We start from the raw sequence: 72,089 nt of genomic DNA, 5'->3' as shown, positions 1-72,089 counted from the left end.
TCATTGTGGGGAGTTTTGTGGATATTGACAGGCCTCACTCTCACTCACACACCCCTTTCAAATCCAAAAGCTACTGGTTCACCTGGTTGCTAATCAGGTAGGTCAAAAGGAGTCAGAGGGGTGGGACGGGTGTGGGGAGGGGACTTCACAGTCTTTTCTTATCTCTTTATTTATCAGAGAAGGAGCTACTGGTGCTAATTACAAAAGAAACAATTCCTTTCCTTCACAGGATAAAAAGCAAAACCAATTAACTAACTTAACTAGGTGAGCATGCTCTACCCTTCCTATAGGGACTTTTTCCAGGATGGCTGCCTTTGTATACATTTGCCTTCTGGCATTTCCCCTCCATCCCCTGTATTGTTGAAACTGTCAGAATGAGAGGAAGTTTAACCAACTGTTTAGGGAGCGAGCAGATAGGAAGTTTAGACTTTGTATCCCCTCACTTTCTGAACTTTCTGATAGCCTTGGGTGTGTGGGCAAGTAAAGTTGCAAGCTGGAAGGTTGCTTCAAGCAAGTCTTGGTAAAAGCGTAGTCCAGAGGGAGGCAGGCAGGGATTGATTTAACAGATATTTGAATGGAAATATCCAAATGAACTGATGCTAACGCACACTTGACTATTGAGGAACAATGACAAAACCCCAAGATCAATTTGTCACAGGCCCCAAGTCCACTGCAGAGCATCCTGTCTCCCTTTACACCATCCCTAACTGGGAAGCTGGGACCGTCCGCCCAGAAAGCCTCAGGATGCTTTCATCTGGGTGTAAGGAAAGGAGACATGAACCAGGGGATGGGCTCTGTTGTAAATACTCCCATTTAAATGTAGCTTAGCCCACTTCACAGCTAAAAGTACATCTGGAGGACTTGTGCCCTATTTTGTGGACATGACACATACTGAATCAAGGATTAGTCATGAAGAAGAAGGTTCTCTCTCTCTCTCTCTCTCTCTCTCTCTCTCTCTCTCTCTCTCCCTCCCTCCTTCCTTCCCTCCCTCCCTCCCTCCCCCCCCCCCCCCCCCCCCCCGCTTGAAAGTGGAGATACAGGGGAAAGGGAAAGGGGAAGAGAGAACAGCTAAAAAGTTTCCAACCTTTAAAACTGCTTAGAGCCATCTTACTATTGACATGTTTATTTCAAAGTGTCCATTTGCAAAAGCGTCCCTTAAACTTGCTGCAGGTAATGGTGTTGCAGCTGCACAGGTCAGTCTGGGGCCTGGAAGGCAGCACTGGTGAGTCACTTCAGTGTCTCTGGGAGGTCCCATCTCAGCTGTCTCTGCTATGTGAAAGACTGAGAGACTTGGAATGTGTCTCCATCATGAGCTTCAGAGTCTTTGTTCTCAGACTAGAGCATCCTTTTTGTTTCTAGTGTCAAAAGCAATGATCCCTCAAGTTGATATTCAGGAAGTAAAGATTAATAACAACCAGATTCAAGCCTTTGGAAATATCTTAGGGAAATAGCCTTTTTTGGGGGGGGGGGGTCAATTTAAAATGGAGATATTTTCATTCGTCAGTCTTTCTCTCTTTGAAAACCCAAGGTGGAGAGTAATGGGGAAAAGATTGAGCTCGGTGGGGTGCCTGAAATGTATGCATTTAAAATCAACTCACCATCTGGCTTTCAGTTGAAATTTGGGTGTTTCAAACAGGATCTCTGACAATAATTGAGATTGGCAGCTAATCCATTACAAGGAGACCAGCACCAGCCATTCAGATGAATTTAGATCCATGGCAGTATCTGCATATATAAACAGGAACCTAAATGCATCCCTTTTACCTCCAGGCCTTCAACTGCTCACCTTTATGGCTTGAGGTGAGGAAGATAACTGCGTCTAGGCTCCCCACAGCTTTGCTTGGTCTTTGCTCAGGCTGCTGTGTAGGACTTAAACTGACCAGTATGACATAGCGGGTAGACATGAAGCTCCATTTCCAACACTCTCAGGGTACAGGATCCACTCTGTGGGACCCACAACAGAGAAGGGAATACATATTTTCTCAAAGTGTGCTTTCAGCATGGACCCCTCCCATGGAGGCAGAGCTCCCTCACCTACTGACCTGCCAAAGCCTTCGGCAGAACCATACCTCATGTGGCAAAGCCAACGGAGCCACTCACTATTCCTAAATGGGTGCTTTATCCTCACATATATTCTTGCTGTCCTCATGCTTGAGACTGGAAAATCCTGAGTTAGGGCATCTAAGAGGCCAAGCAATAAATAAGTGAATTTCCACTGGCCCAATGGTGTTAGGCTATGCCTTCTCTACTCAAGAAATCAGTGAGCAGAGACACTCCTCTGCCTGTGAGGACCAGAGAAAGTGCTACTTGGCAACAAAATTTCCTTAAGTCCAGACCTGGAAAAACTGTATTTTGGAGGTGCATACCTTCAGACCTTCGGCCTTCTCATTACTGAATTGCAGGTGGCTATCTTTGCCTTTTGTATTTCATGTGGTTCTGGCGATGGAAGCCAGTGCCTAAGTATATTAGACTCTAGCTTTCCAGGACCCATATACCCCTAGTACCTCGAATTGTTTTTTTGTTTATTATTAAAGATAGATGAAGCAATACCTCCCGACCCCCAGTAATTTGAGGAGTTAAAAAAAACCCAAACTACTCAAAAAGAAATGCCTCAGGAGGGAGCCCTGAACACTATTTACAAAGGAAGTCTAGCTCTAATTTTCCCTGGTGTCTAGCATGGCTTTGATGAAAACTCAAATGTATGCACTTTCTGGCTTTGGAGATCCACTCATCATTACTACCATCACCACCACCACCACCATCATCATCATCACTGTCATCACCACCTCATGGTCCAGTGTATCCTTGTGGTGTTTTATTAATGACAGTAACTGGATGAATCCCACCTGGCTCTGACTGAGGGCAAAAAGGCCAGAAAGAAGAGGAGCAGAAAGAAGAGAAGCGGGCTTCTTTCCTTCAGCTTCTTACCCAGGGAAAACCCAACAAGCTTCTGGGAGGGTCTATCCTGATGCCGTCCCCAGAGCATTGAAAAATATGGAATAAAACGCAAATACTTCTGAGTACATGCTCACTGTGCAGGGCAAGCTGCCTAGGGAGAATTCTTTTTCTCCTCATGAAGTTTTCCTCCTCTTTGAGTTCCTAACCATGAGCCCTTACGTGAATTGTTATCACCAACCAAACTGTCAGTAGGTGGATGGGATCATGAGGTCGTTTTGTTCTGCCCCTCTTTTCCCGTAAATACTTCTGGCCAAACTAAAGGAGCAGAGATGATATTTGACCAAAAAAGGGAAAAAAAGTTTACTCCATTCAAAATAACATATTTCTGAAAGCAAATATAGGAAAACCTTTTCCTATTATTTTTCTTCTTAGCTTCCCCATTGTCTGAATTAGAAAAACAGGAAAGCATTGCTTTCTAGCACCTGCAAAATGGTTCAATGCCCCTGCATATTTCCATGTCCTTCAACAATAGATTTAGCATGGGAATCTGAAGTAGACACCCTGAAAACATCTGTCCCTTCCCTTACTCCTAAACCCAGGTTTTAATTACGTGTGGTTCATGAAACCTATCAACCAAAACAGGGGGACAGACACACCTCAATCCTCCATGGAGTCAACAACTATATACCCCTGATGACCCCTAACTCAAGGGCTTGTTGAGAATTGCATCACATCACGTTTGGACCTGTTCTTGACAGTACCCATCTATTTCAGGTGGGGACTCTGGACCATAGTCCTTCCCATCTTACCTGCAATGTTGCAAGTGGCTCCTTTCCACATTTTTTACTCCACCCCCCACCCCCCACCCCCAACCCCACCCCACACCTCTCCAAGCTGAAGTTCATTTGCAAATCAGGGGTTAAGCCTGAATTGTGTGGTGGTCAGTCTTGTTTCCTGTTGTCAGGGGTTATTGTAAATGTTAGTAATCTCACCCCAAGCCCTCAGTGAGAACATAAATATTTAAAAATATGTGTGTTTGAAATCTGTTTCATGGATCCTGGAACTGTGGGATGTTCAGGCAGGGATGACTTTAGTCTTTTAGTGATCATTGCCTAGTATGTGGGGAGGGAAGGCTCATGGGTCACACTCCTCCTTAGAGCTACAACATAACATTCTGAGGAAAGACACAGAGTTGCCTTTAAGAAGTACGATCTTTGTCATGCTTTGACCTTTCTGTCATGCACCTCTCCTAATAAAGTCTGGAAAAAAAATGTTTTGATCTGCTTTCGTGTCATTTGTGGCAACTAAAGTACATGGCAGAACTTTATTTGTGATTATTAAATTTATGTTCCCCTTTGCAAAGAGTTACTTTGATGGCCTTATTTCCACCTGTCTCTCACTGGAAGGAATGCTGGTATGGGTCTCTGTTGGTGCTGTTTCTCAGAAAGTGCCTTTGCGGACATGGGATACATGTGAGACTGCACTATAGAGGGGTAGTGTCCAAAGCAGCTGAGGACAAACCCTAGGCCTCCTTCCAGCTTTAGCATCCTCATCCTGGACGCCATGGCCACCCTTAATTCCCAGTATCTTGTTGATTGCCGGAGTGATGCCTGGTAGGGGATTAAATGCAGCCAACTGGTGTGATGTGAAAACACCCCCTGTAATTATCACAGAGCATTATCATTGCTTTGTCAGTGAAGCTCGGCCAGTTTACTTAACTAATTGAATGGGCAGACAGAACCATTGCCTATTTGGCTGCAAAGATCTCACTGAGATTCTATGTTGTTGGAAGCAGATGATAACTGCTGATTTTCAGATGGTGTGCTTGGTAAAGAAGGGTTTAAGTGAGATAAAGGGCTCTATTCTATAATGCTAATAACATAGGACAATTTCAATAAATATCCATTAAAATTAAATAAAGCAGATCCTTTAGTAGTTTAGCCGCTAACAAAACACATTGGGGGAATCTCACCTTATTCTGAGACTTCCAACAAGTGCACGCTCGCGTGCGCGCGCGCGCGCACACACACACACACACACACACACACACACATCTATAGACACAACATCACCCACAAACACACAATTTTAACTCCTATTTCATAATAAATCAACCAGAGACCAATGTTCCCTGGTTTAGGGAAAGCTCACATTTTAATAGTAGCATCTTCTCGTTACTGTAAATTACTCAGATGTCAAGTAAGTCTGTCAAAAGTTATTACCCAAGTGCTCAATATACAGAGTTACTTGTATCCATGATACATCTTCATTGTCTTCAGACACCTAGATTGAGATTGAAGAGTCAGAGGGGCATTGTGGGTATTCTGTGGTGTTCAGTTAAGTGACCATGCTAAGTTCTCAGCCAATTCTTAAATGTATTTAGTAAGAAGAAAAGGTAATATCAGGAAAAAAATGTACCTCCAAACCAAAACATTCTCAGCTTAGACTTCTTCTAAATGGTATTTTAAATGTGACATGGGCTTTAAGAGAGAGTCTATGGACTTGTTCTTCAAGTCTCGTGATGTTTCCAGGGAGATCCATTTCATAGGAAAGAATGGGCTGGTCAAAATAGAAAGAGCTAGGGCTGGTGGCACACACTTGAGAGGGAAAGTCAGAAGACAGGTTCGTGGTTAGTTTGAGCTATGTAGTGAGAATCTTTCTTGAAAATAAAATGAAATTTAAAAAGGAAGGAACAAAGAAAGGAAAGGAGAGATGGAGAAAGGGAGGAAGGAAAGAACAAAGTAGGAAAAGACAAAATAAAAGAACTGATCAAGTTTTCAGACCAACAATTATTCAAAGAAGTTCAATTCTTCATAGACAGACCTTTCACAGGGCTGCTTAGCTCAGTGAGGGCACTCTCCTGCCTCCAGGAAGCTCAGAACTAGATAGTCACAAGCCACTGTCTCTTAATTAATCCCATTTGTTTTTGTTGTTGTTTTGTTTTTTTTTAAATTGAGATTCATTTCCATTGTCTTGGGTACTGATCTGATCTCTTTTACCCTGGTTCATAGTGTTTAAATTGGTGGAAGGAAGAAGCAGAAGGAGGGAAGAAATGAAGGAAGGGAGGGGAGGGGAGGAGAGGAGATGGTAGGAGAGGAAGGAGGAAGGAGGAAGGGAAGAGAGAAGGAAGGAAGGAGAGAGGAAATAAGGAAGGAAGGGAAGGAGAGGAGAGAGAACATAAGGAGCAGGGGCAGCCCCAGCTGTGGTGATGGTCACTGGAATCTCTCACAGCTCTCTCTTGAGCTGCTGAAGGTTTTTTCCCTCAAAGCCACATAGATCGTGTTGACCATATTTGAAGAAGCAAAGCTGTTTGGGTGGACCTTCATGGAGACAATATACCCCCTTGTCTAGTATTCATGTCCCCTTCTGCGGAAAAATGTAGCTTCTCTCTCCCATATTAAACTAAACACCTGTTCACATGAATATGTAAGAAGCCTCAAGCTGACCCTATGACTTCTGTTACATTGGATCCTTCTAAATTAAAAGTCAACAGTAGAGTGGTAATTAAAATTAGGAACAGTAAATTTTATCATTTTACTCTCCAAGACCTTGACCCACTCCTGAGATTATGTACAGAAACAGTTTCCTTCATTGTCAAAACTACCAACCCTCTTGCCACACAAGAGTGCCATGTGTGTGTAATTCCTGCATCCTTCCCTACAGCACTTTGCTTGCTCTGTTCAGCCTTCCAGGCCTTGCTGGACAGTCTTCCTCCCATGTTAGGGTCTGTCAAAATCTCCCAGGGTTTTATCAGTTTTGTTTCTGGAAAGAGCTGTGTTGTATAGGTGACTGGTACATATTTGGTAGGTTACTTCTTTTGCAGTTATAATTACTTATCATAACTGCAAATTCAAATTACATGTTGTCTGACTTTAATATACTGGCTTTATTCATTTTTGATTTTCTCCTTTCAATGTCACTTTGTTTCACCACAAAGCTACCTTTCACTTTGTGTGAGTTTCTTTCTTTCCTTCTTCCTTCCTTCCTTTCCTTTTTATTTCCTTTCTCTTAAATTCAATAAAAAAATAAACTTTTGAAAAAAAAAATTTTTCAATGAAGTCATCCTATTTGCATTTCCAAGATTGTGGGTGCCAGGAGGCTTATCTTATAGATTCCCTTCACAATGATGCTGTAGTATGTTGATTCATTACAGTAGTTCTCAACCTGTGGGTCACAATCCCTTTGGCAAACCTCTATGTCCAAAAATATTTACATTATGATTCCTAACAGTAGCAAAATTACAGTCATGGAGCAGCAACAAGGCTAATTTTATGGTTAGGGGTCAGCACAGCAGGAGGCACTGTGTTAAAGCGTTAGGAAGGTTGAGAGCCTCTGATCTATTATTATAAAGTCATCCCTACTAGGCTGCCCCTACTTTTGATCTCTAATATGTTATAGCCACCCAGACCAGGGTCAGACACGTGATGATACTTGATAAATTCAAACCAATTATGTGACTGACTGGGAGATGGCAGTTAAGAGGCAGCATGAATCATTCCAAGACCTCGAGGATCCTGCTGGATGCTTGCATGTTGTACATGAGCATCCCCTGATTACTATCTCCTGAGACCCTTCAGCTGCCTCTCCATTGGCTGCTTCTACTTGTGGGAACTGCCTACATTCACGCCTGCACCCTTGCTTGCCTGGTCTGTGGCTATCATGTTTGCCTGGTCTACAGCTCTTTCCATCCATCTCCCTTGTCAATTTCTTGGACCTCCATGAAAAATAGTTCATGAAGAACAATGAGAGGGGTAAGAATGTCACTGGGAGCATGGGATCATTACGCAACCACATATAATGCATCTCACTGGATGGCCAGCTCCTACTGAGCAGTGATAAAGAGACGTTCAGATGCTAGGGATGGTAAGTTCCAAAGCATACATCTGGACAGACAGATAGATATACATTTGGTAATTAATTGCTACTGGTTTTAGTAAGTGCCAAAAACTTAACTCTTTATTCTTAAATAAGTGGTAGGGAAACATAACTTTTTATTACTGTTCTATGCTTAAATAAATACTAAATTCTGACAAATTAACACGTGTTGTTTAGCTGCAAGTGACTTAAGTAAAAGGGTTTATTATTAGAGCTCCTTTCTCTGGCAAGTCAGCCAGGAGCCCTGCCCCTCAGTGGCTGGTGATAGGCTCTCAGAGCTCTTTAACTCTTTTTGAACCAGAGAGAAAGGAAAGGAAAGGAAGGGGAGGGGAGGGGAGGGGAGGGGAGGGGAGGGGAGGGGAGGGGAGGGGAGGGGAGGGGAGGGGAGGGGAAAGCAAGGCAAGGCAAGGCAAGGCAAGAGTCACCCACACAGACCACACACACCAGGTAAAGAGGAAAACAGCTACACCATCTTCCTTTCATGCTTTTAGCTATTTATAGTTTTCAGACAAAAAGTTGTCTATGTGAGAAAGAATTACCTCATAGAAAAAATGTTACATAAAAGGGGAGTAACAGGAGGATATCAACAAGTTCAAAGCAAGTTTTTACATGCCCTTGCCTTATAATGCACACCTGTGACTTTAGCCTTGGACCTGAATTTTTTTCCTTGAGCACAAATTTGTCCCAAGCCTATTTCTCTTTTTTGTGTAATTATAAAAGCTAATTGAATTTCTTATTATGCAGCCTTTGCTTACTGTTAGGAAGAGTGGGCACATTCTATTCTTTTTTGTTGTTGTTTTGTTTGTTTGTTTGTTTGTTTTCAAGACAGGGTTTCTCTGTGTAGCCCTGGCTGTCCTGGAACTCACTCTGTAGACCAGGCTGGCCTCGAACTCAGAAATCCGCCTGCCTCTGCCTCCCGAGTGCTGGGATTAAAGGCGTGCACCACCACCGCCTGGCGGGCACATTCTATTCTTGATTCTAACTTTATTATATCTTTTTAGCAAAACAACTAAAACAGTCTCCTAAAAAGTGTCTTCCTGGGGGGCTGGAGAGATGGTTCAGAGGTTAAAAGCACTGACTGTTTTTTCCAGAGGTTCTGAGTTCAATTTCCAGCAACCACATGGTGGCTCACAACCATTTATAATGTGATCTGATGCCCTCCTCTTATGTGTCTGAAGACAGCAACACTGTATTCATATAAAATAAATAAATCTTTAAAAATTTTTCTTTCTAAGATTATTTGAATCAAATCAGGAATTCTATAAAATCATTATCATCTAAACATTATTAATTCATTAAAATTTATCTTTATGTTGATCTGTAGGCAGTCTCCTCAATAGGGTGGGCTAATGTCCAGGAGTCCCTAGGCTCTGCAATAGTGACAGGAAAGGCACATCAGCTACAAGAAGCAATCCTGAGATGAGTACTCTTGGGATCTTGCCTTTCAGAGCTCAACCGTCTTAGGGCATGTAAACCGTAAGCCACTTATAGGAAAGTCACCTCCTAGCTTTAGCCTTTTCTAGATGGCTCCTGAAAAGTATGGGGAAAATCATTTAAATTTTACAATGTATTAAATATGAAAGTAGCATGTATTTATTGAACAGTAAGTAGTGTTTCTACTCCCCCCACCTAGGAGACACATTGGAGCAGAGAATCTCAGAATCTGTTCACAGATGACAGATGATGATTTAGGGTATGAATCACAAGGCTTCACTACCTCCTGCTAAACATAAATAGGAACAACATCCGGAAACTGTAATATGAAAAAATGCATTAACCAGCCACGAATAAGTATTTTAGTATTTTGTGAGGGTCTCATAGGAGTCCCTCAACAGAAGTAGAAGATCGAACAATATGTGCATTTTGACAATGTTTTACATTCAAATAAGCATACTTGTGTCTACATAGTCCCCTATTCCAAACACTTGTGAGCTAAAGACACTCTCGGCAGTCCCTGAGTTATTACACACACTACAATGGGCTTTGCCTGATTTAAGACAGACCCTGTTGATACGTCTTGCTTCCTCAGTATGGCCATCTTCTCTGCCTTTGTCAGACAATATGCTTGTATGTAGTAATAGAAGAGGAAGAGGAGGTACCCAAAGGTTGCCCTATGGTCATAGCTTGCCATCAGAAGAAGCTCAGTTGGAACTGGGATACATGCTGCTGGAAAGGTCAGCAATGTAGCCTCTTCAAAATTAGCCCCTAGCTTCTTAAAGAGCTAAACATACCCTCATCATGAATTCCATTTGTTTTGGGTGTGGTGGGTGATGGTGTTCAGTACCGGGGATTGAACTGATGTTCAATCTATGAGACCCTCATAATCCAGCAATTCTGCTCTTAGATAGTTATTTAATAGACACGGAATCATAGCCTATGAAGTCTTGGATATGGGTTTTCATAGACAGTTTCTTTGTAAGGCCTCTGCCTGAAAGCCATTCCGATATTCATCAGCAGGAAAATCCAGAAAGCTCATGGATTATCTATAGAGGGGAACACTCCTCACTAGGCAATGTCACATAGCTACTGAACAATCAAGGACGATTCAGAGGGACAAGAAAAGCTAGACACTTAGAAATTAATTTGTATTAAATTCTTGAACAACAAAAATTAATCTATGATAAAGATAAGTTGTTAAGCAGTTATGTGAGATGGGAGTGAGGCTTACTGCAAAGAATTTAAGGACCTTCATGAAACCATGGAGATGGCATGTCTGGACATTTGCATTTTCAGCACTCATTAAATCCTAAACAAAAAAATGGGTACAAATCTTACTGAATACAAATTACAGCACAATAACATTGATTTTTCAAATGCTGCCTGTCAACGTATGAGGAAGATAAGGGCTTACAACATATAGCCTGAATTAACTTTTCTAGAGAAATTCGACATGGTTGCCCCAAGCTTCATTATTTCAGAGCTACTAAAAGTGAATGAATCTCTTCTGGGTTTGAATGGCCTTGTGCTATCTCAGTTTTCTCTACTGTTCATCCTTGTGATTGTGGAGACCCACTCCTGTAACCCCATTGCCAGGAACCCCCATCACACTCTTTATTCTAACCTCCAGCCAACCATTCAAACTCATCCTGAGGGATCTCCAGTCTACTCCAGTGTCATCTTCTTCCTCCAGTGTTGAGTGTTAACTTTGCAAATGTGAAGTGCTGGCCTCTTTCTTTCATGTCCTTTTGCATTTACTTCTTAGACACAGCAAATCAATCTGGCTTTGCTCTTTAAGGGATGCATTTCTCACTATGGAGACAACCTTTCCTATTATTAAACTTTATAAGAAAAAACAACCATAGCAGAGCTTCTGGCAGAGTCTACAGGTGCCAAGCTTGTAGTGGAACTGGAACTGGGATCTGTGATAAAGTCGTGGCTTTTCATTAAGAGGGATTTTGGGTTTGTTTTGTTTCCATTGCATAAAGGCCAGATGCCCAGTTTAACTTGTTTAATGCTTGCTGGGACTGGACTGGATGCTTAAAGGATTTCTGGCTGAAATCAAGTGATGTCTATTAACTTTAATTGCCTGTTGAATGGTCTTTAGCATGAGTTATTTATTCTTTTTGAGCAAAGGAAAAAATGACTCATTTAAGCCTCATTATTTCAAAATCTGAAGTCATGTTGAGTTGGAACAAACCCATGCATCAGCTTCACAAACAAGAAAACAACCCAAAAATATTTTTAAGAGTTTGTTAAAGGAAATTAGTTTCATAAGTAGGCTAAGCTGCTGGTCTACTAAAAATTCTTCCGGTGGGACATTTACCTCTATGTTTACATTTACACATATATATTAAAAGATGTGTTGTAAATGAATAATATGCAAATATAGAGAACCAATATATGTTAATCTGATTGTGAATATATGTAAGAACTATATTTAACAGTGAAATTGCTTCCATATGGTAAAGTCTAATGGTCAAAACACTTTTGTTTTTCTTAAAATGAGACATTCAGAGTATCCAAATGAGGGCTTCTACAGTGGCTATTCATTGTACTTTCTTTGTCTCCATGGTCGTCCATCACCAATGTGTGGCTTTCAGACTCATGCTTGACATATAACGTCTATATTTCTCAGTCCCATGCAAAAGGTCCACCCATTAAGGCACTCTTCTTGGAATTTTCCTTGGGAGGGGTGCTGGAGAGAGAGCTTAGCAGTTAAGAGCAATTACCGCTTACTGCTCTTGCACAAGATCTGGATTTGTTTTCTAGCACCTACATATGTCTACTTACATATCCATGTATAACTTCAATTCCAGAGGATACAATGCTCTCTTCCTTCCTCTAAGACTTTTGTATGCACAGGGTGCACATATAGACACCCAGGCATATGCACGCGCGTGCACACACACACACACACACACACACACACACACAGAGAGAGAGAGAGAGAGAGAGAGAGAGAGAGAGACAGAGAGAGACAGAGAGAGACAGAGAGAGACACACAGAGACACACAGAGAGACATGCATATAAAATAGATGTTTTAAAAATATTTTTTAATTTTTAAAAATTACATGCATGTGTACATCTGTATGTAGGTATGTGCATGTAAATGCAGGTTCCTGTAGAGGCCAAAGGCATCAGATCTCCCTGGAGCTAGAGTTGTAGGCTATTGTGTGCTGCCTGATGTGGGCACTAGGAGGGAAACAAAGGTCCTCTGGAAGAGCAGTACACGTTGTAAAATGCTGAGCCATCTTTATAGCCTCATTGTTTTGTTTCTCAAATACTGTCTTGCTGTGGAGCCTGTACTGGCTCCAAACTCTCAAACCTCCTTCCTCAGACACTTAGGGATGTGTGTGTCACAGCCCTTGTTAACAGTGAGCTTGTGCATGCTATGGGTTTTGACACATACAGAGTGATGAATTACACATTCTACCAGAGCAATATCAGACAGGGCAGATTTAGTGGCAGGAATGTCCTTTGTGCTATGTCCACTCAGCCTGCTTCTCTTGAGAACTATGGCTTTGTTTATTGATTGCATATTTTTTCTGGAGTGTATCTTGCATAGTGTATAGCATTTTTCAAATTGGCTTCTTCCACTTGGCAGAGTGGACTTAAAGTTTCTCCAGCCATTTCTGTGACTTGATCATTTATTGATTTTTAATTACTGGCTAACATTATATTGCCAATTATCTACTCAACTCATGAAAAACATTGTGATTACTTCTGATTTTTGACACTTATGAATAAAGCTACTAAAATATTCTCATACAGATGTCTCTGTGAATGTAAGTTTTCAGTTCATTCGGGTAAATGCCTAGAGGTGGGATTAATGAATGATAGAGTAAGGGTGTGTCTGGTTTTGTAAGGAATGGCTAGCCTTCCAGAGAATACAAGTCATTCTGCATTCCCACTACCAAAAGCCACGAAAACAAACAAAGTTTGTCCTGTTGATTAAAATCTAGTGCTGTAGCTTGTGTTCTGGAAGATTGGTTCCCATTATTATCCTGAGCAATGAGTGGACTCTTTAAGACATGGGGTTTAAACCATTACTCTTAGAAGAGAGGAGGATCTACATCAGGGAGTGAGGTAGGTTGTTTAATAATGTAGTACTTTAACTGAGATCGGGTTCCTAATGGCAAGATTTTTGCCATGCCTAGCCACTTCCCTGTGTGTCTTCTCAGGCACTATTGTCATGTGACACTGTCTGTTAAAGCCTGTGAGCTGAATGACTCTCTTTTCTTAATGTTTCTAGCTTTAACATTTTGTTACAGAAAAAGAAAACAAACGAATACATATGGATGTTTCTGCTGTGGGACTAGTTTGAATACAGTGGCTATGCCTCCTGATCTCTCCAGCCCCATTCACAAGACTGTCTTAATGAAGACTTGACACACCTTGGAGGCAGACCCACACGCTGTGTATAAAAATAGAAAAGCTCATATTTCTTTTGACGTTTTCTTTTGCATAAGCCATTTCAAGGGTAGACATGTGGTTACAGACCGGATATCAGTGTTTATGACTTACAATTGAACCCTGGTTTCACAGATGCCCTGTGCTTTTGGCCAATTTAATCTGCTTACAGTTGTTTTTATCCTCTGTAAAATGGGAATGATAAAAATAATGTTGACACTTGTTTGCTATAAGAATTTAAGGAAATGATTTTTGATTTATACATGATATGATGCCTAACACAAAGCAAGTTATCAGAAGATGGAAAGAATGAAGGGAAATGATACATAATACAAGTCTAATAAATATTAACCCCAAACTGTAAACATCAGGGCACGACAAGAATTCTAGAACTTTCCATCAGGGACATCTACAAAGTAATTGTTTTATAACATTTCTAAGAAAAAGATTCCATATGTTTGAAAAATATAGCTTTCTAAATTGCCTAGTTGTCAGGCATGTGGACTGTTTGCTTATTATTTTAAATGTAATTTTGCTGTCGGTCTTAGAGTAACATGGCATAGTTACATGATTTTGGCTAGCATGTATGTCACCAATCCTGAAAAATGAAATGCCATAATAGACCTTACTTAATCCAAAGAGAAATCTGAGGAAGATTGACTCCCATGACCACAACTGCCAATGAACTCTGCACAGCCTGGTGCATCAGAGAGCTTACAGTATAAGACCTTAATTGTTGAAGGTTCCTTGGATGAATGCAAACTCTTCCCAGCATAGGGTGTACCAACACCGTGCTGTGCACAGAAAATTCTTTAAAAGGGAAACACAATGACAGTGGCAAAAATCTAAAAAATACATTATCTTTAATTACAGTACAGATGTTGACACTTTGATTGCCCAGTGGGTAATGCACCTGACAACAGACATTTTTAAATGTAAACAGTCAATTTCATAGAGAAAGAAATGACTAGGTCATTTAAGAGTTCATAAATTACAATCCAAATACTGTAACTATTTATCTACTATACCAGAAATATTAGGGACTTTATGCCATTTTGGCAAAAAGCCTTTTTCTCACTTGCTTTGGTTACTAATCCTTTCCTTCCCTTCCCTTCCCTTCCCTTCCCTTCCCTTCCCTTCCCTTCCCTTCCCTTCCCTTCCCTTCCCTTCCCTTTTTTCTTTTCTTTCCCTCCAGGGGCTTTAGTTTGGTGGATTAGTGCACCCATAGAGTCAGTAGAAGGTAGAACAGGGCCACAGAAGAGTCAATCAAGAGAAGTGATGATGGACTGGGGAAAGAAGGGAGGAAGAGAGGAATAAGACAGAGGGGGGATTTAAAATGTTTTCTGAGCTATTGACTTTGAAGAATGAGAAAGCGATTGATAGCCCCAACAAAAGATGAAGGAAAAAATTCTGCCTGGATCCTCTGGAAGGCCTTCAGCTCTGTAGACTGAGATTTTGGACCTCTCATCTTCAGACCTTCTGAGCTATAAGATAATATGTGTTGTTATAAACCACTTGCCTGTGGGAACTAGCTAGCATAACAACTGGAAATGTATAAACTGTATTGTAGAAAATACTATGATACTCACTGTTAACAACCGATTTTTTTAATTAAAAAAAAATAAATATATGGTGTCAGAATAGCCCTGTGTTTGGAAGAGCAGTGAGAACAGGAATTCACACAATGGAGTGTACACAACTGTGAAGTCTGAAGGGTCAGAAACTATAGCTCCTGTTGGCTGACTCTACCTGACCTAATTGGAGGATAGAAGCTCCTTAGTAGTAGGAAAGATGGATCTTGTTAACATGATATAAATTATCACACAGTGGTGGTCATGAGTTCAGAGACTAGACTTTTAGTAAGTCATACCATGAGGCATCCCCAGTATTCAGTGAGGATGGGACTCAGCTAAGAGCTGGAGTTATTGACATCGTGGTTTCGTTGGGGGAAGGGCACTACAAGGAATCTTTTACTCTTACTAAAGACACAGAATGGCATTTTGTTCTTATCCTATGGTACAAAGCTCTCTTCATTCTTCCACAGACTTCCTTTCCATCTTCAACTTTTTAAATATCTATTGCATTTTGCTTTTTGATTCTCTTCCTCTTCCTTCATAGTTAGTAATGTCTCTCCAACCCCCATTACTTGTTCAACATCCCTAGTGGGTAAGAATTTTATTTTATACTTTTTAAATAAAATGTTTCTTAGTCATTGATTTCTCCCCTTCTATTTCTTCCTTCAACTAGAGGAAACTTTTGTAAGCAAACACTTCATCTTCTGAGATTTTTTTTTTTTAAGTGTGTGCAAAGCAAGTTGAAAATTGATGCCCTGAAGACCCGAACTGTCCTGCTGCCTGTTTTTAATGCAGCCCGTGAGCCAATAAAAATAGTTGTTACATATTTTAATGTTTAGAAAAAAATTAAAAGAAGAAAAATATCTCATGGTACGTGAGAATTATAAAATTTCACAGTCCATAAACCAAGTTGCATTGGAAGGTAGCCACATGTATTCATTCACATATGGTCTGTGGCAGCTTTTCTGCTATAACTGCAGAGACCAAATGGCTTGCAAAGGCGAGTGTATTTGTCATCTGGTCCTTAGCAGAAAGGGTATGTTGACCCTGCCTTAAGACGTATGACCTAATAATGCCTTATGACCTAATAACCTTTGTTTCTCACAGAATTTAATAATGATATTTGACTAATGATAGAGTCTAGGCCTTGAGGTTGAACGTTCTGGGAGCCAATAACAAGCAATCCATGGCACCACACTCAAACCTTGTTCTACTCATATGGATGAAGCTGACACTCAGTAGCACGGTCAATAGCCTCACTGCATTGGTAGAATCTAATGAGAATTTCTTCATGCACCCTGACAAGAAGTCCAGAGGTTGGCAGAGCATAACTAGTTGTGAATTCTGAATACACCAGCATCTGGGGGCAGTCGTTTCTCTAACTTTTAGCTTCATGACGTTGATGCTGGCTCTACTTCTTTTTCTGTTAAAAATTTTAAAATTCCATTTATCTTCACTTAAGTGTAGATTTCTACCACCACATTATGACAGGGCTTGAGATATCTGTACCCAAGGATAGAAACTATGGTTCCAAGGGCCAAGAAAGGGAGAGCCAAACCCACAAGTGAAAAGCCCAGGAGGGAGAGGTTGCGTGATGAAGATGGGATAGGAACCTGGGAAGCCATTCACTAATGCCTTGTACTATGAGATTATGTTCCTCAAACTTGTTCCTCAGACTCCATTGGAAGGCTGAGAATAACTAACCCCAGAGTTTTTGATTCCGTGTGTCTGGGTTGGAACTTAGGATTTCTTTTTTTCTTTTTTTTTTTACTTCAGACAAGTTTCCAGTGGGCTGAAATAGAAAAGACACAAACTGTTTTTCTTAATCCATTCTGGGAGAGGACAGATGGGAAGCAAAGGGAAGACCCAATTCTTGTGCAGGATGCTCACTGAAGCCGTTGGGTTAACCAGTTGGCTCCTTCTCTAACGTAACTCCATATTCCAGGGGAATATATGCAGCAAGTCTCCCAAATACCCTCCGTCTTCAGCAAGCATATGGTGATGTAAAAGGCAAGGGGTGAAGGTGAACGTTCTGCATTTCTAACAAGTGTCTAAGTGAGATGGAAAGGGCCAATCTGAGATCACATATGAGTGAGCAAGGAATACAGACTAGACCTTCTTGGTAGACTGCTCTATTCCTTAGCCCGTGCCATGGCAGACCATCATCTTTACAATGCTTCCTGCCTTTTATTCTTCCAAGAACTCGGACACATTCAGCATTCTAGGGAAGAGTATCTGCATCTTTGTTACTTTTATTGAGACCTGGGAAACTGATGGGTTTCAATGAGATTCTCAACTCTTTAGAAAGATACTGGATCAGCGGTGGAGTATAAGCAACAGGAAGAAAAATGGGAAGCCAAATATTTTATTTACAAGGAAGGACCGGTTAATTCCTAATGAAATACATCTTTTAGGGAGCAGGATGAAATTAAAAAAAAATGATGTCTAGGCTTAAGACGACAGATAACAAACAGCAGGATGAGAAAAATCAAACGTTACGGTGTCTCTAGAGTACTGCAAGTTCTGGGTTTACTCATTTTTCAGCTGTTTGTGTTTATCTTACTTGCGGTGGAACCAGCTGGACTTGGAGATTTGCATCCTGGCTGGTGTTGCCAAAATTATCTTTTGCAGCTGTCAGCTCAGTAGCTCATCAGTGGCCAGCTGGTCATCAGACACAGAAAAGTGACTGCTTGCTCTGAGGAGAAACTAGACAGATAGGTACCCATCCCACCACGCCACTTCTGGAGACCACTATAGGAAGCCCTATAAAGGGCTAAGCTACATTTTGATGTGTGTTCCAAAAGTTGCTTCTAAAGAGAGCTAAACCCCACAGAGGAGCTTCTGTCAATGCCTTTGTGGGATCTGCCATCATTATCACTCCATCTAAGTATCTGTAGTGATTTCGGTGTGGATTGGGTGTTTTCCACCTTTTCTTTCACTTTGAAGCCCATGGTAGGTGGGCTGGCTCTGGATCCAAGTGAACATCTCTTCCGGTGAAGAACGTTCTTAGTTTCTAAAGAGAGAGCTTCTCAGTCATTCACAGACCTATGAGTGACAATGAGATTCCTAGATGATGAACTCAAGTGTTAGTCATTTCTGACCCCACAACAACTCCCCCAACCCAACACACACCTGTCACTTCCTATTCTTGAAGGCTTCACTCCTAGAGGTATCACACATGTCCCAGCCATAATACATCTGAGGTTGCTAATCTGCAGTCCCTAGTCTTGACTGAGCCAGATGGATATATGTTGTCAGGTGTCTTAGCCTCTGCAAGATGCTAAAAGAACTCTCAGTTCAAATCTACTCAGTTAATGACTTGGCTGGACAGAAAGTTCAAATACTGATTGTTCCCAAAAGACTGTGTTGGAACTTTTAATTACAAGGCAGCAGACATTCAATTGTATGGGATGTAGCTAGTGTTACCTCCTTCATACCAAAGCAGGGTTGTCTAGTTGCAGCAGATGGGAGGGTCCAAACATTCTGAAAGAGTAATTCTAACCTTTTATGGAAAAACTTATCCACCTCTATTCTAGGATGTCTCCAGAATTCCTCCACAATCATGGTCCCTGTAGAGCTCTCTCACAGCCCTGCCTTCTATATGTTAAGTCAAGACACAGTGTGATACAGCAGTCAAATAGTAACCTTGCAATGGTAACAGTTAGAGACAGGCTGAGTACCTTCTGCCCAGCCTGAACCCATGGGATAAAAATCTGTCGTTTTGTAAAATGTGTGTTTGGAGAATCAGATTTGCTAATGTAGGCTGAGCTCACAGGATGTAGAACTCAGACCTTCTTAAGTCCCAAGAGCAGCTGCTTTCTGAAGCTCATTGTGGAGCAGAGTTAGAAATTAGTCAAACTGGCTCCTGTTTTCATAGGACTGTGAAAAATTAGACTGTATGTTAATAACCAAAATCCTTAGAGGTCACTAGTTTTCATTGCTCTGAAGTATTTGATCTTCCAAAAAATTGAAACCTTTACTTATGAAATCTATGCTTTTATAACAAAAATCAGAATCACAGAAAACTGCACATTGCGCTTATGCTGTATCTCGGGGACAACTTAACTGCTACACACAGATTTGCCTAAATTAGATAAAGTGAATGCCAGAACTGTCCACCTAATCAATGTGTCAATTATAATCCTTTCGGTATACTTCTCATGTTAACAAAATATTCAGCTATTCCCCCAAAAGATTAAAGGCAAGAATTAAATATGTGCAATTAATTTCAGGACAGATGTTTTATTCCTGGGCTTTTCACCTTTAATATACTTAAACTCCATATTTAATTATCCTTTTTCTTGTAATTGAAATAGTTTCTCTTTTACGTGCCTTCTTCTAGCAAAATGTTAGCTTCTCTACACATGCTTGATGTTTAAGCATCGTTTGCTGTTTGCACTAGAGCCCTGAACTTACCCCTAGGAAATGTTTGCTAGAAGTCAAAGCACATTTGACATCTTTCAAATAACACTTCTGAATTTTTTGGCTCTTCTCTAAGGGCTGGATTCCAGGATGGTGCTGCTGAGTGGAAGAGTATTTTCATTTTAAACATGCATTGTGTTTCAAATTAAAATAAGATCTGTGAGAAGTATGGTGTGCAGACTGAACTATAGCATAACATGGCACAAATGAACCTTGAGAAAGCTACAGAGGTTTTAATTAACACACACACACACACACACACACACACACACACACACATGGAGGGAGGGAGGGAGGGAGGGAGGGAGGGAGGGAGAGAGGGGAAGGGGAGGGGGAGGGGGGAAGAGAGAGAGAGAGAGAGAGAGAGAGAGAGAGAGAGAGAGAGAGAGAGAGATTCTTTAATTTTAGTGGTTCTTAATTTGGAAGTTTTGTCAACTTGGAATGGAAATAAGTACATTTTTGTTTTCATTCATCTTTACAGGAAACTTAGTGTATCTTTTCATTCAGAAAGAGGAGGAGGAAAAAGAGAAGAAAGAAAAAGAAATAGGAGGAGCAAATGAGAGAACTCTCTCTATGCTTGTTCATGGATTTGTGGGGCGATATTTTAGTTCCCCTTATCTGTTAAGCTTTTAACAGTTTTCATTGCACTTTCAGTAGTTTTTTTTTTCAGTAGTTTTTTTACATTTTTAAAAAAGAATTTATTTGATAGCAGATATTTGCTTTATTTGAACACATTTCAATATGAATGATTTCCCTTTGGAATTCTGTATTCTAGTAGATGTATTCATTTTGAATATTATTCTGAAAATGGGTCTATAGGCTTCATCCCCTAGTAATAGATGATCCATGGTACAATTGCTTCTTACCTTTGAATCATCAGCTATCAGCCAATAATGTACTGCTGTGTCCAGCAGCTAAGTGTTTTAGAAAGAAGCCTTGGTCAGCAGGCTTGGATGCTGTGGATCTCTTGCTGTTTCCCTCAAGGCTCCTGATTTCTTTGAAGTCTCTTTCTAAGAGTGAACCTATGAGGAGACCTAATTGAGATGATCAAGGTGGTAGTCCTCCAGAATCTACCACACACAATATCCTGTCTAGAAGCAACACAGACCACACTGGGTACCAGACTCCAGGCAGCTCACCAGGTATCTGTGAGTCTCCTTTGACTTATGCAGAAATCTGCTGAGCTGGACCTTGCTAAGTTCCATTGATGGAGAGATGGTTGTAGGTTTTATTTTCTACCCCATACTGTGAAAGTCCCAGTAGCAGAAGAAAGACTCAAGGCTGCTTTTGGCAGGGCCTATGTTCTGTTATTATTCTGCCATTGTTGCTTAGTAATTAGGAAATATATGTTCTTTCTAAAAACAGCTCTACTGAGATGTGATCCATACACTATACCACTCATTCATTTACAATGAGCAAGTCCATAGCCTTCAACACAGTCACCTAGATGTGTGACTATCACTACAATCAATTTTCAGAGGTTATCACCATTCTCTAAAGAAACCATATATCCATTAGCAGTCATCAGAATACTCTATGCCCCTCCAGATTTTTCTCTTTGGGAACTTTATGAACATGGAATTATGCAATATGTGGTCATTTGTGAAATATGTCTTTCATTGAGTACGACATTTTAAAAGTGTATCCCCCATCATGGCATGAGTCAGGCCTTCATGCTTTTCTATCCCAGGTATCCACATCCTACTTTGTATCCACCCATTCATCCATCTGTGGCCTTTGAGTTCTTTGTGCTACTTAATTATTGGTAATGATACAGTTATAAACATGGATGTACAAGTTTTTTTTGTGGACATACATTCACTTCTGGTATCTATTTACTGGCTTGAGGGAACTGCTAACTGCCTCCTAAAACAGCTGCAACATTGCTTTTTTCTACTCAGGCTTACAGGAAGGTTCTCATCTCTCAGCATTTTCCTAAACTTTTATTATGGATGTTTTTAATTGCAGCCATCTTTATGTAGTGTAAGGCAATACCTCCTGTAGGAAGCCACGGTTAGCGGTGATACATCTGCCATTCCAAGATGGCGCGGGAGGCGCTTGGAACAACCTCCCTGTAGTTTTGGTTTGCATTTGTCTGCTAGCTGTAGGGCACCTTTTCATGTGCTTGTGGATCATTTGGTTTAGACAATTGTTTTCTCACATCCTTCGCTCATATTGTAGGTGAGTTTACTGTGTTATTATTTACTTTCAGTAGCTCCCTATGTAGTCTGGGGAAAAGTTATTTATCAGTTTTGACTTGTAAGTAGGTTTTCCAATATGTGGGTGTCTATTTTCCGTGAAATATACGTTTTAACCTTAATAATGTCCAATGAGTATTTTCTTTGTTGTGTGTGGTTTTGGTGTCATGTCCAACAAATTATTGTCTAGTCACAAACTTTACAAAATTTTATACATGCAATTTCTTCTATAGCTTTTCTAGTTTTTGTGTTCTTGTTTAGGTAGCGTTCTAGTCCCACTTCACATGGCTTTCTAGCTTATCCAACATAGTTTGTTGAAGAGATTATTTATTTATTATTATGTGTGTTTCGTCTGTATGTCTGTGTACCAGTGTACCATGTTTATGACTGGTGCCCCCAGAGGTCAGAAGAGGGAGAGCATTTAATCCCCTGAGCTGAAACTATAGCCAGTTTTAAGCTGTCATGTGGGTGCTAGGAATTGAACTGGGGTTCTCTGGAAGAGCAGCTGGTGCTCTTATCTGCTTAGCCATCTCTCTATCCTCAAAGAGATTGTATAATCCCACATAATAACTTGATACCCTTGTCAGAATCAACTAACTAACCAACCATAAAATGTGTTATGTTTTAGATTCTTTATTCTAATCCACTGATTTTTAGTTTCCTGCATCCAAGTTTTTCTTGTTGTAGCTTTGTAGTATGCTTTGAAAGGAGTAAGTGTGAATCTTCCTTCATTGATCTTCACCCCCCCCCCAGGATTTTTGTCTTTCCATTTCACAACTGTGTGAATCACAGGGTACATGTGAAAAATAATCAGCTAAAATTTTTGTAGGTAATGCACAGAATCTGTGGATCACTTTGGAGAACATTTTCACCTTCATTCACTATATTAAATCCTCTGACTCGTGGGCATAGGATTTGTTTACATCTTTAAAATTTATTTTAATGTTGCCTTATTGTTTTAGAAATATATATATATATTCAGAGTAGAAGTACCAAGCTCAGATATCCTTGTTTTGCCCATGATCATAGAGGGGAAAGTTTTTAGTGTTTTACCATTAAGTGTGGTATCAGTTGTAAGTATTTTACAAAGTCAACATATATTCATTTACAGTGGATCAATAAAGGATTGCTCACAGTTACTTTGTTTCTTGAAGAAATCTGAAGTAAAAGCCAGGACTTAGTAAAATGTTCCCTTTGCTATAAGCATGCTAACTGCTCACTGAATATTCTCTAAAATAGCATTTATGTTCCCACCTATGAGTTGATATATCACTGCAGAGCCACAGACACTTAATTTTTATGTCTGTATCCTACTAGTAAAATATGACGAAGATGGGGATGGGTAGGCACAATATTTTGAAAGCCCCCTTAAGACTCTGGGCTCTGATTGGTGTCTATTTCAAGTATGTCTGCTTTCAGTATAGATGTCTAAAGTCTGTTTACTGGCAAGTAGTTTTTCATGCTTCCTCTATAGAATCAAACAGAAACTCCCAACTAAGAAGCCAGACATTTAGAAGGATACTAGAGATCACAGGAATCTTTGATGAAGCTTTTACCAATGATGAGCCCGGTGTAAGGAACAACTGTTTTCCAAGAAAATTAGTGATTATTATAAGAGCAAAACCTCCTGCACATCAGATATTGTACCTCTGTGAATGTGCCTGACAATTAGATGTGTAAGAAAATGAATCAAAATAACTGACACTTTACAAATTAGGGCTTCAAGTGTTTTCCACATCATAGATCTTTTATCCAAACAGAGTCTGGTAACTCATTTCATCATCTATCAGCTGTGTGACTTTGTAGGTCACCATTCTCTTGAGTTTTGGATTCCACATCTAGAAAGACAGGAGTTTCATGGAGGATGTCTCTAGTGCGGACTGGGACCTGACGTCTCATACCACTAGACATTTCAGTTGTTTCTTTATGCCTCCTTTGTTCCTTAGGGTTTCTTTTTTTCAAAATTATTGTTATAATTGGCAAAAATGCTTGATTGCACTGAATTTAATCCAATAGACAATGACTTTCTAGTGAGGAACTGGAATCCTGCTGAGAACTGGAAGCAATTAGTGGCTGAACTCACATTTCAGGGGCATGTGTGATTATTTTTTAGCTAAAACTTGAGAGTTCATTATAGTCCAGTTTTGGTAAATGCTTTACACACACAACCTATTCAGTTCTCATAATGCGTTCACCACTACTATTCTCATCATCCAGTTGAGGAAACTGAAACACTGAGGGCTAGAGAAATGGGAAGTTACTTGCAAAATCTTAAAATTCAAAAGGGAAAATCTTGCACACGGTGGAGGACTCAAGTCCAGCCAATTTAGCTCTGAAGTCCGTACTCTAAATTATCCAAAAGGCTCTGAGGTCCTTCATTCTTGGCTTTGCAGGTAAATTTGAAGAAATCACCCAGAGGGACACAGAGAAATGCATGTAACTACTAAGCATGCAGAAGCTCAGTCACCCCTGGGAGGTGACGCTGTATAAACCAAGACATTAGGTCAGAGGGATCCCAAAAGGTACAAGAGCCATGACTCATCCCAGGAAGCCAGAGTGTAAGTGTACAAAAGGCGATGGGATCCACAGGTATCTGAGTGAGCTGGGAAGGAGCAGAAAATGGAAAGATATGTAGGAAGTTTTGTTACTTAGAAACTCTTGTTGAAGAGGCATCTTGCCAATGGAGACCTAGAAAAAGGCAACATTTCTGGAAGACAGAAATTAGGAAGGACAGGAGGGTTTTCTTAACAGAGGAAGAGCTGAGAGTCCAAGACTGGAAGAGAGAGGAATGTGACATTTCTCTGACACTGATTAAAAGTTTCTCTTGATGGGACTTTTAACAGCCATTGGGCACAGAACAAAATTAGATTGGAGGACCCTTCTGGGACACTTCCTCTGCAGTCTCCTGATAGGAAATGGGTCAGTTCAGTAGAGAGTGAGGAGTTCAGAAACAGAGGCTGACTCTAAGAAGTGGCCACCCTTATGAAGTGGTAACCTTGAAGGGCTCAGCAAGAAGACCAGAGAAGTTGCTCACAGGAACACAGGGCCACATATATTAAACGTTATGGACAAAGCCTTGAAAATGAGAAAAGGTCAACAGTGCAAATGGCCCAGGGACATCTGGAAGTATAAGAATGAAAAAGTGGTTGTAGACTCAGTATGTGGGACATGATGCTCTTTGAGGAGATAGTCTCAGCAGTAAAATGTCTTAGTTGCTGTATAATGGGAGTTGGCATGGTGGGAAATAAGCCCAGGAGAGGGAGATGGGTGTGTCACACATCCAATATAGATAGGATGCCATGGTCTACAGAGGTCTGGAAAACTTCATTCAATGGGATGGAATTTAAAGCATGCAGAAGAGCCTTTAGCACTTCAGGCTGAAGAGGAAAGTTGCAGTGTCAGAGAGGAAGCCTTGGAAGGCCATGCAGTATGTGCTTAGGGACAGAGGTAAAGTGACAGTGACTAGGAAAGCTCATGCCATACCCATCTGTCCTCTGTAAGATGTTGCAGAACCTCCTGGAACCCACATGGTATTGTTTCTAATATGGAAGGACCAGTAGCACCTCTTTATATGTATCTAGACAACCTTCCCCATCTCTGAGTTTTCTGTGAAGTCCCAAGTCTTTGCCGTAGTGTGGTTACCTTTTCCATTAGACTCCCCCACATTGATGTTAATAGTTTCCTCCTAGATTAAAACATTCCATCCTACAGGAAAGCTCCTTAAGCAAGAAAGTAGACAACTAGAAATAGCTTCAGGAAGTCCCTGAAACTGACTAAATTTACTAGGCATCTCCCTGCCAGAATAAGCAATAAAAGATAAGAGTCCCTTTCAGGTGAGTGGAGTCAAGCTGTGAAGAAGACTTTGAGATTAAACCAGCTAACTGCCTGGAGGAGGTTTAGACCAACAGAATTACCTGGAAAGGACACTCTCTAAATTGTTGAGTTGCCTGTAGGCTATGCAATGTGCTCCAGGTTGCCAGCTTTGTGAGCTGTCACACATGCTAAGGTGGGGATGCAGCCCACCTGTGTTTTAGTCATTTCTGCACTAGTAATTAACCCAAATAAAAACATTGGTTCACCAAGTTAGACTTTGGTGATACTCATACTCTTGTTTGTCATGGGTTCCCTATCTCGGGTGAGCAGATATGTGTGTTGCATCTCCCTAGGAAACATTTTGTCATAAAATAGCCACCAAAGATGGGGATGAATAGGTTAAAATCCCTCCAAGACCCCAGTCAGCTTTTACCCATACTCAGTGCTGGTATGCTGGCTAGTTGTGCCAAGATGGTACAAGCTAATCATTTGGGAAGAGAGAACCTCAGCTGCAAAAATTTCCCCAGTAGATTGACCTGTAGTCAAGCCTGTGGTGTGTTTTCTTGACTGATGAAGGATGTGGGAGGGCCCATCTCCTTGTGGGAAGTGCCACCCTTAGGCTGGCTGGTTGGTCCTGGGTGATTTAAGAAGACAAGTTGAGCAAGCCATGAGAAGCAAGGCAGTGAGCAGCATTCCACTATGGCCTCTGTGTCAGTTCCTGCCCTTAGGTCCATGCCCTGACTCCTCTGGATAATGAACTTTAAGCAATAAGAGGAAAATAAACTGCTTTTTCTCCAAGTTGCGTTTGATCATGGTGTTTTATCACAGTCCCAGAACCCCTAATTAAGACAGCTGGCATGTTGAGAAGTCCCCACTCAGGAGGGTAACCATCTTTTAATTCCGTGCTCTCAAAGCACTGAATAATCCCACCAGTTCACACACTGCAGACAGTGCAGCTGGTCCATGCCCTGTTGTCTTCTACCTAGAGGATGTCCCTACTCTGGAACAGTGGCCCCGGAGGTCCCATCCCACATAAGAAAGCTGCCTCCTTCTCTAGAGGCTATCCCCACTGTCCAATCCCTGGCCATTTTTTTCTCTTTTGCATGACCCAGGTGTAAGCTGTATCCATTCCCAGAATTTAAACGCTTGGCATCCATTCGCAGCTCTGGAGTTTTCTTTACTGAGAGCTGAGGCAGCTTTGACCCAATAAAGACAAGTTAAGCCAAGGGGATGGTGGACTCTACAGGTCCCAGCTCTGGCTTGACAGAGCCAGAGTCCTGCATGGGCAAGCAGATGGTGTTCTACTTGCTTCTTCTTCTTCTTCTTCTTCTTCTTCTTCTTCTTCTTCTTCTTCTTCTTCTTCTTCTTCTTCTTCTTCTTCTTCTTCTTCTTCTTCTTCTTCTTCTTCTTCTTCTTCTTCTTCTTCTTCTTCTTCTTCTTCTTCTTCTTCTTCTTCTTCTTTTAACAATGTCAATGCCTTCATCCCACTCTCTTGGCCACGAGTCCCTCTGTGAATGTTTTTCTCCACGTGAGGACACCTCGGCCTTCTGTTGTCATCTAAAGACCGAACTGTGCTGGACCACCAGAGAAGGCATTCATTTGTAAGCCGTGGGAACTACGCGGGGCTTCCCACAGCCGAATTTCCTAACCTCCGGTTTTTCTCCAGGCTGCCAGAGCTTCTCAGTAGCTATTTGTACTAATGCTCCACTGTCCTTGGATTGGTCTAGAGTTCAACAGCACCGCCTCCTGGCAGTGGGGTGGAAGTGACGGCCGCGGAGTGTAGGGCTGTGTGTGTGTGTGTGTGTGTGTGTGTGTGTGTGTGTGTGTGTGAGCGCCCGCGCCCGCGCCCGCGAGCGTTTGGGAAATAGGAAGATGAGGGAGGTGGGGAGGAGGTGGCTAAACTTTGATTTGGACACAGCCCTCCACATTCTTGGTGAGTGCTTAAGCAGATAAAAGTCGTAAGTGACAGATTCCCATCCGCCCCTCCCAGCTGCCCACAGGACCCTCCTCTTCAATGCCCTTTGTGAGCAAATGGGTTGTGTAGGCATCTCTATCTTTTGAGCTTCTCAAATGACGATGGAAATGATCACCTCAAAGGAACCAAGTAGGCTCCATTGTAGTTCATATCGCCTCCTTGCGGAGGCCCCCAACCAGTTTCGTCGAGAGGTTTGAGATAGGCTTCGAAGAAAAACAAAACAAAACAGAACAGAACAAAACAGAACGCAACACACCTTCCCCAGAGGATTCTGCAGGAACTGGACTGAATAAGGGAGCCGTGATCTCCCATACAACACTTGCACGACTTTCTCAAGCAACTAGATAGGGTCTGGCCTTGGCGATTCCTGCTCAGGAACAGAAGAGGAATGGAGAATGGAGAGAGTTTGAGATTATTAGACCACTATTTCCCCGAACTCCTCTAAGGTTATTTGGGACCTAACCCCCTGCTTGTCACTGCAGCCGGGCTTCCTGCACTCCTGTCTTGGATCTATCTAGCTTACCCTTCTCAGAGTCTTGCAGGTCCCAGACACACCCTCTACCGGACTCTTCCTTTTTTTTTTTTTTCCTGCCCCACCAAGCAGACCATCCTCCAAACTTTGGTAGCATCTATGGGGAAGTGTGAATGTGTGTGTGTGTGTGTGTGTGTGTACGTGTGCGTTCGCATGTGTGCCTGTGTAGGGGCTTAAAGACAGGGCTACCCGCGGGCTATACCGGAGAGTCTGGGGCAGGAACTGTCGACTTGCTGACACAGTTTTGTTCTGTGGTGGCGCCTGCAGGCCACGCCCGAGGGCCTCCCAACGCCCAGACAGTTTTAACTCGCGCAGAGGTGATCCCAGGCTGGAGGGCGGGCACAAGGCGTCCGGAGAACCCAGTAATCCGAGAACGCAGCATCAGCCCTTCCCACCAGCCACTTCCTTCCCTTTCCCGAACGTCCAAAGAGGGAGGGCCGCGCATTTATAAACTGGAGCCTCAGCTGAGTGGCATGTCAGAGGCTGCCTCACAGGGACTACGAGCCTGGGCTAGGAACGTCTAGGCTGCGACAGAGGCTACTGCAGTCACCAAAGGCGTACAGTCCACTCTGCCGGGACTGGGTGCCTGTACCAGCGCAAAGCTAGAATTCCCGGAGCTTGTTCGGTGCACCCCTGGACAGTATGCTTGGGGTTTTCCTTCTGGGTGTGCTGGCTCCAGCTGGCCTGGGGATCTCCGCACTAGCCAAGCTGCAGCCCAAAGGCAGTCAATGCGTGGAGCACGAGTGCTTCGCGCTTTTCCAGGGGCCCGTGACCTTCCTCGATGCCAGCCAGGCCTGCCAGCGCCTGCAAGGACATTTGATGACAGTGCGCTCCTCAGTGGCTGCCGATGTCATCTCCCTTCTGCTGAGCGACAGTAGTACGGACTCACGGCCCTGGATCGGTTTACAGCTCCCTCAGGGCTGTGGCGACCCGGTGCATCTCGGGCCCCTGCGTGGCTTCCAGTGGGTTACTGGCGATAACCACACCAGTTACAGCAGGTGGGCGCGTTCCAACAACCAGTCAGCTCCACTCTGCGGCCCGCTTTGCGTCACGGTCTCAACAGCAACAGAAGCTGCACCCGGCGAGCCGGCCTGGGAAGAGAAACCGTGCGAAACTGAGACCCAGGGTTTCCTCTGCGAGTTTTACTCCACAGCTTTCTGCAGGCCTCTGACGGTGAATACCCGAGATCCTGAGGCTGCCCACATCTCTAGTACCTACAACACTCCGTTCGGGGTCAGTGGTGCGGATTTTCAGACGCTGCCAGTAGGCAGTTCCGCTGCAGTGGAGCCCCTTGGCTTAGAGCTGGTGTGCAGGGTCCCGCCCGGAACTTCAGAGGGACACTGGGCTCGGGAAGCGACAGGAGCCTGGAACTGCACCGTGGAGAATGGTGGCTGTGAATACTTGTGCAACAGGAGCACAAACGAACCCAGATGCCTCTGCCCCAGCGACATGGACCTGCAGGCCGATGGACGTTCGTGCGCAAGACCTGTGGTTCAATCGTGCAGCGAACTCTGCGAGCATTTTTGCGTCAGCAACGCTGATGTCCCAGGCTCTTACTCCTGTATGTGCGAGACAGGCTACCAGTTGGCGGCAGACGGACACCGGTGCGAGGACGTGGATGACTGTAAGCAGGGGCCCAATCCATGCCCGCAGCTCTGTGTTAACACCAAGGGCGGCTTCGAATGCTTCTGCTTCGATGGCTATGAGTTGGTGGATGGAGAGTGCGTGGAGCTCCTGGATCCGTGTTTCGGATCTAATTGCGAGTATCAGTGCCAGCCAGTGAACTCCACCGACTACCGTTGCATCTGTGCTGAGGGCTTCGCACCCAAACCGGGTGAACCGCACAAGTGCGAATTGTTCTGCAATGAAACGTCGTGCCCAGCTGACTGTGACCCTAACGTCCCTACGTTTTGTCAATGTCCTGAAGGCTTCATCCTGGACGAGGGTTTCATATGCACGGACATTGACGAGTGCAGTCAAGGGGAATGCTACAGCAATGAATGTCGAAACCTTCCTGGCTCCTATGAGTGCATCTGCGGGCCTGACACAGCCCTTGCTGGCCAGATTAGCCAGGACTGCGATCCCATCCCTGTTAGGGAAGACATCGAGGACGCTGGCTCTGGGGAGCCTCCAGTCAACCCGACTCCAGGCTCTCCGACAGGGCCCCCTTCTGCAAGGCCAGTGCACTCTGGCGTGCTCATTGGCATCTCCATTGCCAGCCTGTCCCTGGTGGTGGCGCTTTTGGCGCTTCTCTGTCACCTGCGCAAGAAGCAGGGCGCTGCTCGCGCTGAGCTGGAGTACAAGTGCGCATCTTCAGCCAAGGAGGTAGTGCTGCAGCACGTGAGGACTGATGGGACGCTGCAGAAGTTCTGAGGGATGTGCTCCAGAGACCCAGGTGGCCTTTGTCTTTCGGGACTCTGTACCTCTCCCCTCTTTCTCTTCAGCCTCCCAGCTGTGCTCTCTGACAACTTAAAACCGGTCTGGCTGGTATAATAACTAGAGAGGAGCCCCATCCTTTCATGACAAGCGAGGGTAGGGGGAGGACTTAAAGCAGGAAAGCCCAGTTTCTTCTAAGTAGATACTGGACAACTGGGCGAAGGTGGCAAATACGGTGAAGATCCCAGAGTATCCCAGTCCCTCCCCTCAGGGTGTGGGATGTGTGGGTACTGCTGATCTTTAGGCTTGTAGGCAAACCTTGACCCCTTGGGCTGGAGATGACCCAGATATTTATTTTTTTAAAAAAGTATTTAGTATTTTCTTCCCTCAAGTTTTCTTCTGCTTTTAAGTCTCCAGCCCGGCACCCTTTTCTCTGTCCCTCCATTCCCCCCCTCCCCTTGCACCCTCCCTTTGTCATTCTCCTCCCCAAACCTGATCATACATTGTTGCCTTTCCCCTTTTCTCTAAACTCTTATGTGAAACAGAAAAGAAACACTAAAAGCAGTAAATTTTCTTTTTCACTGGCTTTGGCAATTTAATCGGAAATTTCAGGTAACCAGAGCAAAAGAATTTTAACAAAAGTTAAAATGTTTCAGTTGAACACTAACTAGTTAAGAGTGCTGGAATGTCACATAAATTAAACTCAAGGAGGTAGGGTTTTGGGTTGGTTTTTTTTTTTCCATCTTTGTTTTTTTAAAGGGTGAGCCTGGGTTTTATGATTGTTGCTGTTGTTTTGATTCAGAATGACAAAAGAGGTTATTATTATTAAGATTTTTTATGCAGGCTCCTACAGTGTTATTAATTTTTGACAGTGTTGAAAATGTGCAGAGGATCCTTTGTCCACCCCTTTGACATTGCAGTAGAACATTGCCATCTCCAGATATATTGGGCCACATTCACAGCTATCCAAGGATGTATGTGGTCCTTACCCTGGACGTATCTCAGACTGATGAAAGCATCTTCCAGTAAAGCTTGAGTTGAGTACTTCGTGCCTAGCAACTGTGCTTGCCACTTGTAGTCCCAAAATAAAAGCAATGTGCTGCTTAGGGAGACATGGGAACTTTGTAATGGAGTCTGGGGATGCCTAGATAAGGTTTTGTTTTGATGAGACTCTTGAACAATATCTTGTACTTCAGAGGGATCTTCTAACCCTGGCCACTGGCCTGTACACAAGAATTGGGACCTCCCTTGGGATCTGGCTAGAATTACAAAATCCTAACCCCCACCCCACCCCCACCCCAGTGCCCCAGTTCATAAGAAGCTTCATTTTGACAACATCCACAGGGGCATTGTCCAGTCATTTCAGGACAACTGGTCTAAAGAGTTTCCAACTTCTGGAGAACATTTAAATGTGGGTTAATAATAAGTAGCAGGCCATGTTAAGGCCATTTATTATCAAGAAACTGAGGAATTTTCTCTGCATAGCTTTGCTTTCTGGATAAAATAAAATGACCAGGTACACACCTCTAGATATTGCCACAAAGAGTCCAGAAGGGTTTTGTTTTAAGTAAGCTAGGAATGAGTTCATATGTCAGTGTAAGGAACAAATGTATTATATGTGTATCTTTTGTAAAGAAAGGCTTTTCTTTACTGTTTGGTAAGCTCATCATATTTGTACATAGTTATTTATTTATTGGAGTTCAGCTAGAACACAAGCAAAGCCTTTGCTTATGACATCACATGTACAAAATAAATAGATTACAATGTGCTGATGGATGTCTCATCTCCTTCCTTTCTCTCCTCCAAATCCCTTTATTTCTAAACCTTATTTTACACACACAGACAATGCTAACCCATGAAGATGCATTACAGGCTGGCCTGCACCTTACCACCTGCTAGCAATACAATCTCTGCTTTATCATCCAAGAGGAAGTTATTTTCCATGTAACAAAAGTTTATGTTATTTTTGTATGCACACATAATTTTTTATGTGTATGACCAACCATAGCAACTTTATACAGGAGGCCTCATGTCTTTGTTTTCAGACACACTCTAGGATCTGAGGGATCTTTGGCCTCCAGGCTGAGGGTCGTTCTGTGTGTCCTTCAGTATTGCCTGTTATCTGACAGGTAAAACTCAAGTTGTCAGGAGAAGTCTATGGCTCGAATTTATGTGTTATTTCTGAACGCCAAGGTGTCATTTCAAGTGATGTGAAACCATCATCATTTCTGCGGGCAGTAATGAGCATTACTGTCTTTGTGACACTGAGCTCTTGGGCCCCCTTTTTGTGGAATGGTCAAGCTGTCTGATTTTTACATGTTGGAATATGAACATTTCCATGAGGCAAACATGAGAAAAGACAGTTAAATAAGGCAATCAGATAATTTTAGACATTCAGGTATTGTAGACATTCTCACTGTTGGCATGAACCTATGTGTGGGAAGACATAGGTGTGTGTGTGTGTGTGTGTGTGTGTGTGTTGGGGATATGGCTATGTGCTTGTATATTCACCCCTGGAGGCACCTGCAGATGTTCAAAAGTCAACATCAGATGTCTTCCTAAATTGTTTCTCCATTTTATTTTATTTATTTATCTATCTTATTTTATTTTACTTCATTTTAATTTCTTGAAACAGGACCTGTCATTAAATCTGGATCTCACTGTCTTTAGGTAGACGAGTCCCCCAGGCTCTGCCTCTCTATCTCCCTTATTTCTTAGCACTGAGATTGCAGGTGAATATCACTATGTCAGGCTTTTATGTGGGATTGGGTGAATCTTAATTCAGGTCCTCATACTTGTGCAAAAAGGATCTTTGTCTTGACCCCATTGATGGAGATTTCATCATGCATCCTAGTGATCTGTGAGAAGCAAGGTGAACCCAAATGGATGGTTCTGAGAATCCAGAAGAAGGGAGAGTATCCTTAGTGCTGCAGGTGTTTTATCAGGTGCATGCTGGGATTAGAACTCATTGAGAAAGAGAATAGAAACTTCTAGACTATTTACATATTCCTAAAAAAAGAAACCTTCAGTTTGTCCTGTTAACAGCCAGCAGAGATAACATGGACTGGGACTATCAAAGACATCTTGATCTGGCCCCAGCCTGATTCTTGGGTTTACATTACCACAGGTACCCTCTAATGTTTGAATGGGAGCCTGCAGTGCTACCTCACTGTGTACCTCCTTCGCACAAGGAGTAAAAAGATGAGCAAGCAGTTTCCGGCCTATAGAACATGCTTAATAACTGTTAGCCTGCGAGACACTACATTAATAGATGCTAATATGAATAAGAAAAGGTTACATTGGAACGGAGAACATCATGGAAGCAGATGCAAGCCAGTGCAAGAATGACCTTTAAGGGTGGATACCTACTTTGCAAGGGCGTTGTTGGCCCTGAGGGGATTGTGGGAGTGGAATTTGAGGTACTAGTTACAGTTTAAAGGAGGGAGATGTTTGCAGGGCAAGAGTGACCCTGCAGGACCTGGGAAATCCAAGCGTCACCAGATCTAGTTTACTGTCTATTTCTAAGTGTCATCAATGGGGTAGGCTTACAGAGATCTCCGTACATCTGTTGTTCCAAAGACATCACAGAGATGAGAGAACATGCTTTCAGATGACTAAAGGAGAAACTGGCTCCAGTCCATTGAGCTCAGGCCTCATGTGTGTGTGATGCTGTGAGTGATCCTTTGCTGTGGACAAGGCCAGAATCCTAATGATGTTCCTGTTCTTGGGCTAACTGTGGTAACATTACAATATCAGTTAGACTGAATTTACAAACAACAGAGGCTGTGTGAGGGTGGTACCCAGAAACATCTCCTGACCTTTGCCTGTAGTACATAGAATGACACAGACCACACCCAGATCTGCTTCCTACCCCCGCCCCCAGAATAATGAATGCCTGGCTCAGCACTACCTTTTTGCTTCAAGTGGGTCCTTCCTCCTTTTTCTCTTGGTCAGCAGGTTCAGACATAAGCAAACAATTGATTTCCTCACTCACAAAAAACTAAATATTGTTTTAACATTATATTTTAACAGAATCAAAATCTTTTTTCAGCTTGTTTTGAAAGTGTGATTGCAAAACACAAAAGAGGCCATGAAGTCTGTTCTCTCAAGTCAGGCCTGCTTGAAATGGGATAGGGGCAGACAGCTGAGGGTTTCCGGAATCTTGGGAAAAGCATCAGAACTCAACGTCAGGCCTTGTGATAACTGTTCCACGTAGACCACAGGCTGGGAATGTCTGTCTTTAAACCTCACCCCAAAGGAAATCTGTTGTGATAGGAGGTTATAGGGTAGTGGCAGAACCCTGTCACGTGTCTGCATCTCCATTGGCAGCCTCATGTCACCAGCATGGCCTTGGTTTCTGCCTCTCAGGCCTCAACTGTTAGAACACTTGGCTGGTGGAGCAGGGTGAGCTTTTTGTTCAGAGAGACAGACACAAACACATAGACACAGATACAGGCAGACACAGACAGACAGATAGACAGACAGAGACAGAGACAGAGACAGAGACAGAGACAGAGACAGAGACAGAGAGACTGAGAGAGATGGGGGGGCTTTGCAGTGGCCACCCTCATTCCACTCCCCGTCACTCCCCGTCACTCTGGCTCTGCTTGGGTTTAGTTACCTTGAGCATAAGACATCACCTTCCACAGATCCAAGCGCTCATTCTCTAATGGTAGCCCACTTTTATTAGATGATACAGGAAGCCAGTGAGCATCCATTGGGGTTCTCAAGTTCCTGTGTCCCAGAACAAGAAACTTGGCAGGGACACACAGACATGGTATAAGCTGAAAGAGTTTATTAAAGAAGAAAGTACTTCCAGGGGAGAAGTGTGCTGGAGATGAGAGAAAGGTCAGTAGCTCAGTGGTGCCCACATTGTCTCATAGACAGGAACATTGAGAAAAGGCTATTTTTTTTTTAATTACACAGGATGTGTTTGTTACAACCTCAGCTTTGGTGGGAAGGGGTTACATCCCCTCAGTCAGCTAGTTTCTTTCACATGCCAATTTTGACTTCAGTCTCTGGCCTACTCTCCTGAGAGTTGGAAGGGTGTCATACAAGGTGTACACCACAAACATCCAAGATTCTTTGCAGATGTTTAACTGCTATCAGTATCTCTCCCTTCCCCTAAGACCCCTTAAAGGTGGTTCTGCAGAAATACAGCACTGACACCAGGAGAAACTGAAGTTGGCTCAGATGGGCTAGAGGGAGATGCAGCTTTCCTGACCTTCTAAAGCACAGGAAGCCACTTAGATAAGCTTAAACAGAGGGACACAAACCCAGTGCAATCGTCTTCATGCCAGCAGTTAGCAGTCAGTGGCAGACTGCAGCAAAGGCAGAGTCTGGAGAAATATCCTTACTGTTCTTCCAGGAAGAAAGCATGGGTTCCTGGCCTGGAAGGAAACCATACTCCTCCAATAATCCATGTTCCATGTTGAAAAGGTTATAAAGTCCATAGGGAATTTGCAACTTTGTCCAGGAACTTATTTAAAGTCCCAGTTCGTTCAGGAGGCTACTGACGTCCAGAACACTTGTTCCAAGTTTAGGACTAAGGGGCAGGTAGCAGTTGTTTGGGTCTCTCCACTGAGTTCCCCTTGCTAGTGGGAAGAATCCAGAGCTAGCATAATAGGAGCAGCCCCTAAAGATTTAGGAAAAGCCTTGCTATAATTCTGCTTCCTGTCTTCCCTGTGGTCCACCTCTGCAGACTCCAGATCACAAAGAAAGTGATGAGGATAGAAACAGGGTCTCTCTTGACCGGGGTGTCAACTTCAGAATTGTAACTGCATCATAGAACTGCATGTGTGCAAAGGGTGAATTTTATCATGTGCAAGTGATGCTTTCATCAAAATAGACGAAGAGATGTCACTGCCTGCACAAAATGACTAAAGAAAAGCCAATTTGAATAATAACACACAGAGAAGCCTCCACACCACCCTAGTCTCTCCTCCTTGGTGTCCCAGGAATACCTGCTGTAAGAGCAGGGATGATTCTATTGTATTAGCTCATGGGGGCAAGACTCCTTCTTTGAATAGTGTGTTTGTGTGTGTGTGTGTGTGCCTGCTCATTTGTGAGCACATGCACATGTTTTTCTGGAACTAAAGGCCAGGGCCTTGCACATGCAAACACTCTACCATTAAGCTGCATCTCCAGCCATGGTATGAATATTTTAGCTTAGAATTGAATTACACTTTTGTTAGTATGGTTATTTAATTAATAGCCATCCTTGCCAATTTCTTCCAAGTTCCATACTCTACAGACTCACCATGTTGTCTGAAAGCCAGTTGAATCACTGACAGAAACCCTCGGTGCCCTGTCACTGAATACACACACATCCCAGCACATGGGCATGGTGCTGACTAACACAGTAGAGTGTCTCAGCAGACACAGCTTCAGGATTATGACATCTGTGCTCACAGAATTTAAGGTCATACTGTCATGTTCTTAAGATAAGAGAGTGAGAAGAGGGGGTGGTTCACCACTTACAACCTATCAGACAAGTGTTTCAAGGTCCAAATTTTCTGCGTCCATGTCCAGACACAACAGAAGAGCTAGGAATTCAAACCTTCTATTTATACATATATTAAGAATGGGCAAATCAGGGTGTAAAATAAGTTAATTAATGGAGAAAAATAAAAGAGTGGGAAACTGAGGTGGGAGAGCTAAAATTCCTGCTCATGGGCTAGCTAAAGTTGATGTTTTCTGTTATTATTGGTGAATTCAGCTTGAAGCTATTGGTTCTTCAGCCATGATTAATCCCTGTTAAATGCCTTCATTTTTTAAAAAAATGGAATTTGTCTTTTTCCAAGCAAACAAGCATGTCTTGGAGCCTGGGTGAGTCATTAGAAGGCCAAAAACAAAAACTCCAGACTCAAACTAGGAGAGAAGCCGAACACAGTTGTCTATTGCAACCATTGCTAAGGCTGAAAGTTTCCACTATGTGATCCTTGCAGTGAAGTTCAAGCCTGTTTATCAGGTATCTACTGTGCCAGGCCCCAGGGACAAAGAAACAATTCAATTAAAAAAAAAAAAACCCTGCAAGGAGTTACTGTTACAGACATAAGACCTACAGATATAAAAGTGACTTTTTCTGGATGCCCAGGATGACTGCGGGAAGTTATGACAAGTTAGGGATGGTTTGTGCGTGAGCGCGAACATGTGTGTATTCATGCTAGTGGAAACAAAGAGATCAGTGCTCTATTTAGAGATTCCCAACCCATAGCCATGACCTTGGATACAGAAGAGACCTCACTATGCAGTTCTCTCAGTGGCAAGTCAAGATCAGCGGAGTAGCAGACCCTGATGATTTCCACATACTTACTTCTACATCACCCTTGAGATATCCATAGTCAACACCAGTTGTCACTATCAGGCCATCTATCTGGCTGACCACTTCAGAAGGTGAGAATCCAACAGGTATATGTCTACACACTTAACATAGGCCTTTCTCTTTCCTACCATTAGTGAGGAAGTTGGCATCTTCAGTCTTAGCTGGTAAGAGTCACCATGTGAGACTGAGGATATTGCTCAGTTGGTAGGGTGCCTGCTTAGCCACCATGGAGGCTCTGTGTTCTATCCCTAACACTGAATGGGCATGGTGCCACATAATCTAACCCCAACACTCAGGAAGTAGAGGTAGGAGGATCAGAAGTTCAAGTTCATCCTCGGCTACTATGTAGGGAATTGATGGCTAGCTGGTGTTGCGTGAGATCTTGTCTCAACAGCAACAAATCAACAATAGCAAAAACAACAACAGAAGACCACTAGATCAACTAAAGAGTCCCCAAACTACAAGGACCAGTTGATTTTTCCAGGCAAAAATTCTAAAGTCCTGGCCTGAGTGGCCGGCTTGGGTTATAAAGGCATTTGTGCCTGGGACCAGAATTCAGCCTTTCGTCCATTCCCCACATACCAGGCAGCTGCTACTGTCGTACAAGTCATGGCTCTGGGCAAGCAGCCCAGAAAAGGTCACCTCCTGCTTCTCCCAGGCTTTCAGAGATGTACTGTAATCCACAGGGTGGCAGGTCATTCCCTCAGACCCCATTCTACCTCTTGGTCCAGTCTGGATCCCCATTAGCCTACCAACAGCTAGAATTCATGCTGGCTGCCCTAGAAGATGCAGAGCTATGTTTTCCAGGATGATAGGATCCAGGGGTTTTGTTTTAAAGGACACTTTCCCCTGCCAGGCAGCTGTGGGACCTGCCCAGCTGACTACCCTGAGCTTCCTCCTGCCCCTCTTATCTTACTGTTCTAGTACCACCAGCGATGGCTCAGTAAAAGTCAGCAGGATTTTTTTTTTTTCTGTACTGATCTGGCCACTTCTCACCCACATGCTGCATATGCTGGGCTCCCTCCACTGATTTAGCAAAAGTAAAGCTCTGACAGGCTCTGAATCTTCCTCAGGGGAAATACACTGGAGCCGTGGTTAACTTACAATGCACACAAATAGCTTTTCATTGTGGTCATCATCTGATGTCAAAACAGAGTCTGTTTCCCTTCTACCTAGTTCTCTGGTCTTTTCCTGACACTCTCTCCCTCATAGAGTTTGGGCTTTAATGGGGTTTCATATTCCTGCAACCAGGGAAAGGGGTGGAAAAAACACTGCAGCTGATGAGATTTTAATCCTTACTGCCTTTTAATTCATGACCAGAAATTTTATGCTTTGCAAAAACGCCCCACATCATGCTTCTTTAAGCCTTTCACCTTTGCAGGAAGTCTGCTACTGGCCCCTTGACAACTGAAAAACACTTCCTACGGTGACAAAGCAAGCGCCCTCCGCTGTTGCATAGACATCTCACTTAGCAACCAGAGACTCAGACAGACACTGAGGGAAAACACTTGGTATCGTATCTTCTCCCCTGTCTCACCATATACACTATGCTACCATACAGCAAATAGTCTACCAAGAGCACAGGCTCTGCCTACCTCACCCTCTCAGGGCTCTTCCAAGCAGTCACTGTCACAAGTTACACAAGGGTAGACATCCCTTTCTGACCACCACCTGCTTCCCGAACCTCTTGAAAAATTGCCAGAGGCCCAGGAATGGATAGTACTCTAGCCTGAATCCCAGAGAAGTCCTACCCCCATGGAGGTGTCCTTGGAGCCAGTCCTAGGAGAGGGAGGGGCTAGCAGGAGTCCTGAGGCTCCTGGGGACAGCACACAAGCTGCTGAAAGGGCCTGGCTTAGTGAAAACAGGAGTTGTTCTTGAAGTTGCTGGCTTGAGAGAGTGGCGGAGACCTGCTTGCAGGTGAGCTGAGGGAGGGTGAAATGGTTTTCAGAAAGTAGTGGTCTTGGTGAAAGGGACTTGCTTGCAGCCAGGTTCTGCTTGCATAGGCTCCTGCTGGCAGGGCAGTGGAGGGCATATGCATCCTGCACCCCCTCTGCTTTTGAGAGCCGTGGCATAGTAGTCCAGGGGCTCTTCCTCAGCACCTCCGGTTGCTTCCAGGAGACAGCAGCGCAGGCACAGAACCCGCTGGAAAGAGCGCCGGAAGTTGTCAGAGAGGAAGCCATAGAGAATGGGGTTGGCACAGCTGTTGGCATAGCTCAGGATGAGGGACACATGGTTGACAGTGGCATCGAGGCTGGTGACGAACAAGTTCAGAAGCTGCACCACATAAAACGGCATCCAGCATAGCACAAAGACGGTCACTACCATTAGCACGAGCCTAGTGATCTTCTTTTCTGAACGTCTCCGTTGTTGCCAGCCAGCCCGCAGGGCTACAGCACGCATCTTGCCCACAATAAGCAGGTAGCATAATCCGATGGCCAGTACCGGGAGTAGAAAGCCCAACAAAAAAGTATAGATTACAAAAACCGCAGACCAGGCCGGGTGAGGCCAGTGCAGGTTACAAGCCACGGCCTCACCCCCACGAGCCGGCCTGGTGTCAGCAAAGACTGCGATGGGCAGGGTGACCAGCAAGGATGCTAGCCACACTCCCAGGTTGATTAGCTTGGCCACGCTGGGCCGCCGGTAGGTGGCGGCGCGCAGAGGGTGCACGACAGCCACATAGCGGTCCACGCTGAGCACAGTGAGGCAGAAAACACTGGTGAACATGTTCAGGCCGTCCACGCTAAGCACTGCGCGGCACAGCACCGCCCCGAACGGCCAGTGGCGCAGGGCAGCCGCGGAAGCCACGAATGGCACGCTGAGCATGAAGAGCTCATCGGCGACGGCCAGGTTGAGCAGGTAGATGTTGGTGGCTGTCTTCATCTTGGCATAGCGTAGGATCACGAAGATGACCAGGGCGTTTCCCACCAGGCCCACCAGACACACGAGCGCATAGATGCACTGGATAGTGACCATGCCCGCTGTTCCTGTGCCGTCGGACCGCACCGCATCCTCCTCCTCCTCGTCCGGAGCCCAACTGGCGTTGATCCCAGGGGTCCAGGTGTTGTCCTCGATCCCCGGGGACAGAGTTGCGGGCGCGTTCATGCTTCGGGGTGCCCACCTCGGGCAGAGGAATGCGGTGGAGAGCAGCCGAGCTCTGAGCCAAGGACCAAGAGGCGGGCTGGGGTCGCGCGCACTCGATCAGCTCAGCCGCTCCGCCTAAGAAGTGCGCGGGGGCCCAGGAGCACCCGCCAATCCCTGCGCTGCCGCGCGCCCCTCGGCTGCGGGAGCTCCATTCGCCCGGCGCGCGCCCTTCCCTCCGCGCGCCCAGCCTCAGGTGCCTTCGCCAGAAGAGCTCTCGTGGGCTTTTCCTACCTGCACTACCTCTGCCATGCTGCCAGCTTCGCCGGGCTATCAGAAACTTTACTTGGACATTGGTCCTACCGTGTGCCGCTAGATCACGCCTCCCTCAGTCCTTCAGATCCTTTCCCTTTAGGATCTTGGTTCTATCCGACTCGCTCACTACCTGCAGTTTTCTGGGTATTGAAGTATCTGGATGGTCCCAGATTACTCCAAGCACCCAAGCACGCAGAACCACCATCCCAGCAGCTAACATTCCTTCCTCGATCTTTCAGTTTTCAGAAAGTCTTGTATCATCCTTTAGCCCAGGAAGGAAACTGAAGGTCCCTATGAACATTTCTGTAAATTCCAGGTCCATAAGAGGCCAGAGGTGGAGGTGGGGCTCTGGAGTGTGTGTCTTGGACCCCCGCTCCCTGCCCCCTCCCTTTCTCCACCCCTGCCTGTCCACACTCTCTCACCCCAAATACTGGCCCCATGAATCTTTTAATTTGAATCTGCATGGAATTAAGGTCTTCAGGAAATAGATTGGCATTCGGAGAGCTAGAGATACCCCCAACCCTAAAGATAACTAACCTCAGGCAAGTGAGATGGCTCAGAAATAAAAGTGCTTGTTCCTAAATCTGAAGACTATGTATATATATATATATATATATATATATATATATATATATAGAGAGAGAGAGAGAGAGAGAGAGAGAGAGAGAGAGAGAGAGAGAATGAACAAGTGACTAGTGGTGGCACATATTTTTAATCCTGGCATTCAGAAGGGAGAGGCTAGCCTGGTCTACAGAGTGAGTTCCAAGAAAGCAAGGGCTACACAGAGAAACCCTGTCTAGAAACAAAACAAAACAAAACAAAGCCCCCCCCCCAAAAAAAAAGAGAAAAGAAAGAAAAGAAAATTAAATAAAGAAAAAGAAAGCTAATCTCCTTCTCCCAGGTTCTTAGAGTAAGTAGAATCCAGTGAAAGAGAGACCTGATAAATCCCACCTGGCATTCATCCATGGACGTGTCCTGCCTCATAAAGAAAGATGGCTTTTCAGCCTGTGTCGTCCCTGCTTCCAAACTCTAGAGCAATCTCACTGCTAGACAATCAGCAAGGAATCTTCCACTTCAGCCCCAGTTAAGCTGCTAAAGCACGGCCTCAGAGGAGAGCTGGCCCCAGAGAGCATGACACCATTTCTCTAATCTCCATGGGTCAGGATGTAAAGTGACTCCCTGACTGCCTGGGAGTAGGGAGCTCCTAGGTCCTACACTGTGGCTGAGACAGTTGTCCAGGGAGTGGGATCAAATGCTTCAGGACCCTGGGAGATGATGGTTTGCCCAAAGTGGAAGGGCTAGAGGCCATCACTGCTATCCATCTAGGCTTAGGCTAGATGCAAAAATGTAGTTAGTCCTGGGCAACAGAAGAGGTGGCCTCCATCTTTGTCTCTGGCTTTGCTCAATCAAATGGATGGATATGTGGCCATACAGGTCCCCACCACTTCTGTGGTCATTTCTTAAATGTGCCTGCTTTTTTCCTTTGGTCCTATTCCTATCAATGTGGGAGGGACCTGGACCCTCAGGGGAAAAAAAAGCAGAGCAAATATTTAGGGGAAGGAGGTGTACAGTGCTTTCTGTATAACTCTGGACTCTGGAGAGACTCTTAAATGACTTCCACAGACTACCTCTATTTCCAGGTCAAGCGTATTGGCTGGCTGTCCCCTATTCCTGGACTCACCTCCTCTGCTGTCCCCTCACCTACTGAGAATTCAGTACTCTTTCTTCCTGGAAAAGTCTTTCCTGTAGTTCTCCAGTGAGCTTTTAGAATCTTCCTAGTTCTTTCTCAAAAGTTCCTTCCTCGCACTTCCTGACCCCACACTCTTTGCCTCGGGCTTGGAACATGGGTCATGAGTGAAGTTCATCAGGGACTGGTGAGGCCATCTTGTCTTTTAAAAGTTACTTCATTGAAGTGGTATTTAGTTGATGCCAGGAGGCCCTGCCCACAGTATAGCACTGTTGCAAAGGCCAAATCTCTTGTGACTGTGCAACAGAAAGTTGGGAAACCTGAGTTTTGTTGTGGTTTGAATATCACATGTCTCCCATAGGCTGTGTCCCCTTGATGGTGACATTATGTTGCAGAATGGAAACTTTGGGAGGCAGAGCCTAGTTGAGAAAAGTAGGTCTCTTGGGGACATGTCTTTCATTTTCTAAAAAATCATTACTTTTATAAGTGTAATCATTAAGTTTATAAGTGTTTATCTGTGCATATGTCTGAGCTACATGCTTGCCCGGTGCCTTGCAGAAGCCAAAGAGAGTGTTAGATGTTACATCCTGAGGAACTGGAATTACATTCAGTTGTGAGCTGCCATGTGTATGCTGAGAATAGAGTCATGGACTTCTGTGAGAGCAGTCAATGTTCTTAGCCATCTCTACAGCCCAGGTGGTGGTGGTGGTGATGGTGGGTGTCTGTGTTTTTAAATATCATAATTGGATCTTATCTTTCCCTGTCCCTTTGTTTCCTGTCCTCCAGCTGCTATGGAATTTTGCCTCAGCACAGAATCCATGGACTATGGACTAAAATTCCCCAAATCAAGTCAAAATAAATCTCTCCCAATGTACCCCGATTACAGCAGTCATTTGGTGATAACGACATGATAAATGGACCAGAGGTCTGCTGTGGCCTTTGTTCCTTAAAATCTAGAAACAGATCCCAAAGCTGAAGTTTTGATTTTGCTGATGGCACTGGGTGAAAGTTGAAGCCTGTTCAAATTCTGGGTATTTCTAGAACATATATGACATCATATTCTCCCAAGCCCTTGCTTCATTGCACCAGTGAATGATCTTGGACAAGTCATCCAGTTCGAGTCACCACACACTTCTCTGTAAATGGGCATCACCCTGTCCCTTTCCTCAGCATGCTGTTGTGTGTTCCAAGAAAGCTGATATACTTGAAGCTGTTAAAATACCCTCTGGAGAATACCCACCATGTGGGCATGGTGGCACATACCTGTAGTTCCAACATTTTGAGGTAGAGGCAGGAATATTGAGAGTTCAAGGTCAACCTGTACTACATAGTAACTTCAAGACCAACCTGGATACCTGAGGTGCTGTATCCTAAGAGCAACAACATAAAAGAACAATTACAACATGAAAGACATCTGGCACCGAGGAAGTCCATGCGTTCAATACTATCATTATCACAGGAGTGTGCTAGTTTAGCACACTGGACATTGTGTTGGTAAGCTTTTGGTTACAACAACAAATACCCCAGACAAACAGGTGTTTGTTTGTTTGTTTTTTTTTTTTTGAGAAACATGGTTCATGTTGAAATCTCCATCACATTAATTGAGTACCTGAAAGAGGTATTAGACAACTTGTTACTCTACCAGGAAAGGGGGTCTAGGGGAACATTCATGTTGAGAAGTGGGAGAGAGGTGGGCTTGGGGGTTCTTCTGCTTCAGGAAGAGAAAAGGTTGCCTGCAGGCAGAGTGGGCCTCCGGCTGCTCTGAGTGTCAGACCAGGGATGAGACAGGGAAAAGAGGGTATCACTTGCTACCGAGCTTCTTAGAATTGATGGAGTTCCTTGTCTTTTCTCCCCATCCTTCCAATGTGGTTCTTTGGTAGGAAGAACTGAAGGCTGGAGATGTCCCAGAAGCCTCAGTCCATAGTCCAGGGACTTTAAAGGCTCCCCTTTTAGACAAAAGTACCCATGAGAAGGCTTGGCCTGCTCCTGATAGCCGCTTCTGATGAGCAAAATGGTCTGAAGTACTTTCATCTTCTCAGCTTTGCTGTCAGCAGCTCTGCAGCTGCTCAGGTTTACCCAGCACCAAGTGCCTGGTATCCTCAGAAGAGATTCACAGGCTCTCTCACTGCCAGGTGGAGAAAGTGCCTTCCAGTGTCACCGGAGCTGCAGAGATGTCCCTGAGAGCAGAATCCCAGGGTACCTGCACAGACCCAGTGCTCGCACTAAGTGTCCCTTTCAGCCTCCTGTAAGTATCCCCAGCTGCAAACGTGACATCTACAATGCTTGCTCTAAAACCTAAAACCTTTAAATGGTGGCATAACAGAAGTAGTGAATTTCATAGCATGAGACTGTTTTAAGCAGAAAATTAATTTAAAAATAGCACAACATGATCTCCAAGCCACATGTATGAGGTGAATTTGAAGCAAATAAGTTTTACATTTAGGTTTTGTGTCCTATCTTATTATGTATATGCAAATATTCCCAAATTTGAGAAATATCCAGCTTTGAAACAAGCATCATGGACAAAAGATAGCAGGCTTCAGCTTTCTGGCCTCCTTCTGAAATCTTAGGCAATAAAAAGTTCTGAGACCTGAGGCTTGCCATGAGGGTCTATGGGTTCTGCCATCACTCTTGTAGACCAGGCTGTAGCCTCTCACATGACAGTGACAGGGGAGCTTGCAAATTCTGGCAGCCTGGCCTCACAGCTGCTTACAAAGAGTAGGATAGTTGGCAGGCAGAAGCAGGGGTCTTGATTCTGAACACCCTTATGGGAAATAAGGGTGAGCTTGAAGGCCTTTTGTGATATTATTGCTGTTTTTTTTTTTTTTTTAAAACAATTCCTTGCTGTGTAGCACAGGCTAGCCTCAAACTCATAATACTCCGTTAGAGCCTCTTGAGTTCTAAGACTACAAATATGGGCTACCACACCCACCAGAGCAATGGCTCTCAGAGAGTGGTCTTGGGCTAGCCCATTCCTATTCTATTCACATCCCCATCCTCACCCCCAGACCTGTGGCATAAAGTGTTAAGTATATCCCGCCATTGGTTTCAGCAAGGGACTTTGCCAAGGCTCAAATCTGAGAATGCTAAGCTGGGTACATGACTGAAATACCAGCACTTGCCAGGCTGAGATAGGAAGGTTGCCAAAAGCTGGAGGCCAGACTGGGCCACATTGTGAGATTTTTGTCTCAACAACAAACAAACAAACAAACAAATAAAAATGAAATCCAAATGTTCTACTCAACCCTTTTGGGCTTTGCTTTCCCTGGCTGGTTCATCTCCTCCAACTGGAAGTGAGCATCACAGAGAACATCTCCACAAATTCATATAAGACTCTGGATCACCATGTGCCATGTGCTATAAGCACCGAGGTATGAATGTCAAATACTAAAGTTCTCTTCCAGATACACATAGGATTCAGGACATAGGTAACAAACAAACAAACAAACAAGAAAACAACAAATGTAAGTATCTCAGACTTAAAAAATATTGGTTACATGATGAAATGATAATATTTTGAATACAGAAGTAAATAAGTTGCATTGCATAGTAATTTTTACCTGTTTATTTTTGTGTTTGAAGGTTTATTTTACTTTTAATTATGTCTCCTCTCTCTCTCTCTCTCTCTCTCTCTCTCTCTCTCTCTCTCTCTCTCTCTCTCTCTCTGTCTGGAAATGGGCACATGAAGCACCTAAGTAAGACAGAAGAGGGTATTAGGTTCCCTGGATTGGAATTATGGTTGGATATGAACTTTCCATTGAGAGTGCTGGGAATGGCGTCAGGGTCTTCTGCTATAGTGACACCCATTCTTAACCACGCAAACATCTCTTTGGCACCTCTTTAACTTTTCATGACGTAGCTACTAGGAACTGACATTCCAATAGTGTTGGGAACTGCATTTCATATTCTAGATTCATAGACTGTTTCTACTCCTACTGCAGTTTTGCAGTGACCCATGTAAATAAACATGGTAGCTGAGAGCCCTAGGCAACATTTTGAATTTAAATGAGAGTTGGAAGACACTCCCCAGAATTCTGGGCTGTATTCTTCTTGCTCCATCAGAAACATATGCCTGCGGCTAAGGTGCCAGGCAGGTCCACAGTGCAGCATGCTCCTTATGAGGGCAGTGAGGACCTTGAGGTTTAGAGTAGAGCTTTCACTGTTTACCGATGTTCTGTTACAGCAGCAGCCCGAATACTCATCAACGACTGAGTGGACAGAGAAAACACCCTCTATTTGTACTGTGAAGTTTTCCTCAGCCATAAAGAAGGAGATCATGAATTGCAGAAAAAGAAATCGAGCCAAAGATCACTGTGAAAACTGAATAAGTCAGGCTCAGAAAGACAAATATCGTGTCTTCTCTATTGTATGTGGAATCTGTATTTTAAAAGAAAGACATGAGCATAGTAGAGGCAGTGCTTGGGAAGAATAAGGGGACCAGTTTGCTGAGGGGGGAGAAGAACAGATTATAAAGGGGTGTTATGATCAAGGTACATTGCAGACATGTATGAAGATGGAGCAGTGAAACCCACTCTTCTGTAGTGTTACTAGTACCAAAACCTAGAAGATATCAGACTCTGAATCCCCTCCTGCATCTCCCAAAACCTGCAGCCTCCTTTTCCTTGTGGGTTGATCTTCCCTGTTCTTAACATGGCAATTTACACATGTGTATTCTCACACTGGCTTCCTTCCTGGGACCCAGGATTGATTGCAGGGTGGGCATGGGGTCCAACTCTGACCAAGGTGGTAAGTGGGCCATCTGTAGGGGGAACTGCCAGGAAACATTTGGCCTTTCTCTCACAGAGCTATGCTGCATGGCGTTGCTGTAGCTGTCTGGGACTAGGACCACTGAGATGGCCAGTGTGCTGAGGATGGAGGGCTGGGTAGAGAGGAACTAGACGGCTTGATAACAGTGAGACCTGAAAAATGTCCAACTTGGCTGGTGCCATGGACTTCTGCTTGTGGAAAACCGTAGCCATTCTCATTTCACTGTGTTTACTTTCTTTTTTGGTTGCATGAAGGCTAAAGCTCTCTGGCCCATCACTGACTTCTTCAAGCCCCTGTTTTCTCATCCTAAGAGCCCTGGAATTTTTATCTTGTCAAATGAGGCAATATGATAATAACGGTAGGAGACCCTTCTGTCACACTGTGTGGTCCACCCTGTTTACAAGAGGCGACTCACCTAGCACCCACAAAATGTTCAGCACCGAACCTAGAAGCTACATCATCTCAAACTCAGGATCTCCTGCTCAGACTCTGGATTCAGAGGGATGCTGTGCTCTCAGATCTTCCCAGGGAATGTCTGTGTGTTCTGGGGGTTGGGGTATCCTTTCCCATCCTCCTCCCACAGCTCCAGGAAGAAAATTATAGGAATGTGTGAAGAGTGATTTCAGCACTATGTGAGTTTTGGACATTCAGATTCTCTCACAATCAGATGATGTCAGAGGCACTGCGTGGAACCTGTTTCCTTTCCAGTGTTCAGGATGCAATGATCATGTTAAAAATAGATTCAGCAAAGTTCCTGCAGTTCTGCCTGGAAGCTGGGAGAGCTCAGCAATGGGAGTTTTACTTTGCTAGTCTCTAACCCTGCCATTCTCTCTGCCTGGTTTAGCATTCAATCACTAGCCTAGTCCTTACCCCTGGCAGCAACTGTGAAAGGCTGCCTTGACTGCTTGCCCTCCTAGAAAGCTGATTGTTTAGGCCATCATGATTTCAGGGCAGCTGGAAGAAAGCTAGGTCAGAACAGGGGCTATACTACTCAGGGCAGCCCTGACCTGGCCTTCTCCAGCCTCCTTCTCCGTCCTCCCTTCTACCCCCTACAACTTACAAAGGCCTCCGGAAGATGCCTACACATCAACAAAGAGTAATCCCTAAGCTTGAGAGATCTTAATCGTTGAGGGGCTGCATAGCAAGCCTGTAAAACCTTTGCTCTGGACAATGGGTGTTATCATCATTATCCTTCTCAAAAACTGAATCATCCTTTTGACTCCGTAGATCAAATCTATGTTTCTTAGAGTCCTTGCTATGCAGATATCCTTCAAAAGGTAGCTCCATGCAAAGCTGATGGTAGCTCAGCTTCAACAGGTGCATGGGCCTCAGATAATTGTCTCTCAGGGTATCCTGGAGTGGAGGGAAACTCCACTTCCACTGTGAATTAGGAGAGGATTCTGTACACTATTTCTTGCTGTCTGGGGAGTAAGAGAGCCACACATCTCCTGTGAAATAGTAGAAGTGCCTGAACATCTTGTCCTAGCCTCTTGGAGTAGAGAAAGTCTCCATTCCCCACTGTCAAATAGCAGAGGCCTCTGTGGTTCTTGTTTCAGTCCTTTGAAATGGGGAGGACTCCTGTTCAGCCTGTTCTGCTTACCTCCACTGTGCTGTCCTATATTTTGTTAACTTGACAAAAAATAGAGTCGTTTGGAAAGGGAAAGCCATGGTTAAGAAAGTGCCCCCACCAGATTATCCTGTAGGCAAGCCTGTGGGGACACTTTCTGGATTGTTGATGATGTGGGACCATCCAGCCTATCTTGGGTGGTGCTGCCCTAAGCAGGCACCTTTGCAACTTGTCCTGACTTGTACAAGAAAGCAAACTGAATAAACCATAAGGCAGAAAGGTGCACTCCTCCAGAGTCTATGTATCAAGTTCTGCTTTCAGTCCCTGCCCCAGCTTCCCTGGATGATGGACTACATGCAGTAAGATGAAACAAGCCCCTCTTCCTCTTTCTTTCTTCAGTTCATGGTGTTTTATTACACCAGTAAAAACCCCAACTAAGACAGCCACCATTTTCAGAAGTCCTCCACATTTGCGCCTTAGGACATCTCTCTGTATTTGCACTTAACCCAGCTACCTTGACCTCCAAGTATTACCTCTCAGTGGTCCATCATATTTTAATCAAAGTATCCTCAGAGGCCCAAGTTCTGATGAGCAGACAAGTGAATCTGCTCTGTTCAGATTGGATCAAGACTGCAGGCCTAATTCAATGAGCTTTGGCCAAGTGGTAAATTTATTTATCACAGTTTGCTTGGCTTGTGTGGCTAGACGGAGATACAGAGACCTATATGATGAGGACAGGGACACAAACTCAGTGAAAGGTCTCTCAACCAGTACTGATTGCACAAGTGACAGTGTCCTCATTACTTCTAGTCATCTTTGAAATCTTCTTATAAGTTACTCACACTAAGAAAGTCAATAAAGGCCAGGCCTAGTGACATATCTAGCTCTGGTGAAGTTGGGGCAGCATCCAAGCTGTCTCAAAGAACAACGATAAAAAACAACAACAAAAACAAACAAACAAAAAACGAGAAATCAAAGAAATGATAAGTAAGTAAATAACAATAAAAATAATTATAGGCAAATATAATTAAAGTAATTTCAGTAGAAAACATTTTCAGCTGTGAAACCATTTAAAACTATACATGGTACATATTCTGATTCTGAATATTTTCTAAAAGGTTTGGATCTTGGTGGTGGGCGCATTGAAAGCAGTGCTTGACAGCTCCTTTCTTTGCTAATGGCTTGCTGGCTCTTTGTTCTTTTCAAAAGGCCAGAGGTAGTTGGTTACCTTGTTACAGAACTGTGTGTATAAATGCAACTCAAAAACAAAACAAAACAGAAAAGCAATTGCCAAACTAATCCAGCAGCTGGGGGTCAGAGGCAAGGCAAACAATAAGAAGGAACATTTTGGGTAAATTTCCATTTTGACATTCTGTGTGAATAATAAAGGGGTCTTGGGAGACTTGAAGCCTGGCAGGGGTAAGGGTGAGGCTCGGCCAGAGTCTTAGCTCAGCCTCATGTGAGTGGAGGGGTGGGAAATGGCAAGCTGGGTCTCCCACATGGCCTCCCTTTGCATCTGATCCCGGGGAGACCTTTTTTTTTTTTTTTTTCAAGATCCCCTGTAAGAAGAGCCGATGCTGAAGTGCTGCCTGAACTCGGCTCTGTCTGAGGCTGCACAGATTTCTCCGAAGGTTAATGAGTCTTTTAGAATAGAATGGAAGAGCCATAAGGCTGAGTCCTTTGGTCAAGAGAAAAAAAAAGAGGGTTCACGGGTGTGGTAGCACATACCTGTAATGCCAGCATTTGGGAGGTAGAGGCAGGAGGACAAGAAGTTCAAGCTCATCCTCAAGAATATGGAGAATTCAAGCCAAGGGTTACAAGAGACATTGTCTTCAAACAACAACAGAAAACAAACAAACAAACAAACATCAAACAGGCAAAACAACAAACAGAAAGATAAAACTCAAAAGATCAGAGAGCACATATGGGCAGCTGTGGACACATGGTCAGGGTAGTGTTCAGCTGTGGACATTTCAGAAAGTAGAATTTGATGGGGACAGTTGAGGTTATGGAGTGGAGCCTGTGGCTTTGACCCCTGTAATTATTATTTTTGACTCATCTGGCTTCTTGCTTTGCTTTCTATAACAGAAGAGTTATGCATGTCAACCGTCTTCCTTAGGCTACTGCTTTCCTGTGCTATACTGAGTCTCGACTTTCCTTCTTTAAACACCCAGTGAACTGACTTCTGGAACTGACTATATTCTTATCAAGCCCTAGAAGGCAGATTTTCTTCCTCTGCCATGTTGTTTCCACACATATGACCTTGATTCTCAGTCAGCAGCCTTGTGCCTGTACTTTTATCACCAATGTAGGTTAGAGTTCTTGGTTATTAGTCTATCCATTCATGTATGCATTCACTTATTTGTCAGCATCTGTTTTAATAATCTGTGTGTGTTAGACTAAGCATTTTGAGATATAAAGGATGAAACAAAAATGCATGTGCTCTGATTTGAATAAGAGGAGTGCCCTCAGTGGTCTCTGTGTTAACGACTTGGTCAGTAGAGTGGTGCTCTTAGGAAATCCTGCAAGAGGTGAGACATGGGATGTTCTTTGTTCTTTGGGGCTACGCCCTTGGAAAGAGTTGGGAAATCCACTTCTCTTCCCTCTCTCTTGGCTTAAAACGTGACTGATTGTTCAGACATGAGCTCTCCACTACTGCCATCAGCCAACTTTACCAGAGGCCAAATACATGGGACTTCTAGACCTTCCAAAACTGTAGGCTCAATAAACCTCACTTCATAAAGTTGTTGAACTCAGGTCTTTCATTATGGTGATAAAAAGTGGCCTAGTTTCTTAAGACCTCATGAAACATAGCAGAAACAGACAGGCAAAGTATGTATTCTCCCTTCACAGCAATAGTGAGAGCAAAGCCTGGGCCAGTGATGCAAGCCTATGATACGAAGACGAATCCTCTTCACCGTGGAAGACTACAAAGCTAAGATTTCTCTTTGGGAATCAAAATGGAGCAAAACAATGACATCATTTGGGTAACTGACCATTCAAACACTTCAGCTCTTTGATGGCTTGAATGAACATGTTCCCCATAGGCTCAAATATTTGAATATTTGCTTTCTTCCCAGTTGGTGGGCTGTTTAGGAATGATTAGGAGATGTGGCCTTGTCAGAGGAGGTGTGTCACTGGGGGGTTCATGTTTGAGGCTTCAAAAACTCACACCAAGTCCAAACGTACTCTCTTTCTAGCTGAGGAGCAGAATGTAAGCTCTTAGTTACTGCTCTAACTTCATACCTGCCTGCCTGCTGCTATGCTCCCCACCATGATGATTACGGGCTCATCCACTGAAACTGTAAGCAAGCCTCCAATTAAATGCTTTCTTTTATAATCTGCCTTGGTTATAGTGTTTCTTCATAGCAATAGGACAATGGCCAAGACAAGCTCATACTGACTCTTTAATTCTCTCTCCTGCTTCTTCCTGTCCCTGGGGGATCCTTAAGAGAGATTACATCCTCTTTGCTCTATTGATAAACCAGGTTCTGGGTAGGAGCCTGGGCTAGAGAATCTTTGCCTTGTCCACATAGTTATATCTGCCTAAGAAAATGTTCAAAGAAGGCAGGCACAGTAGTATACACCTGTGATGCTAGTGCTTCAGAGGTTAAGCCAGAAGTATTGTGAGTTTGAGGTTCAGTCTTGAATTACATAGCAAGACAATCTCAACAACAGAAACCACAGCCTACCTACAACCTTGTTTGGAGCAGAAACCAGTGTGCCGAAAGTTCGTATGAGCTCTGTCTTCTCTGTGGGCCTTCTATAAACTAGGCAGAGGATGTGGGCCTAACACCTTCAAAAACAGCATATGGAGAAGCCCTGGGAGGTGTTTTCATAACATTAGAAGCTGTTACACCAACAGGTTCCAACCCTTGTTTTAATAACACAAAATACATGGTAAAAACAAATATTTTCTGAGTGGCTGAGTTGATGTTCATCTTTCAGAGGCCCTAGAATGGAGTTATTAATTTTTCTTTACTGCAACATTTCTCAGAAACAGCCGGGGGTGGGGGGGACTTGGTGAAATTCAGAGTCTGCTGCTGATCTCTGGGGTAAAATGTGGGCCCGAGGCCCAAGATCCAGACTTTCAACACATTTCCCAGATGATTTCAGTACAAACCAAAGTTGAGGAACATGTCTGGATAATGAGAAACAGGACCTTGTTTTAAAAACTTATTATAAACAAAGGGAGGGTTGTGGAAGATGGGAGGATGTGCTTAAATTACAGTATATACTTATATCATCAGCCTAGCTTCTAGAAGGTCCACAAAGAAGGCAGAAGGCAGAAGGCAGAAGGCAGAAGGCAGAAGGCAGAAGGCAGAAGGCAGAAGGCAGAAGGCAGAATTCTAGAGTTTACAGTTCTTATAACACCACAGTATTGTAAGCTGGAAGGGATATTCTATAGTTCAGATCTTGAGTGTTCCACCAAAGGGCCATTGCCATTGCCAAAGTCTTCCTTTCCTGTGCTTCCGAGAGGTAGCAGACCATTTAAAAGGAGGGTTAGTCCAAAGTCTCTATATTATTAGGACTAGCTCTGTGGGGACAGTGTGCCTAGTCCCTTCTCTTTCATTTTAAGTCCTTGGCCATGAAAAACCATTTTGTTCTGCCATCCTGATACACTGTCTGAGCATCTAACCCAAAGCAGAGGGACCAGTTCATCATGGACCAGAACTTCCCAAACTGTGAACCACAATGAAACTTTTCTCCTTGAAAGTTGATTGTCTTGTGTATATTTTTTATACTGATGGAAAGTTGAATAACACAGGATGGTTTTTGAGTAGAGCCTTCATCACTTGATGAAGGTGAGTTGCTGGATGGTGAGCAGACTTTGCAATGGAGCCTCTTACAAAATTGAGAAAGGGAATTTCTTTCTCTAGGAGTTGTGTTGGTGTGGAAATTTTTATGAAGGCTAGAAATTTATTTCCTCATGGGGTAGGGGGGGAAGTCCAAAGTCATCATGTCAGCAGGTGTGAGGTCTCATGAAGTTACTCACAGTTTCAAGATAGGGCTTTACTGTTGTTTCCTGCAACCATTCCTATACAGAGAGCAGAAGGCGAAGAGCTCAGAACACTCCCGGAAGCATCTTATCACGAAGGCAGTACCTGTATGGTATTATTGCCTTTCAAAGAACCTGTTACAACCATCACATTAGCCATGTGGCTTGGAGGTGATTGTCTTAGTTAGGACAAAGACAATCACCAATGTACACCAAAGCTGTAGGAATTGCTGTAATAAAACAGCAATTTTATCTATTGCTGTAATAAAACAGCAATGTGGAGAGGTAAGTATATATTTTATCCTCCAGATTACACTCATCATCAAGGGAAGTCAGAATAGGACCTCAAGGTAGGAACCGGGAGACAGGAAATGAAACAGAAGCACGGAGGAACACTGCTTACTGGCTTGCTTTCCAAGCTCCTGTTCACCTACCTTTCTTATCTCTCCCAAGACCACTTACCCAGATGTAGCATGTAGTTTCTATTAACGAGCTTTAAGCTCCAGGTTGACTACACTACCACTCAAGAGATGCCCTACAGGCTTGTCTACAGGGAAATATGATGGAAGTATTTTCTCAATTGGGGTTCTTCTTCCTAGATAACTCTAGGTGTTAACCATTTTGCAGAACACCTGACCACTGATTTTCTTTTTTTTTTTTTTTAAGTATTTTTTAGGTTTGTTTATTTTATGTGTGTGAGTGTCTCATCTGTATATGTGTTTATATACCATGTGCATGTCTGGTGCCCAGAGAGGTCTAAGGGGGTGTTGAGTCACAAGGAACTGGATGATTTTGAACTTCCATGTGGGTGCTAGGAACAGAACCCTTGCCCTCTCCAAAACTCTCTTAACCACTGAACCATCTCTTTGTCTCCAGTGCACTGATTTTCAAAGTGGGAATCCTAGACTAGCAGAATTAGCATCAATGTGGGCATAGGAATACAAATATTAGGCCTGGTATTCCATAGTCTCAAGCACACCAGGGTCCTGTAATCATGGATGTAATAAACCCTGTGCAGGGTTTTAATGGTACTCAAGTTTGAGAATTAATGCTTCTACATTGATTGGTAGGCAGAGGTGGCTGGTGACCTGGTGATTACCCTTTCACTGCTGCCCATTAGATGGAACACCTAAGTCTACTGTGTCCCCTATTCTTTCCTTGAAGATGCCAGAGCAAACTTTGCAATCTTCTTATTCCTACAGCTTTGGTGTACATTGGTAGCATGTTGGAAGCACTCAGATGAGACTCTCTGTCTTTATGGAACAAAGATGCTTCACAGTAGCACTGTTGGTTAATATATGATAAGATGATTGAGATATTTTGCTTTAGAAAATGAAAGTGCTGTCTAAAATGGAAAAATAGAACTGTAAATGTAGCTCAGTTGGCAGAACACACACACACACACACACACACACACACACACACACACACACAGCGCTGCATTTGGTTCCTATTGCCACATAAACTGAAAGTGGTGGTACTAATCTTAATTCTGTCACACAGGAGGCAGAGGCAAGATGATTACAAGTTGAGGACCATCCTCTTCTACATGGGGAGTTTGAGATCACTCTGGGTTACCTGAGACCCTGTCTCTAACAGGGTGGGGGAGGGGGTTGATAACTTTCCAGTGGAGATATCTAATGAACAACAACCTTTAAACCAGTGAGAATTCAAATTAGCAGCACTGGAACAAACCAACAGACACCCTGTGGCATTCATGATGATGTCTGGTAGGAATAAAGTTCATGTCCGTGGCATTGCTGGTTAAATGTACACCCCAACACAATTATTTAAGAAGTATCAGGGAAATTTAAACTGGAGATGGCTGAAGTGGAAATTTCTAGTTTCTCTGGAAAGTCAGCTATGTCAAACGATGTTTTGCTGGGGCACAAAGGTAAAGGATGTCTTGCTAAAGCAGACACACGAAAGACTGTTTTCCTGAAGCAAAACAGGTGAAAGGATGGTTTGACATAGCAAACACATGAAAGAACCCGTGATGAAGGAGTATAAATATGACAGCACAGACGGTGGGAGATGAGCACTGAGCATTGGTTTGGTTTGCACTGCCTCACTATTCTTTGTTAAGGACATGCATGTATTAGTTCACCTTATATAGTGTCATCGATCTTCACTAGTGGGTATGGCAGAGAGAAACTCCTCTCAAGGTTCCTGTGGCAGCTTAGTTGGTGAGCCTGGCTGTTTCTTCAGGACTGAACTAAAGTTGTTTGTTTGCCTGCTGAAAGGACTTGACTGTAGCTGCTAGTTCATGTCTTGAGGACTGATTTGCAGCTGCTGAGTCTTATTTGGTATTTGTATGAAACTGAACCGTTACCCAAAGAAGATTGAGCTTGCCCCCCAAAGAACTATTGCTGGACAGGTCCACGTCCCCCATATCCTAATAACTTTTCTCTTCCATTACCTCTGCTGGGTGGTGGGCTACAGGAAGGTTGGACCCTAAAAGTAGGTTGCAAAAAATTTATGCCAATAGATGCCATACAAAATTAGTAAGTAATACTCTCTAAAAATATAAAAATCAAGCCATGTGTGGTAGCACATTGCTTGGGATCTCACCACTTGGGAGGAAGAGGCAGGAGGCTGCATATCAAGATCCTATTGTGAAACAAATACGTGAACAAAGAACCCAAACTATTAAAGTCAAGAAACACAAGGAGGGTGCTGGTTTAGTCCAGACAATCAAGAGCTGACAAGTCAGTAGTGTATGGTCCTGGATTGGACGCTGGATGAGGTAAGACCTATGGAAGGTATCCTTAGGGCAACTGACAGCAATTAAATGTGGCCTGTGGATTTGATAGTGTTGTTGTTTAATGTGAACTTTTCTGATTTTGATTATTGTACTCAAATATGGAAGATATATGGAAGAGAATGTCCTTTCTCATAAGAAAAACCAACTGAAATATTTAGGGAGTAAGTGAGTCAGGACATCTGCAGCCTACTCTCAAATAGCTTCAACAGAAAGAGGAGTCAGAGGGAAGGATGATGGAGCAAGCATTAACAACTGATGCCCTAGGAGAAGGGCATGTGGGAACCTTGGGGTTACTTTTACAACATTTTCTTTCTATAGAAACCCACTCAGAATCATGCCTAGACTTGTGAAATGAATGTTCAAGCTAAAGACATTGCTTTCTAGCAATGAAACTGTGAGCAGAATTTATTCATTTATTTTTTTAAATCTGTTTCTCCCAAAATAGTTTGTGGTAAACAAGACTTATTCTTGAAATCAGAAACCCATGAATGAAAGTCAGATTGACTCTTTTTACAAATGTAGAGAGGGCAAGGAGACACTGGAGCTGCTGCCCATACACTGTCCCACCTGGTCCTCACATCCTATCACATTAGCTATTGTAATCACTAAAATCAGTGGTTCACCCTGGGGTTCTGTCATTCTCTCTTCTTCTATTGACTGAAAGACACCCTGTTTTGTTGTTGTTAGGTTGGAATTGCTTAGAGACAGAAACACGGAAGTACCTAAACTGCCCTAGGATAATAAGTAAACAGTTGTCCCCCAGATCACAGAGGGAATATTTCTAAGAACTGATCTGTATTTGACACTTATGGGCAGTTAAGGCTATCCCACAAAATCTAGTGCAGTGTATTCGTATAGCATCCTATCGACTTTCTCCTGTTCACACTAAATCATCTCTGGAGCCACCTGTGGTGGTACATTCCTGAATTCCGGCACTTGCTGGGTTATGTAGTAAACAGAGTATCTTAAAGCAGAAACAAAACAAAACTCTAGACTTCTTACAACACTTACCACAATGCAAACACTATAGTTATAATATTATATTGTTTAGGGAAATTTGATAAGGACAAAATTAAAGCCTGTGCATATTCACCATGAGGGTATTTTTCTTAGATATTTCCCATCCATGGTTTGTTAAATCTGAGGCTTCAGAATCCATGACTATAAAGGACCGACTGTTCTCAGATGGTAGGAGCAACCTATTTATTCGTTCAACTCTCCAGTCGTCTGCTAGCTGCTATTGCCCCCCCCTGCATGCCATCCTAGATGCTCCAGTTTTTATGGACTTCAATATATCCATATTGCCTATTTCACAGCTAGAACTAGCCTGTTTCTTACCAAACAATTACACTTTCTCCTTTGGTGCCATGGGTAAAGCTGTGGGATGCTGTGGAGGCACTAAGTTTTCTTCCTTTCTGGTTCCTGTCCTGCCAAGAGTGTGCACTGAATCATGCAGATAGCTATCTTTTCTCAGCATCTTGGTATTGTTACTGGCTATAGACCTGGACAATACTGTGTAGACACTACGTACTTGAGATAATGGGTGTTAGTCTAATGATCTTCCTCTTCTGTGGCTGTGGCTGCTAAAATGACATATACAGATTGTGCAGAGCCAAACACAATGAAACAAATCTGAACATACAAACTGTGCAGTGTCCTGAAATCTCTGGGTGAATCCAGAGGGCTTCCGAGGACATCAGATGGGCAGATCACTGCCAGGCCTTTTCTTTCAAACAATAGGTTGTGAGCCAGAGGAAATACCTTCAGAAAAGCTTGCGGTTCAGCTACAACGCCCTGTTCTGTTTTAAATGGCAATGGGAGGCTCTCCACTGTCACACTGTCACATTGAAACCAAGGGGAAACCTGGGTAGACCCCTACCTTCCCTTGTTTCTAGGATTTTTGGTTTTGCTTTGTTCTGACTTTATCATTATCTTTGGGATTTGCCCACTAATCATCAGATTGTCAACATAGTATTCATAACACCTGCCAGGTCAGGATGGTCACAGTTCCCCAAGTTGTTTCTTAGGAACTTGTAAGTAGCCAAAACTTCATCCCATTCATATGGGACTTACAGACATGAATAAATGACCTTCAAAGTCAGAGGGCTCAAACTTTACTCGCAGAGCATCTCTGAGATGCCTCTGACTCCTTAACACGTCATCCCATTAAAAGCCATGCAGCTTGACTATGCATTCAAGGGCCACTGATGACATCACTTCCCCTTATTCTTCAAGCTTCATTCCACCCCATTTGGTTCCTTCAGAAACCATCCTAAACCCTGTTCTCAGGTAGGTAAAATTAGGACTTAGGGTTTCTCTCTCATCACGCTTGGCTGTGTTGTAAATAAACTCTTATTCGGAAATTTTGACACTGGAAAAACAGACCTTTGGTAACTATTAGACATCTTTGATGTATAGTTCTTATAAGTATTTTCTTTTTGGAGATATATTTATTAGACTTTTGAAAATGTGGTATGTATACACAGTGGGTTGTTAGTTAGCTGTAAAAAATATGAAATAGTGAAATTTGCAGGAAAATGGGCACATCTGGAAAGTATTATAGTAAGACAGGTAACTCAGACTCAGAAGGACCCTTACATTTGGATCCTAGCTTACAATGTTTATATGTGTATGAAGAAATGGGGTGAGTGTGGTTATAAGCTCTGAATCCAGAAAGGAGATCATAAGATGGGAAGTAGGGAGGAGGTGTTGAGAAAGGAAAGGAGGGCATTAGGACAGAAAAGATACGTAAGTAGGAAGAGAGGGCTATGATGGGGAACTGTCATAGGATGAAGGAAAACAGGAGGAGGGTCAACAAACACAAATTTTGAAAACGTGGCAATGAAACCCAATACTGTATACGAGAATTTAAAAATATTTTAAATAAAAAATAAACAACTTAGATTGAACTAGCTTTCTATAACTTTGTGGACACACTCAGTAGAAGAATCTAGAAAGTGACAGCTATTCAATGCACTCTGATAGTTGTTTCTCATAACTTCTCCCTAAACACTATAATTTAACAGTCATCAACCTGAAAGTTGCATGGTTTTAAAGCCATGCCTGTCGCAGAGCACTTTTTTTTCTAATAAACTATTGTTGTATCCAAGTGTAGAGTAATTTAAAGTGGACTAGTTTATGCTGCCCAGCTCAAAAGAGCTCAGGCACAGAGAGAATGATTCATTTGTTTCCTGGAGTAACCTATTCTGATGCCATTTGTGCTCCCAAGGGTCCCAGGGTTGCATTGAAGCTACTCTTCTACTGTCTTTTTTCTGTCTAGAACTCTGTTATTGACACCCTTCTTCCCTTCTGCCCTCCTGTAGTTCTAGATGAACCAGAATCCTCCTAGCCTCAAGGCTGCCCTTAGAGAGACAGGATTCACAGGCATAGCCTCCTCCCAGGGGTGGTAGAAGCTCATAGTGCCAGGACAGGAGCAAACAGAGAATGCATTAGCCACAGAAGCTGCCAGCGGATTTATGTACTAGATCAGGTCTACATTTCACAATATACAATGAATGAGGATTTAGGATACACATGCAAGCCTCTCGTTTCCCAGAGGGCAATCACAGGACATACTAAAACTGAGAAGTCACTTATTTGTCTAATGTTAAAGTTCAACTGGGAATGCTGAACTGAGATGAGGGACTTGTACTTCTTAGACCCTGTGGAGTCTGATCTGACTTGTTTGGTTGGGAACTTGTGAAAGCATCCTTTATTTCTCCATCCCTTCTTAGTCCTTTGGAAGGCTACCTCTAGCATTCCACATTTCACAGAGACATTCTGCCCAAGCAGTGAAGAAGGTGACAACTTTAGATTTTTAGAACCCAGAGCCTCTAATAGTCTTTGTAATGTCTTTCCGTCTACTTAGTTATGTCAAACTAACACAAATCATATGTCTAGGGCCTTTACCTTGCTTGGAGCAGAGGAAAAGAAAGGAGACATTCACTGAATGAGAATAGCTTTTCTCTTGTTCTCCCTATAAGAGCCCTTTGCTACAGTGAGCCTCCTGAAGGTATTCTGTGAGGAAATTCTCTCTGTCCCTCTTTTGAATACTGCTGGCCCTTGAATAAACCCATGTTCTATCTAACAACTCTCATCTTCCAAATATTAGCCTTCTAGGCCTCAGTTAGTGTAACAGAGGTAATAGTAACAGCAATCGTCACGGCAACAGCACTGCAGTAGAGGTAGTGTACTGCAGTCACAGAAGAATTGAGCTAATAGCAGTATCCACTGTAGTGACAGCAGCATCTACAGTAAGATAGCAGTAGGAAGTAGTAGCATCAGAAGTATGTATAGCATTAGAGGCAGTGCTGATAACTACGGAAAGCTAACACATGGCCTCCATGTTTTCTACACCAGACAGTGTTCTAAATAGGTTCCAACTGTAACTTAGTTGATTGCCCAACACCTCCTTCCTGCAGTGCTGGGTATTATTATGATCCACACTTTCCAGGTGAGGAAACCCAGGCACTCAGCAGTGGAGTGTTTCTTTCAAGACCGTACAGTTGAACAGTGTGATGGACTTGGAACTCAGACAAGTCAGTAGGGTTCAGAGTTTCAACCACTACACTAGCTACACATTATGTAGCAATCTCCCAGAAAACTCGGATTATGTGATTTTTCCAGAGAAATGGAATCATTTCCTGCCTAGAGCTAGGAGGCTTCTGGAACTTTGCCAGTATGGCTGTTCCTCAACCGTGGTCCTGCCTACTGTAATTTAGATAGACTTTCTTTCCCTGCCTTGGTGAAATTGCCATGTAAGCCTGTTAGAAACTGTACAGCCAGTGTTCTTGTCTGCCCCTGTGCTGTGCTCCAAGTTGAAGAAAGGGGCTCACTCTGAGTAGGGAGATAGAGGAGGCCTCTGTGTCCTGCTGTGAGTGAGCAGTTGCCAGTCAAGGGGGTTTTGTATTGTTCTAGGTGCTCTGCAGAATGTTCTGTCCCACCATGATACAAACCTTAAAGCCATAGGCTATTGGGTCATTCCGCACTGCTGTGAATTCTTTGCTTTCCAGTTAAACTGAAGAGTAGGAGCCTCAGCAACATGGTCTAAGGGGTCTCTGGTCCCCCCTGAGCACCAGCCTTTTGTTTACAGCTCTCTGATGCACAGAACAGGCTTACAATGGCTGTCTCAAAACCACACGGAGTGGGTAATGATTACAATTGAGAACTGCGCAGCAGCCTAAAAGAAATAAATGCACAGAGCTGGTCTAAGTTTGATTTTAGGATGAAATGTTTACCAGGTATTGCTTTGATCTTGAAGCCAGAATTTGCCCTTTCTGAGTTATGTTTCATCTTTGAGAAAATGGGGGACAATTAGGATGGGCCTGGCCTGTGCCATCAGAATGAAACCCTATGTCCTGATTTGCTTTCTCCCTAGCTTGGAGAACCAGATGTCTAAGCTCCGGGTGACTAAAGCTGCTTAGGAAAGGTGAAATATGAGAAGACATTTCAGAAAATCGGGCCCTGGTTCTGCGTGTAAGCCTTGCTACCTCTCTTGCAGAGCCTTGAGCTGCACTTAGGGGTGCAGGTGGCAAGCACCCCCAGATCACCATCATTTTAAAACAAAGAGCATTAGCACTCTTCAGAGACTGTAATTGACTCCTCCCCAGCTCTGGTCACAGTGCCAAACAGTAGCAAATTTTCAATGCACAAAGAACAAAGAAAATGACAGCTGAGAGCACAATCCAGTGCCTGCACCGGAATCACAGTCATGGGTGCTGAAATACTCCACACCATAAAGGAAAATATGCCCGTGATTAAAAATGCAGAATTTCTAGTGGAGAAATAAAAAAAAAATATAAGAGAGAGAACTTTTAGAAATAATACAATGTCTGGAACGAAGTACTTAGTATAATGGCAGACAGTCAGCAAATCAGGCAGATATTAAAGCATAAACCAGACATTCAGTTTTATCTAGACTGAACTCTAGGAGCTGAGAGTACACTTCCAGACACAAACAAAAGCCATTCGGGTGTCTGTCTGTGGTTATGAAGAAGAATTTTTTTTTTTTTTTTTATGAGGCTGAATTTTCCCTGCATTACTGTTTGGAGGAACACTCAGCAGCTGACCATATCTTTCTGTGGATAAAGCCAGTTGCTTGATGAAACAAGGGGATGGTGGAGATGAAGGCCTGTCAGTCAATCAGCTCAAAGTAGAGAGAGAGAGAGAGAGAGAGAGAGAGAGAGAGAGAGGAACCAAAATCCCAGAACACTTAGAGATTTTATTTTTCAGCACCCGATGTCAAACCCAAACCAAGGTATCAAATCCTGAATACTAGGAGTGTGATCTGCTTCTAAGTAAAGGCCCCAGCTGCCTCGGCAGCGATTTAGCAGAAGAGTCTAGCGAGGAGCCTGGTCCGTGGGGATATCACTCCCTCCTCTGCCCATGAGTGAGATTGAAACAGGAGACTTTGCTGCATATTTCATCCAATTGGACTTATTGCCCCCTGGCCTTTGTGATGTCCTAACAGGGTTCCAGAGTGCCTCTCTGTTTTACCGGTGTGGTAGGTGGCTTGGGGGTTCTCTTTCAGAAGCTGTTTTTAGCAGGTTTGGAGCTGTTTTGGTGACTACATGTGTGAGTCCTGGACAGAGAGCCCAAGGGCAACATCTAGGGTTCATTATAGAATCGACTGTTAGATAAGCAGCTGAGGACAGGCTCCAGTCTGGGTAACAGAGCCTCAGAAGATATAGACCGACTTTGGGTTCTGCAGCTACTAAGCACAGGCATCTCAGAAGACACCGTCTTTGCTCCTCCCGGATCTGCAGGTTTGGCAACACTGATGTCTTCCTGGAGCCCCTGCCTCAACAGTGCTGGCCATGAGAACGTGCTGCCCCCTGGTGGTCTGTGGGGCAAGGACCCAAGAAGGGTACCTTCTCAAAGTCTGTTAACTGATGAAAGAATTTGCTTTAACTCCAGATAAGTTATAACTGAAGACTGAAACACAGATATTTATTATCTGGCTGTCTTTTGAGCCAAGAATCAGTGGGGCTTCTCAAGGCTCTAACTGTTACCTGGACCCGTACAATCTTGATCACCGCTTTGCGTATTGGAACCCTTGATAACTGTATCTTAAGCTTCCAGAACAATTGAAGGATCTCCTAGCCAAGCCAGCCCTCTCCCACCACAGGACCTTTGCATATATTACACCAGACATTTTAGTTTCTTACGCTCACACCCACACACTATTTCCAACTGCCATTTCCTGTTGATTTACAAGCAACCACGCAAGTTGAAAAGCTTTGTCATCTCTCAGATGAGGCTAGACCTACCTTCTGCTCCTTGAGTTAGGATGACTCAACACTAACTACATCGTGATTGCGTACTTACTGACCTTGACTGTGACAGCAGGAAGCTCGGTGTTCATTGTTCTGTCCACCAGGGTGAGCATAGAGTAGTCAGTCATCAAATGAGTGCTAGAGAGGACGGCAGCTCCCAGCTTTTAATGAGCTCATTAGCTTCTTAGTTCATCAGGCTTTCTAACAGCCCTGCTAGAAAGAAGTCTGTGATCCAGAGGTGGGTAATGAGGTCCATGTGAATGGCAGCCAACTGAGTCATTTTACAGTTCTGAACAAGATACTATACGTTTAATAAATTCTGATTTTCTGGCCAGGCCTCTGAGTATGGACCTGAAATCCTAGCTACTCAGGAGGTTGGGGTAGAAGGATCACAAGTTTGGATTGATTGGGATACTAAGTTCAAGACCAGCCTGGGACAGAATGAGAATTTTTTTGTCCCTAAGTAAAAAAGTAATTAAAAGAAAAAGAAAAGGGCCAAGGGTATAGATCAATGGTAAAGAACCTTTCTAACATGTGTCAGGTTCTAGAGTCAATCCCTAAATTCAAATAAATCCAGATTTTCCTTTGAACTGTTTTCTTATTAGCCTCATATTTGAGTTCATTATCTGGAATACTTTACTGAGCACAATTTGAACCACATCAATATCATCATCATTAAGACAAAGAGAAAGTAAATTGGGTATCAACAGCCACACACACACACACACACACACACACACACAAATGTAAAATACTAAAGTGAAAGCATTAGGTAAAATTGATAAGTTCTGAAATGTTTCATAGCCTTAGGACACGTTTTTCTGCAAGTAGGATACTATTCCCAGGTCTGAATAGTCAATGGTAGCTGTGGATGAGCCACTTAGATGGGTATTTTTTCGTTAGCCATTGTATATAATAGACCACTTTAAAATGTTTGTGGCTTAAGATAGTAATGGTTTGTTACTATTCATGATGCTGCAGGTTGGCTTGGTTCATTTGGATGGTATGCCTGCTTCTCCCGGTACTGAAGCATCGAGAGGACGGGACAGTGGCTAAGCCTTCCAAGGCCTTCTGCCAGCAGATAGCTGAGCACTCAAGACTGAGGGGATGATACTTCTTATCAGTGATAAAAGCCATTTCTGTCACTAAAAGAGCCAGCACCTTTCCTAACAGCCTCCTTAAGCCTTGCCATCTGTCATCACCTCACTCCCAGCTTCTGCTGACCTTGTCCATGGATTTGGGTGAGAGATGGGGAGGGGTCTGAAGAAGGCTGTTGTACATTTGTCTTAAAATGTTTATCTTGTGGGGATGGAATGGCAGAGCTAGATAAAACTCTGTTTATGTAACACAAGCGTGAGAGGCAGACAGCTGGCTTGGGTGGAGATGCTTGCCAGCCTCAGTTTTTCTCACAGCACTACTCCCTAGACTCAGGAAACTGAGGATCCTCATAACACATGTTCCTTTGAGAACAAACAAATGGAAAGATTCTTCTAAATCCAACTGTGTGCTAGGCCAGCCTTCAAGGATTGACACATTAAAAAAAAGTCATAGGTCACAAATGGAATGAGTGCAGTCATGACAGAATCCATCTTCAATGGGCTTCAGATAGGCACACTTAATTCCCAAGCAGAGAGCCCATGAGGGATGAATTGTGAATGAAGGACATGAAGAGCATTCTTTTTTTTCTTTTTGTCCCTGCATCTCTTAGTAGACTCCAGCACTGGCTTTTCAATATAAATGTGTCCCAGATCCCTGGCATACAGTAACGCAAACACAAGACTGTCAAATATGGGAGAAGGACACCAAGTTAGGAACGTTTACCAGAAGGTGGTGGAAGTTGCTTAGCCCCTTTATTCCAGACATAATCTTTGCAAACACAGTATTTGGCACCATCTTCCCCAGTCTCATCACGACTTTGCAAGATATCATATCTTTCTAGAGTGGTTAAGTACTTGCTGGAAGAATCTCCTAGCTATGCCATGGCAAAGCCTGGTTTTGATAGGTCCGAGACTTCAATAGTCTAGGGGCCATAGTCCCAAGTTCCCCTTAGCATCAGGCAATGACATATGTGGGTAACATATGGCAACAGAGGGAGACAACGGCAGTGTGAGGGATCTTAGCTAATGGGAGCTGCTTTATATCTAAGGAAGGACTGCTTCTTCTTTCCACCCTGTCTGAATAGAGTTTTGTGGTGATGATCTGGCTTCATTTTGCCAGATCTTCCAGTTTTATAAAAATTCTTGTTTGATGACAAATCTTTTGGCAATGCTTTGAAAAGTGTTCATGGTAAACAAAACATTTTTTCCTGGGGGCGGGGGATAATGCATCTCATGGGATGTATTATATTTGTTTTTCCATCATGTGTCTTTGTAGAAGGGAGAACTGGGCTGGAGTGATGATGAGGGAGGGGCAGCTGTCAGTGACCTATGCCCTGTGTTCTCAGCTTTGTAGAGCTTGGGACAGCTCCCACCAATTTCTTTTAAAGGGGAAAAATGATGACAGTGAATCCCATTAACCTGGAAGGCTAAAGCTTGGTGATCCTCACCAGCCCAGATCCTCCTCCATCCCAGCTGCCACAAGGATTCCTCACAGGACACTCACTCTGTCAACCCATTTTGGGAGTTCATGGCCAAGTTTATGCTTTCCTCAGAGAGGAGTGCAGTTAATATCTAATCTCTGCTGTCCTCAGCCCATCTGTGTTCTGTCACGTTTTCCCTGGGAAAGATACATGACAGTGTGAAGCCTTAATTTTATCTGTAGCTGCCATCTTTGGATAGTTAAACCGATGTCTTCATTGTTCAAGAGGTCCCCTGGGGATAAGGCCTCCCCAGCCCTTGTCCATCATTTTCAGTGACTTCATCCATCTGCTTCCTCATAGGCAATGAGAGAGGCCTCCTTATAGTTCTTCTTACTGACAAAGTCTGCCTTCCCCTCATATAAGAAACCTCTGATGCCCCCTAGATGTGCCTAACTGGCCTCATGGAGAGTTGTGTTCAATATCATTGTTTCTTCCATAAGCATTGATGCAGTTCCAGTAGACACCAGACATAACCAATCTATCTATCTATCTATCTATCTATCTATCTATCTATCTATCTATCTATCTATCCTTCAAACCAACCTGTTGGTCACTCCCGCTTGCCCTGCCCTGCCCTGCTTTGAGCCTGTGCCCAACAAGGATCCATATGGAGGATGAGGAAGAGCATCCTTCAAGCATGTTTTCTTATGACCATTCCTAGCTATGACTGGGAACTCTTCCTGTCTCAGAAATAAAGAAAAAAAAAAAAAAAAAAAAGGCCAAGGCAGCCTGACCATATTAGAAAGCAGGACTTAGAAGACCAGAGATAGGACTCATCACACTATGCTTTTTATCTTGTGCAAACACTCAGAGGGAACAAAAGAAGATTTCAACTCTATCTTACTTGACAAGCCTAAATGCAGATAGGTTATCCAACTTCTGCTAAAATGGCTCCTGAGAAGGTGTAGGCAGCCGAAGGGATTTACAGTCCATATACTCTGTCTGCTACACAAGAAATCTTATCTTAACCTACTGAAAGTGACATCATTGTAACCCAGAAGCCCTGTTGTTTTAGCTAGGTTCTAGTGATCTGTTATCCTTCCTCTCACTGGGGGCCCCTCCCTTCTGTCCTCCTGACAGACATAGCTGATGCTTCTGAGTTCTGTCTTCACCAGCTCCTCACACATAGTTCTTCAGGTCTTGCCACCTCCCAGAGTGTCTAGGTCTCTCACCTTGGCTCATTGCCAGGGCTCTGAGATCTGTAACTCCCTCACCAAGGTCCATGGAGACATCTTTCATGCTGTCCGACATGCTTCAGAGAGTAGTTGCTGTCATCTCCAAGGCGTTATAGCTTTTGGAAAATACATCCAGACAATTCTCCTCTCCTGCAGACACACATTCTCTTCTTCTACCACAGCCTCCTGTGGTGTGAGAAAATGTGGAGCCTTGGGGGGAATCAATAGAGGGAAATGTCAGCTGAAATACAAGAGTCAACATCTCCAGACCATAGCTCTTCACTATGATCAACCAGTGACTCTGATCATTGGTGATACCTGGATAGTCAGTATAGATTGAAAAGGAGAAAAATATCAAACTGATGTGAACCTAGAAAATTCTGTAGCTTGGAATCTTATGCTGCTGTAAACACTGAAGAGTATTCTGATTCTAGGAAACATCTTCTAAGTCAAGTCAAGTCAAGTCAAGGCTTTTGGTCATCACCACCACCATGTGACCAAGAGAGACCAAACCCCATGATACACTGAAAGACATGGAATTCCTGGTTAGGCTGGGAGGCAGGGCTTTCCTAAGACAGAATCCTCAACTGGGCCTAAAGGATATCTAGACATGGCATCTTGAGGTCTCAGGTTCCTAGTTTCCACTTTAAAAATATTTCTTTATATATACAAATAAAAGTTTCTTTATATATAAATAAATTATATATAATAAATTATAAATTTATACATCAACAAATTATATATATAAATTATATATATGCATATATAATTTATATATATACACACATGTATATATAATTTATATATATGATTTATTGTGATAGAGTAAAGCTCAGGGACTTGTGCATACTACTGCTGGGATTCATGTTCCTCAGACCAGGGAATATGATTTCTAATTGTGGAGTTAGGGGAGGCTTTTCAAGTGCATAGCCATTCCTTTACTATTCTTTTCTTCATAGGGCCCAAGGCTGTTTTTAAATGTTGCATGCAGAAACTAAGGTATCTAGGTGACTTGAATGTTCTATTTTCTTAGAGCTATAATTTGCATCTGGAGTGTCTCTTAAGGCACATGTGCTAACGGATTGGTCCTCAAGCTGTGGCTCTCTGGGAAGGTGGTGAAGCTTTTAGGAAGTGGGATCTGGCAGGAGGTGGTTACATCCCTGGGAGCATGCCTTGGAAGGGGAGATTGGGACCTCGGCCCCTCCTTTGTCTTTCTCTTTCTTTTCTGGACTTCATGAGGTGGGTAGCTTTTTATAGCACCATCTTCCCTCCAACCACAGTATTCTGTTTGCTCAAAAGTCATGAGTCAACTGACCAAAGCTGAAATGTCTGAACCCACGAGGTAAAGCAACCCCTTTCCCTTAATACATTGATCATCTTAGTACTTAGTCTTGGATGTCTACTTCTCTAGAAGTTATAAATTAATCTTTAATCCCCCCCCCCTTTTTTATGAATGTTTGCTTGCATGTGTAAATTCAGCCACATATGTGCCTCTTACCCAATGAGGCCAGAAGAGGGCATCAGATCTCCTGGAACTGAAAGTACAGACAGTTGTGAGCTTCCATATGGGTGCTAAGAATCAGACTCAAGTCCTCTGCAAGAGCTGTCAATGCTCTTAGCTGCTGAACCATCACTCTGCACACCTCCCCCATATTAAACTTTAATTGAGAAATAATGGGTTACTTTTGTTGGGGTAGTTTTTAGTTTGGGTTCTTTTAGAAAACAGGCAGAAGAAAACCTTATTCCATCCAGGAAAGAAGTCATTTTATGAATCTCTCTCCCCAATCACTGTCACCAGGACTACTTGTGTTTCCTCTTTCCTTAAAGCTATAATTTGGATCTGGAGTATCTCCACCTCTGTTGCCATCTGTTCTCCCAAAGGAGGCAGCGGGTTCTGAGCAATGGCCTGAATGTGGATTCATTTTGACGTGTCTTGAAGATTCTTAGTACTAAAGTCTAAAAAGCCTTAAAAGTCACTTCAGTTGTATACAACTGGGCGGGACACGGATGTTGGTGAGCATGTAGAGGCCATTGGACAACCTCCCGTGTCAATTCTAGCCTTCCACCTTCTTTGAGGCAGGGTCTCTGTTATTTGTCATTGTGAGTGCAAAACTAGCAGGCCTGCGGGCTTCCAGGGACTCTCCACCCCCATCTCACCATTAAAGGACACTGGGAATGCAGGTGCGCTCTGCTCCTACTACTGTGGGAGAGAACTTCATGTGGGTTCTGGGAATTCAAACTCAGATCCCCACACTTGTGTGGCAAGTGCTTTCCTCACTCCCATCTTCCAGCCATCATGTCAGTCTTGAATGACCGCACAGAGGATTACAATGAGTGGACATTGCACATTCCATTTAATCCAGTCTTTTGTCTTAGGTGTCATCATTCATCTTAAGCACTTTCACATAATGCTACCTTGTTAGTTAGTTGCAACTGTATAGCTTTTCTATTGTAGAAATAGTTTTCTCTTTCTGATTCTTCATTTCCTTTTCCATTTCATCATCTTTCCTTCCCCCAAAACATCATGTATGCACATGCATTTGCTCCAAGCAAGTTCTTCTTTTAGTTTTTGTAGACTAAAACAAAAACAACAAACCAGTAAACACTTTTGTCCCCATGTGATCCCTGTAGAGCAGAATGAAACTGGATTTCATTGATATGACTCACACTCTGATTTTGGTGCCAGTCACTTTATCTCTACACGCTGGAATTTTATGGACTTTCCTAGAGGGCTTTGGGTTCAGTCTGTCTTCCAAGAAGATACAAAGCAGGAAGTTGACTTTACTGGTGCCATTTCTTATCCTCTGTGACAGAGTCACACGCTTTTGTGCATGCACAGGGAGTGACTGTAGAGCAGTCCAGCTCTCCTGCATCTTTCGAAGAGCTAGAGTAGAAGGTGCTCGAAGACTGAGACTTAAAGGAATGACAAGGAACTAGATTCAACAAACTGTGCCCAAGCACTGAAAGTCACTCTGTGCCCCTGCAGTTGCAACTTTACTATGTATTGATTTTTAAAGACAAGGCTGAAAAGAGATGTGTGGTAGTAGCAGAAGCTCCAACCTTAATGACTGTAGGATACCTCCTCTCCATTGAGGTCTCTGAATTTTCCTAGCTTTGCCTAGAAACTAGGGAATTTTGGAGATTCTGAGGATCCTCAACTTCAGATTCCTCCGAAGAACTTTATAAATTGCTGAAGAATTGCAAAGCCTGACTCTAGGCATCTCCCCTGGATGTCCTTAGTGCCAATGATCCTGAGACGCCTCACTTTGAGCCTTGTGCCTGAATGGGAAGAGCATGGAAAACTCGGCCACTTTGGGATCAGCTTGCTAGGATTTTCACGTTCACAGCTCTGAACACTGTTCACTGTCTTCAGTATTTTGTCTATGAGCTCTCCATTGAATGAAGTAGAAAAGAAAGAGTGTAGGATTCTTTTCCTTCTAAGGCCAGGAAAAACATAGCTGAGGAGTCAGGGGGCATCCCAGAGCCACCCACCTTTGTCTTCCAAGTGCTGGGATAAAATGCATTCATCATTTGACTCGACAGTGATTGGCTTTAACTCTTGTTACAGTTTTCATGGAAGGCTTGTAAAGTGAATGCCTGACTCCTAGCTGGTGGCACTGTTTTTCAAAGTGGAGCCTAGCTGGCTGAAGTAGGGCACTGTAGTGCCTTTAAAGGTTCTGCCTGGTCTCCAGTTCCTTTTTGTGTCTTGGCCACAATGATGTGAGATTCTAAACTACTCTGTCTGGTCTTCCCTGGCACAAAGAAAACTGTGTCAAAACAGATCTTTCCTCCCCTAAGCTTTTAATATCAGGTATCATGTCCTAAGAAAATTAGCTACAATAAAAAACCCCTGATATGCTGTTATTATCTGTGTGAGCTGGGGTAAATTAATCCGTCTACAGAAAATGCTCCCAACCTGCCCTGTCTTAGGGCATGAAAGATAGATCTAACAACACCTACCACAGGGTATTCTCATGAGGTTTAACACAGAAGATGGTGTGGAAAGCTCTTTGTACTATGGCAAATGCACAGTAAATGCCAAGTAAC

The 72,089-nt window shown here is 43.4% G+C and overlaps 3 protein-coding genes across 3 annotated transcripts in view; 2 read left to right on the top strand and 1 right to left on the bottom strand.

Moving 5' to 3' along the window:
* Window positions 1–996, top strand: part of Cd93 (CD93 molecule) — a 69,298-nt gene extending 68,302 nt beyond the window's left edge. Inside the window, exon 3 of the mRNA XM_034495859.2 lies at window positions 1–996. This exon is cut by the window's left edge and continues 244 nt beyond it. The gene's annotated coding sequence lies outside the window, so the exon portion shown is untranslated.
* A 27,514-nt stretch (window positions 997–28,510) lies between these two features.
* Thbd (thrombomodulin) lies at window positions 28,511–32,286 on the top strand. Its single transcript, XM_034495720.2, has one exon. It carries the CDS (start codon window positions 28,781–28,783, stop codon window positions 30,509–30,511), a length of 1,731 nt encoding a protein of 576 aa, XP_034351611.1. The 5' UTR covers window positions 28,511–28,780; the 3' UTR covers window positions 30,512–32,286.
* A 2,131-nt stretch (window positions 32,287–34,417) lies between these two features.
* Sstr4 (somatostatin receptor 4) lies at window positions 34,418–41,259 on the bottom strand. The gene has a single exon (XM_076929921.1). The coding sequence runs from the start codon at window positions 40,938–40,940 to the stop codon at window positions 39,783–39,785; it is 1,158 nt and encodes a 385-aa protein (XP_076786036.1). The 5' UTR covers window positions 40,941–41,259; the 3' UTR covers window positions 34,418–39,782.
* Window positions 41,260–72,089: the final 30,830 nt, after the last annotated feature.

Source organism: Arvicanthis niloticus, chromosome 2, assembly GCF_011762505.2.
Source record: "Arvicanthis niloticus isolate mArvNil1 chromosome 2, mArvNil1.pat.X, whole genome shotgun sequence".
In the NCBI taxonomy this organism is placed as follows: domain Eukaryota; kingdom Metazoa; phylum Chordata; class Mammalia; order Rodentia; family Muridae; genus Arvicanthis; species Arvicanthis niloticus.
This window is presented reverse-complemented; position numbering and strand designations above follow the sequence as displayed.

What these genes read in the sequence shown, in the direction of transcription:
- Thbd (XM_034495720.2), top strand. Translation starts at nt 28,781, where the DNA reads ATGCTTGGGGTTTTCCTTCTGGGTGTGCTGGCTCCAGCTGGCCTGGGG.
- Sstr4 (XM_076929921.1), bottom strand. Translation starts at nt 40,940, where the DNA reads ATGAACGCGCCCGCAACTCTGTCCCCGGGGATCGAGGACAACACCTGG.